Source organism: Vidua macroura, chromosome 2 (genome assembly GCF_024509145.1).
Source record: "Vidua macroura isolate BioBank_ID:100142 chromosome 2, ASM2450914v1, whole genome shotgun sequence".
Lineage (NCBI taxonomy): Eukaryota > Metazoa > Chordata > Aves > Passeriformes > Viduidae > Vidua > Vidua macroura.
In genome coordinates this window covers 61,643,646-61,704,593 of record NC_071572.1, presented here as the reverse complement: position 1 = coordinate 61,704,593, position 60,948 = coordinate 61,643,646, and the positions used below count along the sequence as shown (strand labels likewise).

The 60,948-nt window shown below is 42.7% G+C and overlaps 2 protein-coding genes, 1 long non-coding RNA gene and 1 pseudogene across 6 annotated transcripts; 3 read left to right on the top strand and 1 right to left on the bottom strand.

Moving 5' to 3' along the window:
- The first annotated feature begins 667 nt into the window (after nt 1-667).
- On the top strand, nt 668-8,813 carry LOC128804319 (OX-2 membrane glycoprotein-like). Its single transcript, XM_053971991.1, is given in 5 exon segments — nt 668-745; nt 747-813; nt 2,285-2,620; nt 7,620-7,931; nt 8,476-8,813. Coding segments are annotated over 5 exon segments (1,131 nt in total).
- Nucleotides 8,814-14,944: 6,131 nt separating this feature from the next.
- LOC128804320 (uncharacterized) lies at nt 14,945-16,122 on the bottom strand. Of its 2 annotated transcripts, none has more exons than XR_008436010.1 (3): nt 15,633-16,122; nt 15,264-15,484; nt 14,945-15,179 (listed from the first exon to the last, which is right to left on the bottom strand). It is a non-coding gene; the product is annotated as an uncharacterized LOC128804320 (long non-coding RNA). The 2 variants fall into 2 exon arrangements; XR_008436011.1 differs by having other exon boundaries at nt 15,286-15,484.
- Nucleotides 16,123-16,226: 104 nt separating this feature from the next.
- On the top strand, nt 16,227-21,604 carry LOC128803135 (uncharacterized; annotated as a pseudogene).
- Nucleotides 21,605-26,615: 5,011 nt separating this feature from the next.
- Nucleotides 26,616-40,821, top strand: LOC128804317 (OX-2 membrane glycoprotein-like). 3 transcript variants are annotated; one of them, XM_053971986.1, is made up of 6 exons: nt 26,616-26,678; nt 28,138-28,219; nt 28,984-29,310; nt 29,959-30,225; nt 32,011-32,127; nt 38,291-40,821. In XM_053971986.1, exons 2-5 carry the CDS (start codon nt 28,162-28,164, stop codon nt 32,121-32,123), a joined length of 765 nt encoding a protein of 254 aa, XP_053827961.1. In that variant the 5' UTR covers nt 26,616-26,678; nt 28,138-28,161; the 3' UTR covers nt 32,124-32,127; nt 38,291-40,821. The 3 variants fall into 3 exon arrangements, with proteins under 3 accessions (XP_053827961.1, XP_053827962.1, XP_053827963.1); XM_053971987.1 differs by lacking the exon at nt 26,616-26,678 and adding an exon at nt 27,171-27,219; XM_053971988.1 differs by lacking the exons at nt 26,616-26,678; nt 28,138-28,219 and adding an exon at nt 28,380-28,610.
- The last annotated feature ends 20,127 nt before the right edge of the window (nt 40,822-60,948 follow it).

The window sequence follows — 60,948 nt, the reverse complement described above, 5'->3', positions numbered from 1 at the left end:
AATACAATGACTCAGAGAAGTTGTGGGACCTATTTTTATGTCATCACAGGTGATGGTGGAGGAGGAAGTATGTACTTGTGGAAGGCAACCCTGTCTTTCCAAGAGACAAGGCTGGGGAAGGATCGTGGATCTGTGGAGATGGAGGCAATCTCAATGGAAGAGAGGCGAGACCAAGGCTCTGCTCTTTCCCTGAGACAACACATGACTTAGGCCCTAAGTCCACCTCTTGGCTTGCTTTGGTCTCCTTAGCTTAGAAAAAGAGTTGTGTTACAGAAGCATCAGCACATCCTGGGTCTTCACTGATTTACATGATGGATGCAGACCCCTAACTGTGTCCTCTGAGTTACTTGTAGGGACATTTGCACTACTCACTGCAGCATGGCCTTTCCTGGAGCTCAGGTCAAGGCCAGGGTGGCCTTTCCTCCTGCAATCCACAGACACTGGGTGCTGAGCCAGTTTCAAAATCTGTGCTTGTATTTAGGTGCTTATGAAAACTCAACCATATGGACAAAGTGCTTGTGAAAAACTCAGTACTCCTGTCTGCTTAGCAGCACAGCTGGGAAAACCTGAGTTTCTGGCTCTGATGTTTGTTGTCATCTCCCCTAAAATTCACTTGTGTCATAGAGGCAGGAAGTTTTCACAAGGTGCCATTTACTGTAGCTTCATCATGGGGAATGTCCCTAGAGTAAGAGCAAAGCGTTTAAGAAAGGGGAAGTGGCACTCTGTATCACTTGCTTGTCTCTCTTGAGCGCACAGCTAAAATGATGATGGTCACTTGCCTGCTCTTCTTCAGCATCTGGACCACTGCTCCAGGTAACTCTCTTGTCTGTCTGTGTGTCTGTGTCATTATTCTAACAATGTTAGGGACATCAGTGGCTGTGCCAGCCTCCTTCTGTGCTGCTGGGTGCTGCAGTCCCCACTTTGCACCCTCCTGGGGCAAACCCAGTGATTACATGGACTTGTGGCACTGTACTACTTACCTGGGGCTCAGGCATTTCACTGCTGGTTGCATTTAGCACCAGTGCATGTATAAATTCCAGAGAGATGTATAAAGGTATTGCAATGGGCAAATTATAAAGCAGGCAAACTGTGCTTGTAGGTATCTGCTCAGGCCATCAAAAGCATGGATGTATTACACTGGTTTTGTATTTAAAAATCATGTAGAAAAGGCTGAATTAGTTTCAAACTAGCTTCCACGATCCTGGTTTGTAGTCTGACTATGGCACTGCTGAGATCTGGAAAGCAAAGTGACTGGCACAGCTTGACAACTGGCTTCTGGGTCTTTGATGGAAATCTGCCTGGCCATGGACATAGACAGAATCTCAGAGTGCTTTCTTGAGTGGATTAGGCTAGAGTACCTCTGGGCACTGCAGACAGCCTCTCCCTTCTCTGCAAAGATATTTCCCTTTCTTGTAAATTGAATTATGTTTTCAGTGCTGCAACTGTTACTGCTAATATGTCCCTTCCCATGCTGACATGCACAAATAAACTTTGAAAACTATTATGCCAAGAGAACTGTGTAGCTGAGCTGTCAGCTTCACCTTGCCTGTACCCTAAACAATTTTTTCATGTCTACGAATTGGAAGAGGAGACTGATTGTTTTCTTCTTTTCTCTGAAGACCTTTAATACCATGACATTTATGCTGTGCAAGTTTTCTGCCTGTGGGCCTTCAGCAGGGTCTCTTCTGCAGCTGTTTCTCAGCAGCATGACTTCAATGATGAGATAAGAGGACAGATGTAGTTTGCCTCAGGTTCTCCCTACCTTGCTTTTTTCTTCTGGTTTTCTGATCCTTGCCAGTCTCTGACAAGTGTGAATACATGATGTATGTATAGTGAGACCTGTAATAATTTTTAGCATTTTTCCTAATTTGCTTCACCCCATGCCACAGGAGGGTGAAGAGGGTGGTATTGGGCCAACAGCTGTTTGGTCATCAGCATGGCTGAAAGTTTAGGGGAATCTCTCTGTGGCTGCCCATGGGATAGCAGTCCTAGCAGACAAATCAGTGGCAGATTGACTGAACTGAACACCAGAACTGCCTTTCTCAGTGGTGCTCTCTGCAGCACAGGTATCAGGCTGGCAAAATGCTTGGTGTGAGAGGTTGCAGGTCCAGTGAAATTCTCTGGGTAGTTCTTTCAAGCTGTATTTTCCCTGGATGGAGGGATAGAGAAATCCTCCAGAGTTGCTCTGCTTGGAAATGAGGGCAAAGGGCTGTGGGGCCTCTGCTGAGGTTGGGCTGCAGAAGAGTGTGAGAAATGCTGAGTGTGGCACCTCCTTCTCCCCCAGCCTCTGTGCAGGTGACGAACAGAAAGGTCCAGTCAGTCCAGGCAGGAGGAAATGTTACTTTTTCATGCCGGTCAGTCACGAAAGAAGATGTGATACAGGTGACATGGCAGAAGGAGATGGACGGGACTGAAGACAACATAGCAACTTACAGTACGATAAATGGCCAAAAAATAGCCAAGGCCTACATCAGCCATGTGAGTTTTGCCCACAGCGAGTACCAAGCCTCAGCCATCTCCCTTCATGGAGTCACCCTCCAAGATGAAGGATGCTACAAGTGCATTTTCAACACATTTCCCTCGGGGGCTGTCACTGGCAGGATGTGTCTCAAGGTTTATGGTAAGGCACTGTAATTGTGTATGTGTGCTCATCTGAGGACCAAGTAATTTTTCCTGTGAAAAACCTTCCCTAACATTGCTACATTGATGTGAGAAAAATGGTTCTCCCTGGCTCTCTCCCTGTCTGCTTTTACCTCGGATGGGAAACCAGCATTCAACAGTTCTTTAATTTTCTTCCCTTTCAAGTCATCAACAGTGAGATTCAAAATTGACATGTAACTCATGAGTTCCTCCAAGTTTCCCTGGCCCTGTGCTGTGCTGACAGCTGCCTGGCCACAGCCATGAACCTGTGCTCTTCTTCTTCCTTTCACTGCTGCTCTCACCCCCTAATCCTGGAAATCAGACAATTTTTAACTTGTTCTGCGTATGGTTGTAAAAAAATTGCAAAGTATTCAAAATGCAAAGAGGCACATGCATGACCAGAATAGCTGGAAGCCCGTTTTGAAGCTAGAGTAAAAATAACACTAGTTGGGCTGTGGTCAGGAAAAGGATTTTATTTAAAAAAATGTAAAAAAAAGAAGGCTGAAATACTGTACGGCTCGTGGGATTTGACACATGAATATCTTGAGCAGGTCAGCATCAAACTAGCTTAAAGAAGAGAATTGAAACAAATCATGAGTCAAGATGGCAATATTTGTCACCTCCATATGAAATCATCAACTAGCAAGTACAACCTAAAATAAAGACTAAAAGATGAACTCAAAAGAACTAACAGCAACAAGCTGCTTATCTTTTGAGAAAAGCTGCTGGGTTTTGTCCGGCTGAGAAAGCTGAGACATTAAACATGCTCTGAAGACACCCTGTTGGCTCCTAGCTTTCTCAGAATGAGACTGCTGTGGGGAAACTGGCCAAAGATCATATCCCATGTGGAGAGTATCAGTGTCTGTGCCCTGTCACTGGTAATATGACCCCTGCAGAGTATTTTGTTTATCCCTAGTACCTTCTGCTGACAAAGACACAGACACATATGTCCACACACATGTCTCTGGAGTCCTCTGTGTGGAGAAAGGGAGCTCCTAACTTATAGGGGAAAGGAGGTGGTGGTGAAAAATACAAGGGAAAACCAAATCTGGAACAAAAGTTCTTTTCCCCTCTTTTGGGAAAACTAGGGCAGAAAAGAGAAGTGAGGAGAAATTCATGCAGTATTTCATATATGAAGAGGAAAGTTCATAAAGAAATCCAGTCTGAGTCATTCAGAGGGTAAACACTGATTATACATTACAGGAAAAACATAAAAGTGCCTTGCAGAGGGATGCTATTCTTTTTAATCATATAAATCTAGACACAAAGATTTCTTTTGGGTTTGGGTTTTGGTTTGTTTTTTTTCTATCCAAGTGGAGGAACTCCTTCCCAAATTCACCAACCTTTTGGCTATGGTTCATCCTTCACCAGAGCACTAATTCTGAAAAAAGGGATTTTTTTCTGCTGCCACACACACTTGTGGAAGTATCTCTTCCTGCATCTCAGATGAAAACACATCAATTTAGAAGGGTTTAACTTCTCTCATAGGCTCATAGGCCACTGCCAGAGGCTGTCTCACCGAGGTCATGGCAGCCTTCCTGTAATGTGCTGTATCAAACTAGCCCTGGAGATTCACCATGAACAAACTGAGCATTTGGCACTTTGACAGAAGGTTTTAGTTCTTGAGACAGAAGGTTTAGTTATATGGTTATTTCATTGAAGCTAATTTATACTTAAAAGTCACAGTCTTGCTTGTTATACCCCAACTCCTAATGATGAGAACAACTTGTCTGAACAAGCCCAGAGGGTGCCCCATGAGGGAGAGTGAAGCCAGCAGGAATCTCCCAAGGCTCAGAGGTTCAGGGCAGGGTGAGCAAATCAGAGTCACCAGTTGAAAATTAAACGCTGCCATGTCTTTGCTCTCAAGAGGGGACTGCCAGGGAGTTTACGAGATGGTAATTGCCCGATTACTGCAGCTTTTGCAAGCCCGGCTGTTCCGGGACAGGATGGGCACCATCGCTGCGTGATGAGGGGAAGTGAAACCATGTAAGAACTGGATACAACACTGTGAATAAAGAAACAGGTATGACTGGAGAGATGTCAGACCTGCCTGGCTGAAAACAGCAAACCCAGGAAGAAGCAGAAATGTCCTACCCTGTAGCAAAATCCATTTTGGAACAGAATAGTTTCAAGCAGGCTTGGTGGGTCTCTTTTGAACAGTCTGCTGCCTTTCCCCCTTCATTTTACTTTGGAAATACTTTGCCAAACTTCACGGACAAAGAGGATGAGAATGAAATCCAGGATGAGGATTGAGGGAGAGGTATGGAGAGAGGGGGATATGCCACATGAGGATAGGCAAGACTTGCTGAGTCACAAAATTCCCTGGACATTTGCTGTGCTGTCTTTGGAGACTGCCTGCCTTCACTGTAGATGGCAACATTTGTCTGGAAGTCTTGAGCCCAGTTGGAAAAATGCCACCACAATTTCCGAGACAGAGAAACCAAGGCACAGTACTGTGGGTGAACATCCATATGGTTTGAAAAAGCCTTCTGTCATCATGAAGCATACCGTGATTCCTACAATCTTTTATCATTCTCTGTAGCACCACTGCTAAGCCTTTAAATATAAGCCTTTTTATGTTTAAAGGCTTAGCAGTGCCTAATTCCCTCTAATTACAGAAAGCCATTACAGAAGGTCCCCTTTTCAAATATTTGGAATGCTGACAGAGCTCAAATTTGAGAACATCTGTAATACTGATCTACAAGAGAGACTAAAGCAAGTACTGGCACACATGTCAGGTGAAGACTTTTTCACTGGAAACAAATATTTTGATGAAAGACAAAAGAAGCAGTTAAGTGTATGCATCAAACATGAACAGCCAGCACATACTAGCAAACAGCGTAGCAAGACTTTCCTGCAAAAGCAAGCACTTACAGGTTTTGACAGTGCATCTATTACAGAGATTTTCTAGAGAGAAGCTCAGCCCTAAAGGATCATTCATTGGGGTCCATTGTGAGAAGAGAGAGAACTGCTTAATCAGAAGAAGAGCAGGTGCAGAGTGCACATGTTTCTGGCAAGACACTGAGAAGTTTTCCTCATCCTCTGTGGTAACATTTGTGACTTCTCCCTTTGATTGCTTGTGAATTTTGCAACCTAATATTTGAAGTTAATGCTGTGGGTGGATTTTTATGCATCCCATGAGTGAAAGAAGTTCAGAGATCATTTATTAATCGAAACATAAATTGTTTGTGACACTAGTCTTTTCATACCTGGGAGATTTTGAGATGTTACAACTGAAACCCCCTAAACACTTTCCTTGTTTTTCTCAGAGGTTTCAGCAACTCCGGAGGTGTTGAGGTTTTGTCTATGGTTAAGGCAAAAAGTGAGAAATACAAGTTTATTTTTTCTATGCTCACACAGCCATAGTAAGTAAATGAGGTCAGGCTTGTAAAAAAATCAAACAACAAACAAAAAGCAACAAAATTGTTGGTATACAAAGCCTTGCTTCTGGCAGTTATGGCTAGGAAGACACAGACAACCTTTTGAGGTGCATCTGGAATTGTACCAGGAGGTTATAGGTGCCATTATACATCTGGCACACACCTTTTCCCCTTTTCACAGCGTCTGCTACACCTCACAGGAGAAATTGTTGTTTTTCATAAGAAGAATGAAAAGAATTTTTGTTTGCTCATTTAAAAGCAGGATTGCTAAATATGATAGAGGTATGTTCTAGTGTTGGGATAAAATTAATTTTAGCATAAATATTGCACTTACCACTGTTATTTTTCTTATGCAAGTAGTAATATACACATGGAGTTCTACTAATTATAGCAGTGGATACTTTTTTAAACAGAGGGCATTCATGGTAATTCAGACTTGATTAAAACTAGAATTGCCACTGCACTTAAATGCTTTAAAAATGCAATATTCTCAGAAACAAAGACCTAGAAGTAGAGCGTGGTTTAGAACCGTATTCCATCAGCACATGCTCTGAAGTAGAAGGCAGGCTGGTGAACTGCCTTGCAGAAACCCATGGATTGCACTCCCAAATGGAACAACACACCTTTCTAGATATTGGCCTGTGCAAACTGACCTTATCAAACTAAGCAGAGGCTTGAACTAGACTTTCTCCTGAAGTCCCTTCTGACCTAAATTATGGCATGATTTTATGCCAAAGGATAAACAGGCGATTTTTCACATGGGACTTGGCTTAGGTGTTCAGATCTCACCCAAGTTCTATCCAGGTAGAAACCAACTTCCAGAAACTCTCTTCTTTATCTATTCCCTGCAAATACAGTTTATATAAATAGAAATCAACAAGTAGGCTTCATGTGAGTGAGTAAGCATGAATGATGTCTGTAGTTCATCCTTCTTCCAGACTAAAATTAAATGTGACAACATACACAAATCTTCTGGCATGAGACTGTTTAGAAAAAGTGATCTTTCATGATAGTTTTGAGGGATACTATGACTGACCCTAAACCCATTTACAAGAGGAAACAAAGTTATACAAGCACAAACCTTCCACAGGTGAAATCACATGGTGTAACCACATACAAATGCACTATTACTGTCTTGCATAAACAGATGCATGTAGTCCTTTGATTTGCAACTCTCCACACCTCAACAGCAAAAATGCTAAACAGCAGTAAAGCTAATCCTGCAGGTAATTTTAAAGGAAAATAATTCTAACTCATTTAAGCAGTTTAGCTCTTTCAGAGAGAAAAGGCCATATGACTTCACAGTTTCACTACCTTCTGCTTTTAACTCAGCCATAATCACCGCTTCTCAGTTGGGATGCTGCTGCTAGTAACAGAACTGAAACAGATGCTTCTACCCTCTTGCCCCTTCTGTTGTCCAGCTCTTCACTTCCAGACTGCTGTCTGATCACCTTCATATTTATTTGTCACTGCTGGGGCTTTGGGAAGGGGGAACTAAGATTAGATAGTAAGCTTTTCCTCCAAAGTAACTGTAAATACAGATGCTCTTTGCTCAAACATAGGCAGAAATTAATGGACTTTGTCCTTTGTTGTTTACAGCCATCTCGGACCCCAAACTGGAAACTAAGCTTATACCCAATCCAGACAAAGCTGAGGACTCTGAGAAAATGGTGGGGATGAGCTGCTCAGCAACAGGGAAACCAGCTCCAAAAATAACCTGGCACCTCCCCAGCATCCTGCAGCAGAAACCAAGGGAGTACCACATAAAGTTCAGGAACCAGACCGTGACTGTCATCAGCAATTTTACCCACACCCACTCCAAAATTCTTCAGGAGTACCCCATCACCTGCATGATCCAACACCCTTCTCTAAATTTGACCCTGGTCCTGCCCACAGACAGCCTGGAGCAGGGTCAGTATGTAACTCTGCTCCTCCTCTGGAGTAGAGCAGAAATTGGGAAGCACCTCCTGGAGTAGAATCAGAAAACTCCTCAGAGGGTTGGAAGGTGGGGAAGGCACCTGGAAGAGCAGCTGTGGCTGGGCTTGGGAGGGATGGGAGGGAGGTGCCATGGAACCAGATGGCCAGATGCCCTGGCCAATGGCACATAATATCTTACTGCCCCTCAGGTCCCCTTACCCACCATGATGTGCCCCAGCCTCCCTGTCTCTGTGAAGGACTATTTGTGATAGGGTTCCCTGTCACATAATGTGACAAACCTAGACATGCCAGCATTGGGTAGCTCAGAGGGGCTGGGTTCTGCATGCCTGACCTTAACATCAGACCCCAAGCACAGGTCTGCTGGCAATGCTGCTTGTGTGCATCATGCCAGAATGTGCTCCCAGTGCCCTAATCCACCCCATTTCACCCTAGGGAATGGCCAAGGGATGCTTGAAATGGGTTTCAGGTTGTTTTTTTACTTCATGCACATATTGAGTACCTGCTGCTTTCCCCACAGGTCCAGACAGCAGCATGGCACCAGCCATGGCCACTGCCATTGCACTGGGGATCCTGGTCCCCCTGATCTCCCTTCTCCTTCTCACCTGCCTCCTCTACCACTGCCTCAGGCACCTACGTGACCCAGAGAGAAACCCAGCCTGGCCCTGCTGGGTAGGTCTGCCTTTCCTCAGGATGCTGCAAAATTCACCCCCACAGGTCTTGGTGCTCAATACCATGACCTGGCTCTGCCCAGCCACACGAGGGCTGCCTGCACACTACCCAAGGCAGGCTGAAACTGGGCTGGAGAGGGACACAGGAATGACCACCCAGCCAGACAGCTGGGAAGGTGAAACCTGATTCTGCATAGCCAGCCTACAAGTGCCCAAGAGTGCTGGCAGCTAGAAAACATTCACTGTGCCAATGACAAGGCATGCTGCAGTGGGAGCATCACTCTACTATTATATTTGTGCACAAAAACATTGCGTAAGCAGTGGCCAGACTCTTGCACTGGTCTTCTGCAGCTCCTAAAATAACCTCCCCTAGTACAACCAATGCAGCTCACAAAGGCAGCAACTTTGAGGATGGGCCTCAAACAAAATGTAGTCTTAGAGAAAAACTGTGCCTCTGTGAGGGAAGCCTAGAGTGCCACACTGGGGCATGGGCTGAGGCACTGCTGGTTGTCCACCAAGGCTATCCTAGTGCAGGGGGTGCAGGATACAAGCTTGAGGTGGTTAAACTGAGGTGAAGTGGCATTGTTTCAGAAAACCACAGTTCAGTTTTGTGAAGTCTCCTCATCCTCCTTGCAGTACATGCCTAGCATATGCACCCTGGATTTTGGGGAAAATTTTGGAGAAAAAGAAGCAGTGGAGGAAATGCAACATATGTCTTAGGTGTTATACCCTTGGTGTTCTAGGTCCAAGCTGAAGACTGATGGTGGGATTGCAAGGAGAAAACTTTAGTCTCCTGTCACAGAGAGACGCAAGGACTCTCTTGGCAATACAAATATCCAGGATCTTTACCCTCACACTTTAAACATACATATATTTTGAAGAAATAAACACAACAACCTCTCTTTCATCAGGTACTTCCTGCCTTCACCAAGGCCAAGAAGTGCAGGCAGTATGGAGCTGCAGGCAGATGGGATCCTGCAGTGTCGCACAGCCTTGGTGCACCAACACCTGAGAAACTGCCCCACCTACACATGCAAGAGAGAAACTCTTAAAATGGCACCTCAAGCTTCCAAGGAAACCTCCTGTGACTTTCTCCAAGAGAAATATAAAAAGGGGCAATTTATAATATATATTTATTTCTTTTATTACACTATAATATTCTGTTTTGTAAGAAAAAAAATGTAAAGTATTTATTTGAAACTCAGACTGTCTGTGTGGATCCATTTAGTGGAACTCATGCTTTGTATTTTTGGGGGTTTTGACATTGTTTGTTACTCTTTGATATTTTAACATTGCAAATTTAAAAGTGGACGGGGGATTGTCTGAAACAAGGCAACATTTTGTAAGGCTGCTGGCTTGGAAAGTATTGTTGATGGACCAAAGGAGACCCTTACCAGGAGCTATGCTGCAGAAAACCTGTGGAACAGCCCAGCACACTGGTCTGAACTTCAGGTGTTGAACTTTTTCCCTAAAGGGCACAAGAGATCAAGCCAAGACTGCAGCCAGCCTGAACTTATAACCCAGGTGCCAGGAGTAACAGGCTTCAAGCCAAGAGTAACAAGGAAGTGCCAAGTCCAATTTCCAGCAACCTCTCCTGGAAAGCAATGTAAAAGGCACATAGATGTTTCCTTTTTCCCTCTTTCTCAGGGCTCTTCACAGCCCTCTTCTTAATGTACCTGATCTATCACAACTGCCTTGTGTTTCCTGGCATCCCACCCACCTGCAGGAGGAAGCAGGGCGATAAAAGGGCAGTTGCAGGGTTAGTAGGTTATGCAGTGCATTTTGTTTGTGTTCTGGTGTAGTGGCAGGTGAATGCAGTGGGAAGCAGGAAGTTGGTAAGCCTGAGGAGCTGGGCACTTTATTTATTTCCATGTGGGCAGATAAGTACCAGTGCAGGGCAAGGAGTGTTCCCTATTCTGACCACGCTTTGCTTCTAAGCAGTGGGTCAGATCTGAGCTGTGGTCTCCTGTAATTCCCTGAATTGCACCATATGCTCATGAAGTCTTTTTGACTTAGGGACAGAGAAATGAGCCCACCTGGCTCATGCTGGTCTTGTGGGAAGCCATCAGTGCAGGCTGCTTCCTCTCCTTCTGGCTTCCCAGAGCAAAAGCATGTAATCTGTTTTTTCCTCATCCATGTATTTCAAATGGGCATCCCACATGAATCACTGAGTTGTAGTCAAAAAGCCAAGTGAACAAAAATGAAAGTGAGTGAGTTGAGAATGAGTAAACCTGGTCTTTACTATAAAATACTTCTTCTAAACCCCCCTAATGCCTAGAAATAGCACAGTTTGTGAGTGAGGGGAAAGAGGAACTGGCTGCAGCTGTTACAATTGGGGTTTTTTCTTCATAGCCCCCTAATTGTTAAAGGAGGAAGTAATGGTTTGTCCAAACTTTTCCACCGTTGCCACTTCATTTCTTCCTTGATGAGGGGAGAGGCCAGGGGAGTGTGGTGACGCGCAGCTACGCGAAGGGCAAAAGGCTTTGTGAATCTGAAGTTAGAGAGTTTCGTTTCTGTATTCTCCTGAGCATTCACCCCTCCTCTGAATTGTTCCCATTGGATTTGACCTGTAATGTATTCAGGCTGGACACTGTCTCTATTGGTTTTACCTTATCACCTATACTCCCTATGAAAACTGTAACCAGAACCCCGCCCAGGGTCACTTGTCCCTGCGGCGTTCGAGCAATACAACTTTCTTCAAACTGCACACAGGTGTCCTCTCTTGGTCTCTTTATCTCGGGTCATAGTAGCGCTCTTAGAGCAGCGCTGCCCGTGTCGCAGCGAACCAACTGCTACCTGGAATCTCAGCAGAGACCCAGGGGCAACGGTGTGTATTGCTCAACACCAGCCACCCACGGCAGCCGCTGGCCGGCGCCTGGGGGACAGGGCCGTGTGGAAACAAAAGGCAACAGGGGAGAAGGTTTTCCCCTGGGTTTGTGGAGGGCAGGAATGGGGTGGAGAGCCCCTGATACCCTTCTTGACCAGGTTGTGTGGCCTCAGCCCTTGCCATTCTGCAAAGTCTGCACTTGCAATTTAGAGCAGTTTGAGTTTTAACATGAGGTTTCTGCTAGTGTTTAGACTAAGTTTTTTGTTTTGTTTTGTTTTGTTGTTTGTTTTGTTGGGTTTTTAATAAAAAAAAAATCTCTGGCAGAAATAGGGGGTTTAGACATGGGTAAAGAAAAGGATTTCCTGAGGGAAGAGATAAAGGCACAATGCCAGTGAGAAATCTATTCAAACCCAGGAAAATGGCAGTGATTATCTATTATTCTTTTCTACAAGCTGATCACCTGGAGTGTGGGAAAGCAGGGCTTAGAGTCATGGAAGTATCTGTTTATGTGTGAGTTTGTAGCTTCTTTTACTTTTTAGCTGAATGTAGAAATTTTTAGAGCTTTTAGAGATTTCTGCTTATGAGCATGATAGGTCCAGCAGCTGGGTGAGGGATGCAATGGCTTACAAGTAAAATTCTGTACAAGATTTATTTTTCATTCATGATACTGGAATGAGAACATGACATCCAGTCACAGAACACTTTAAACCAATACATATACTCACCTTCATGCTATACTAAGACACAGTACCATAAAATGCTGTGTGCTACTGCTGTGGTGTTTGGCTTCATGTAGCAATGAAAGGAATGCAAGAATACAGACAAAGGTTAATCGAGTGGCTGATAGCTATGGGACAAAAAAAGAATATGAAATAGATACAAACCATCTTTTGTGGAATAAACTAAAGCATAACTGAGGAAATCAGAAGTTTTGGTTGTGAATGATGAACATCCTAACTACTGTTACGAGATTTCTTTGTGATTAGTTTGTGCTTGTCTGTCCAGTTACTTCTGTTAACAATTTGTAAGAATTCCTTGAAGGTTATATTTCAAATTGGTTTATACAGATACCTAGTATTTGTTATGGCTGTAGGTGGAGATGGTGAGATTGGTGTGGAATTTGAAATGAGAAATAGAAATAAAACTGATAGGATGCAAGCAAAGTTAAGTGAAATTGACTGCTTTATTTTTCTGCTCCAATACAAGTGATATGAAGCAGATTAACTTTGTACATCAATGGAAACAGACCATATTTTTGAAATAAATTCTACAGGAAAGTTCTGAGCTGATACTACTACCACAACAAAAACATAAAAATAAAAAAAATAAAAAAAAAAAAAAAAAAAAAAAAAAAAAAAAAAAAGCCTAGGATTTTTGCCTGTTTTGAGGCTGGGCATTTGTCAGTCTCACCCAACTCTGCCTTTGGCTACTTTGTGCCACTGCATTTTGTCCAGCCTAGGGACAAGTGGTGTTGATGCAGGATAGAATTTCTCCTAACTGATGGAAAAAGAGCAAGCAAGAATGCCACCTTCCTGCTTGCCGCTCACTTAGATAAAACTGGTTCTGGGTTATGTGTCTCTCTTTATAAAGCAAATGTAGCCTGTACCTCTTGGCTTTGGGATCCTTTCACCCTGACATTAGCTGGTTTGGGTTAAGATTTTAACTCATGTAAGAAGTGTCCTTTTAAATAGTTGAGACAGATACATAGATAGATAAAATTAAGGTTCTTCAGGCTGTGTAAAATGTTCATGCTTCTGTTTTGGCATGCCAGGCTATTTCAGAGGTATATTGTGTTGGTATTTTTTCTCTGCCTAGATAGTGGGTTCCTGGTTCTAAGAGAGCAGTAAGATGCAAGGAAATTGGCCCCAACAGCTCTGGCTGAAGATATGACTTGGAAACGTAGCTACAATGTTTGTCTTAGATATTTTACAGACCCTGGCTGAAATGAACAGGGCTAATGCCTTCATTAATGTTCAGCTCTTTATTGAAAAGATCAGCTGGGCAGGGGGCTCGACGCAGAGCTCGCCCCCGCAGTCGTAGCTTTTCCAGGCAGCCAGAAGGAAGGCGGCGTGCAGAGTCGGTCACTGGAGTCCTCAGCAGCAGCTGTCCTTTCTCCTTCCGTGGCACACCGGTGGCCCAAGGATGAGGAAGCGTGGTGTGCAGAGTCTGTTGCTGAAGTCCAGAACAACAGCTGTCCCCGCTCCTTCCGTGGTGGCAGCACCAGGGCTCTCTGTCTCTATCGCCCTGCTTCTCAGAGCCTAATATAGTCTGTTCTCTCTTAGGTGATGGCGATGGTTAAAAGCCAGTCAGGGGATGTGTTTCCCTCTTCCTCAGCTAGGGCATTTGTCTAGACTCCTCTATTGTGTTCAGTTTTTGATTTATATTCATTTTTATCTCCTAAAAATACTCCCATGATCCTAAGGGGTTTCTATTTGCATGTTAGTCTCAGAGTGGCAGCGTGGAGGGGTGGGGGGCCGGTTGTTCCCAGCTAGTTTAAAGAAAACAAACAGAGCAATTAGCTAATTAGCATTTCAATATCGGTCTTTTAGTGTTGCCATGGGAACTAGGAAAGCCCTGACCACGTTTCTGGGGAATACCTGGAAACTGTTCATAACACTGGCTGAAATAGGAAGAATATTCTTCTTCTGAAACCAGTGCTGGCAGAGGCATGGGACTAAGTTTGTACAGTGAAAAGAAACTTTGTTTTGGTGATAGACCTTTGAAAGCATAATTTATCAATTCTCTGTTGTGTGACCCTGGGGGAATGATTCATCTAAATACCACACCTGTAATTTTTCTTATTAAATCAGACATGGAAGAAAATATAACCCATTGTTTTCATCCAGTTTTCAGCATTGAGCCCCTGGAAATCAGCTGAAACAAGAGAATTGCCCTGATTAATTGCATTTTTCTCTTTTATAAATGAGACTATCAAGCCAGGCAGATACAAATGAAGTGTATTTTTGTTTTCACTCTTAGTACACCAGAAATTTCTCATGTTTTTGGAAGGCATACAAAGGGCCTTCTCATATCTCTGCTGCTTTCATCTTCAGACATATAAAGCTATGTGTGAAAGGAGCACTGAATACTTGTCCAGCTCTTTGTGGATGGACTCTGTTGTTGTCTGCTCAACTTTGAGAAAAGATGCCTGAAATTTCTGGGAAGGCTGAGAGAATCCTCAGTCTAAGACCCCTACACAATACAGAATTTTAAATTCCCTAATGTGTCAGAAGCTGTGGTCCTTAACCACTCTAAAGAAAAGGCAGTTTTGTCTAGTAAAAGAGCACTTGAAATGGTACTGGGAGGCAAAGATGAAAACCTTTCAGAAAAAAACCCTACACTTCTTAGTGTAAAAATAAAAAAACTTCTTTTTTTTTATCACAATATTTTATTTTATATTTACCTTTAGGTAAATTACAGAAAGCCCGGGTCTCATCAAAAACACCCAGGTTTACATTTCAGTTTAAAGAAATCGATTTGCCTTGAGCCTTCCTTGTTTACAGGAATTTAGCTATTTTCATAAATGAGATTACTTGGGATTGTGGCAAAGCACTGACACCTGCTGGTATCTCCACACTGCCCTCCTGATGGAGAATCATCCCCTGCTCTTGTTTGTGACTCCTCTGTGCCAGATCCACGGGAGGAAAGAGGACTCTACCGTTGCCACCCAGCAAGTCTCAGAGGCAGTGATCCACAGGCAGCACCTCCCTGCCCACCATCCCTTTCCTGCCAAAGAGAAAGGCAGCAGGGTCTGTCGGGGCCTGTGTCCCCTTGTTTATTCCTTCTCCACCGGACACCTCCCATACATACCAGGAAGATTGCAAATTCACACCTTAAGAGTTGCAAATACTTTCGATAGCTCGTAGCAGAGTCTGGCAGGATGGGGTGAAAAAGGGACATCACCAGGCTTTGCTGATGGAGAGAAAGAAAACCGAAGAAAGAACAAAGTGGCTCCTGTTCTCTTTCACCTCTGGCAGCCAGTGTGATCAATGGTTGACAACGGTGCTGCTGATTGGCCACTGAAGAACACTCTGAAAAAAAGAAGACAAAATCTTCTGTAGTCCCCTTAGGCATCCCAGCTGCCCTCTGAGGGAAGTGGGGAAAGGGATGAGATTTCCTGGGCAATTGCTTTGCCCCACAGTGATCTTCCCCCTGCTCTTCTGGGCTGAAGTCTGCCACCTGCTGCTCTGTGGAGGCTGCCAGCGAGTGGAACCAGCGATGGTGAGTGGAGCACCCTTTCCCCACACCAGCTTAACTCTGGAGCACCACCACCTTACCTAGCAAGCAGAGACACACAGATACCATGCTCACTGAAATGTACAATTTGATTAATGGGACAGTAGCTAGTAAGCTGGGCATGAGTCAGCAGCATCCAAACTAGGTGAGGCTTGGTCACAGAGAGCACAGGGTACTTTGCTCACAAGCCATATGATGTGCCTATATATTCCCTTTCTTTGTTGGTGTTGCTGAACTCCTCAGCACAGGGGATGGAGCAGTTTGCATTTCCAGTGTATATGTCCAGGTGGTGCAGACTTCTCTGGGGAGAGGCTGCAGCAAGGCATATCCCTCTGCAGCCCTGGCTGTGGGGTGCCCTGGGCTGCTCTGCCTCCCCACAGCCCTGCAGGTGCTGCAAGAGGGGAGCAGGAGTGTTCTTCAGAGCAAGAGCTGTTTTTGCTGGGTGGTTGCTGTGCTTGCCAAAGAGCCTGTCTGCCCTCTGTTCCCATGCTGCCTGCCTCCTCTTCATGGAATTGTACAGCAGAGAATAATGATGTGATGGCCACCTGTGACAACAGAGTGTCTGAGGTCTCCTGGTGTGCCCCATGACCTTGTGCTGGAGTTCCTTATTCTAGTGCTCTGCAAGATAAGAACAATGTGACTGGATGTTTCAAGGCAATATGACCTTCCCTGAGTCAATTGCTTTTCCTCCTGCCCTGATCTGGGGGTTTGCTTTGTTCCTAGCTTTGAAGGAACCCATCCAATCTGATACCATCATCGTAGCCGCCCTTGGGGGAATAGGCAAATTTCTATTGCAACTTCTCGCTCTCAATGGATGTTTTGCAAGTTACCTGGCAGAAGAGAAATGGGACTTCCTTCCAGAACATGGCCACCTACAGCCCAATACATGGGCTGAGGCTGATAGGGTAATTTCAGAAGAAGGTGTCTTTCACTAGAGCAACTCCAAAGGCCTCAGCTATCACCCTCCAAAATCTCACACTTGAGGATGACTCTTATTACAGATGCATTCTCAATGTGTTCCATCATGGCTCCTTCAGCAAAGAGATGTGCCTCAACATCCAAAGTAATTTTTCCACTAACACCTTCTCTCTTTCTGGCACTCAATTTGCGTCTGATGTACTCAGGAGGCAGGGATGTCATTATACTATCCGCCACATGGAGATTTTCCATGCAGCAGCATCTCCTTGGTGGATAGTGTCAAGATTGCCATACCAGAATTATTAGCTAACCAACTGTCCTGTTTATTGGACAGTATATGACAGGAATATTAATCAACTGACCTTATAAAAATTGTAGAATCACTGTACCACGTGTGGTTTTCACCATACTGTGTACCTGAAAGCTTTCAAGTTAAGATTTGCTTTTATATTCACTTTAACTTTTTTTTGGAAGATCCTTTCTATTTTCTAGGCAACACTTTCCTCAGGGGAAGTGAAGGCCTTGTACAGAGAGAGAAACCCACCCAGCTTTGACTGTAAACTCACCACAGAGTGTAAAAAGCACCTTCTCTTTTTGCTGCCAGCAATTTCTGAGCTCACAGTGGCATTCCATTCCCTCCTGCCTGCTGAGGGTCTCCTCACAGCAGTGTACTCAGCAGCAGGAAAGCCTGCCCCCAACATCACATGGCTGGATGACAGAGGCCTGGAGGAGACACCTCAAATACACCACATCCAGAACACCAACAGAACAGTAACAGTGGCAAGCAGACTTACCTTCTCTGCCAGCCGCCTCCATACCTTGTTCTGCCTCCTTGACCACCCACAAGGAAGGAAAATGAAGGCACTTCACCTGGAAAAGGAAGGGAAGGTGAGCGGCAGTGCGTTACAGCCCAGGATGCAACAAAGGTGGGCTGCAGTTGTGTGGAGGTGTGTAACATGTAGTGGGGAGCACTTAGGAAAGGATGTGCAATTGTGAGAGGGCAGCTTGTACTTACATAGGTCTTGCTAGACAACTTTCTCTGAGGTAAGATCTCATGCTAGATGAAGATTTCAGGGTTTGAAACCTTCCAGAAGGTTCCTTCCTGTGGTGCCTTTGTGTATGCGTGGTGGATGTGTGCATATATAGATGGAATAAATATCTACATTTGTGCATACACAGTATGTCTATACGTCTACAGAATGATTTATGTAGAGCAGCAGTACACACATCTGGGGGATACCAGCAGAACAGGCACCTGGCAGACAAATGATGGGGAAAAACATTTCACGTAGAATATTTTGCTGAAGGATATGTGTCAGGAAGGATGGGACACTTCTCCTGGGATAAGCCATCTTTCAGAAAAAGAAATACAAATAGATCAAAAGTTCTAGGTTTTGATATAACCTGATACCAGAAAAGCGTAAGACATTATCAGTATTTATTTTAAAACATTAAATAATCCTTCATATTTGGTACAGTTATATTGCTACACTGTTCCTTTCTCTCCTTCAAAGGATAAATGAGCACAAAATTCTGAATGCTGCACTCAGTCCCAACCCCTGGAAGAGGACAGCAGAAACATACTGGCATCACTTCATGTTCTGTGTGAACTTACTGGTTTCTTTTCGTAGATGTTCAGAAGAGTACAGTCATCATCACATCGATATTGACAGCTGCGTCGTTCTTACTGGTGTTGATATATTGTGTTATGAGACTAAATAACCGCAGAAGGAACAAGTAAGAATAGCTTCCCTTTTCTTGCAAATGAGGTGCCTTGCCTCTCTGTTCACCTTGCAATTTGCCTTTCTCTTTCTTCTTGGTATTTTTATATATCTCTCCTGGAAACCCACCCAGCTAGTAACAGCGTCTTTAAAATAGCACAATTCACTCTAAATGACAAGGGGTATACTAAGCATCCTGTGACTAATTGATGGTGTGTTTTTTTTCCAAGGCAGAAGACACATATGGTGCACCCAGAACTCCTGCAAAGAAGACAGGCTTACAGCAAGATCTAGATGAGAGAGCTCTCTGAGCCTACACACACCGAAAGACCAACACATCCCTTACCAAAACGAGGTAACACAGCCAAGGCTTCTAGTGGTTACTCACATCCTCCATTAGAGGTCTCTGTCCTGCCGTGTCTTTGCTGCATGGGACAGCCACACTGGGTGGATGACACAACAACGTGTGTCCCATGTGTCCCTCTAGCAACGATCAGGAAAAACTGCTTAATGTTTTGCACCGCTGCCCTGGAGAGTGCATCAGAAAAGTTAGTCAAAGTTATTTAGGTGCAAAAGCATGGAAGAGGCACTGGAAATGTCCAGGAGGGCAGTTGAGATGTCCCTTCTGAACAAGGCCCGGGAGCCCCAGGGAAACCCAGAGCTCGGGTGCTGTAAAAAGCAGACTCACACAGAAGTTTCCCCACAAGGGTCTGCCCTGCCCTCCTCCTGGTGCAGACTCAAAGGTGCTTCGGAGGGCTGCTGGCATCCACAGACAGAACAAGTAATTGGTCACAACTGGGAATCCCTCCCACTAGACACTCTGCTCTGACCTCCCATGTGTTCCCTATTTTCCCTGCAAGCTCCTGGTGCTCCTGTGCTGTAACTGGGAACCTGTTGTGGTTTGACACTGACAAAATGCCAGGCTTATCCTCTCCTGCTACAGTTGGGCAAAGGCAAGGGGAAAAAATTAATGAAGGTCTCATGAGTCGAGATAAGGACTGGGAGAAAAGAGGTTCAAGTTTAAAAGCATAAGGTAAATTTATTATTAACAGAGTCAGAGGAGGATAATGAGAAGTAAAATAAGCCTTTATAAAAGCCTCCCTTTTTTCCCCTCCAGCTCTTTCCTCTTTCCCACCGACAGTGCAGGGAAACGGGGCCAGCCATGGGGGTTTTGGTCTGTTTGTCATCTAAGCTCTTTTTCTGTTTGCTCAGGGAGAGCTATGCCAGGGGATCCCTCCCATGGGAAACAGTTCTCTGGGAACTTCTCCATCGTGATTCCAATCTCACATGCAGAAGTCCTGCCAAAACTGCTGCAGTGTGAGTCCTTCCCACAGGCAAACAGTCCTCCCAAAACTACTGTGGTGTGGATCACTCACCCATGAGGTGCAATCCTCTAAGGATAGGCTGGTCTAGTTTGGCAACAAGGGCCTTCTTTCTCTACCTCTGGAAGCAAGGGCCCTCTCTTTCTATTCAGGTTCCCACTAGATCACAGCTTCCTCTGGCATCCACCCGTTCCAGCGTGAGCACTTCTCCCATGGGCCACAAGTGGATCTCTGCATCCCCTGTGGACCTCATGGGCTGCAAGGGGACAGTTTGTTTCACCATGGTCCTCACCACAGCCTGCAGAGGAATCTTGGCTCTGACGCTTGGAGCACCTTCTCCACATCTTTTTCCACTGACCTTAGTGCTGCCGTGTTTTCTCTCACATGTCCTCACTTCCTCCTCTTCTCTGACTAGAAGAGACACTGCTGCCCATAGGTACCATTGCCAACAAGTTCCACTAATTTAAAGATTCTTGCAAGATTCCACAGCACTGAGAAGTTAATCTCATTTAGGTTCCATGTCAGGGAATTGCTCACTATGTTTTCACCGTTGGCCATGCAGCCTCACCACCACCATGCAGGCAGTGGCGGTCACTGCAGCACTGGCGCTATTTAACGCCTCTCTTCGTGTGGGGTGCTGGGAAGGGGAAGCTGCCATCGCCACCCTGCCCTTCTGCCTGCAGTGGCTGGCTAGGGGTAGCCAGGCAGGCAAGGCTTGCCACTGGCTGCACCAAGATGGCGACGGCCATGGCAGCACATCGCCACGTGCTGAAGGGATGGCCACAGCAGCGGCACCTCACGACTCCTGGCAAAAATTGCACATGCGCTTGTTTTGATTTTCTTCTTAAATATGTCATCAGAGAGGCATTACCAACCTCTCCAATTGGGCCAGCAGCATGTCCATCTTCAGGGATTGGCTCTGTCAGACATGGTGGAAGCTTCTAGCAACTTCTTACAGAAGCCACTTGTGTGGCCCTCCCCCACTACCAAAAACCAGGCCGTACCAAATCAACATAGAACTCTCTTGTCTACTCATCACTTCTCTCTGCCAGGTAGTGTAGAGCTCTGTAGAGATTACCACACTACTCTACTGGGTCTCTTGCAGAAGCAGACACCAGGCTCCACCCTTCACAAAAAGCCCAAGAGAAACCTGGAATCAAGGAAAAGTTGGAGGCACTTGTTTTCAGAGGAAGGAGAGAACCTGAACAGCAGCTTCCAAAGTGAGTTGGAGAGTACACCTGCTGGGTTATCCATCAAGGAGCTTGGCTGCTCTCCCATGAAGGAGGACGGAGAGGTAACAGCAGGTGAGAGAGTCCAAGTGATACCCCAGCCCAGCTGCTCCACAGCCCTGCAGAGGAAGGAGAGACACTAGCCATCTCCATAAGCCCAGAGGAGCACAGGGGCCCATGGGCCGGTCAGGAACACACACTAAGGTCTCAGGAAGAGGCAGCTTGCCCAGGCCCGTTCAGGGATGTCCCAAGAGATCCTAAGCCCTAGGTTCTATGTGGGAAACCCATCCAGATGTGTCCATCTGTGGACCTTTTGAACTCAGGGCGTCACTACCTAAGGGCTACAGCCAAATGATGCCATGCAAATTAAGAACATTTGGGAATTGCACCAGACTGTTATGGGATTCTTAGGGGAGGAGACAAAAGTGAGACAGGGAGGACTCAAGGGCATCTGGGAATAAAAAGCCTGGGAAAATGGATGGATGAAGGAATAAAAGGGTCTGGTTTCATTTATGCAGGAGGCTGGTCAGCACACTTGTCTGGGTTGGCCCAGTGCTCTATCACCACAGACTGTCCTGTCTTCTTATTAAACTCAATTTCTAACTCTTTTCCTGGATGAGGGACACCCCAACTGGTGTGAATGTGTGTAGGGGGCCCTGAAATCAGCAGCTGGGCCAGAACCAGAGGCCCTGTATGCCCAGGTGCCAGCAGCTAGGGAGACCTGAGTGAGAGAGGCCAAGTGCCAGCCACCAACCTGGACCAGGGTCAAAGCCTGTGTGTCCCTGGTGTGGCACCTGGAGCAAGCACGGCTGAGCCTGTGAGAGCCAGCAGGGTTCGAGCCAGACCAGCCGGTGAGTAGGGTACATGTCCCAGGATGCTCTTTGATGTCTCACAAGCAGTCAAGCAGAAGGATCTGAGCTGTGTATGGGCCAAGACCAACAAAACATGGCCAGGATTAGTATTTGGGGAAAAAGAAGAAAAAAAGTTATTTTTCAAGGCCTTGATCTGGGAAAGCTCCCCTCCAGCTTTGCGTGTAATTACATGAGGTGTTTCAGAGATGTATTTCCAAAGTGCAGCCTCAGCGCAGAGCACTGTCTGTGGTAAGCACCTAGTGAAAAGGAATTATCTCATTTAGCCAAGAATCTCTAAGTCCCCTGAACTTTGTAAGCAGTTGTTCCCTAGTTAGCTAAAGAATTTATGTGGGTTTTTTTACTTAAATTTGTGTTTAACTTTGTGTCAGTAGAACAAGATTAAAAGCCCAAGAAAATTAAGAAATAGCTGAACTTGAACCTGCAGGAAATAACTCCAAAGACCTATACACCTAAGAAAACTTAATGGAGAGAGGTTTGTTTTGTGGAAGCAAATTCATTAGGAAATTGCTTAGGTAAGGGGAGTTCTGGGCTATCTTTAACTTAAGGAAAAGTGTCTTAGCAGTGACTTAGTACAGTAAGATAAAAAATTAGGGGTCAACAGAAGTGAATTACACATGTGCTGGGAGCTGCCAACATGGAAGGGTCATCCAGAGGGCAGATGATGAAGACAATAATGAAGACCCTGTGATGAAGTAACGAAGCCCTCTAATCAAAATAATAACAGGTAAAGGACACAATATGACAGCCCTGCTCCATGCCACGACAACATTGGAGAAGACACCTTGGATGTCTGGGAGGGGCTGTAAGGAAATCCTAAGTGTGACAATGTATTTAAACCCCAGGGAACTGTGTCTCATGGGATATGTTCATGGCAAAATATTTCCAGCATGTCTCCAGTGCTGTAATAAAGGAATTTATTTAAAAGAATTTTGCTGTTGGATTTAAGTTCTGCCTTATTTATTTTGCTGTTGGATTTAAGTTCTTTAATTCACTAGTTGGAGAAATCCCCAATCCACTCACTGAAGGGAAATCACCATCAGTCTTCCATTAAAATACTAACTCACCAGCACTGTGCTTTTCCTCTTTGGACTTTCAAATAGTCTTTTGGTATCCAACAATCTCCATTTCTGTTATCAAGAAATTACAACCACCATTACAATGATTTCATATCATCCATGATATGAAATGACTTTATCAGGGTTGTTCAGCAGTGGACCCTGACTGTGGTTGCTGGAAGAGATGTTGAAATGGACTGATGAAGGAACTTTGGCACTGGATATCATTTCTTCTTTCCTCTCCTGGAGAAAGAGGTCTTTCAAAGGGCCAGGGAAAGGAATGTGGAAATATTCCCAGATCTGTTCTCCATACTTCCAGGCTGGCCAGCGATGAGTAAAAGTCAGTGCAATGCTACAGGATGTGCAGATAAATTCACGATGTCAGAGGTTTATGTCCAAAAGGAGACAAAGGTGTCCTATCACTTTATTGAAATGAAAGGAAAGGGCACGGGGCAGTTCCCCTGGGGTCTCTCAAATTGTTGGAGAGCACAGCTTCCTTTTAATCCTAATTTCCTGACTTCATCACACTCTCCCCTTCCCCATTGGCTGAGGTACTTGGAAGGTACAGACTTCATGATACCCTCACTACATGTTCCCTTCTACTGTACACACAACCCCTTTTGTGTCTTTGTTCTTCTCTGGGTTCAGGAATTTATCAAGGCCTTGCTTGAGCAATGTTCTGTGTCAATTAGTAACATTCTTCTCAATGGTTCCTCCTATTACTATCTTGTCTCTAGCCTTACCTCTTATGAGTCTGTTTGTAAAGCCAAATTCTTCCCATTCCTTTCAATGAGAAATGAGAATGGCAGCCATTTGATAGTACTCGGAAATGCAGCCAGACTGCCCAAATTCCTCTGACAAATTGTGCCCAGGGTTGCCTCTTCACACAGCAGGATTTCATGCAGCTGAACTTCTTGGTCAATGGACCTTTAGAAAGTAACCTCAGGCTTCTTGGCCAAGGGACCTTTAGAAGTTAATCTCAAGTGATCTTTTAAGCAAGAGTAGCTCAGCATTAAAGGGCAATCATTACTCAAATTCTGAGAATCCCATGCTAATTTAGTTTGCCTTGAAATCTGTCATGTTGCATGCATGTGAGTTACAATGAGGGCTGCAACTTGGTATTCCTCAAATTAGAGTTCCCTGACATAAAGTGTTCATTATCTTTTTTTTTTTTTTTTTTTTTTTGGTAGAGAATTCATCTGTGTACTTTTTTTCATGGGTGTCGTTGGTGTGTGTTCTCTTTCATTGTGGTTTTGTTATAAATGAAAAATAATCCAGCCAAATTAAAAATAAAAATTTATTTTAGCAATCGAGATCTAACTAGCCAGCCACAAGGAAAAGGGCAGCGCCAAGCCCGGAATCGGCGCTGGGTGCGAGACACAGAAGTCAGCCTCAGAGGAGGTTTTCCTCTATGCCCACACACCACCATCCCGGTACAAGCGATTTTTATAGGGAAAATTTTGCCTGAAGCCAGGATTTCGGCATTCAGTCCTTTGTTTCATTCAGAGTCCCATAAGTTGATGAGATTTCCTTCTTAGCAACAAGGTAGAACAATTCGAAGTCCAGAGTCGTTGAAACCCTTGATGAAATTTATGGGAACACGTATCCTCATGTATCAGCTCGGGGGATTTTCCTGATATCCATCTCAGTTCGTTCACGCGATGATCAGCGCCTGGGTGTCTATGTATAGCTTCAGATAAGGCCCATCTCCTGGCGAGCCACATCCTTTTACTTGTAAGTCGGGTTTCAATACACACCTGGTTTTGCCTGAGAGGGTGGGGTGGGCTTCTAATACAAACGAGTACATTCTAACAAATATTTAATATTATATATATCATGCTAAAAATGGCACGAATTATACCCGTTACACATAACAGTTTTGATTGGAAGCCATAAAATGTATGTGTATAAACATAACACAAGACGATGTTTAAGTACTGTTTTTCAAAGTTAACTTTTTTTTACAGGAAAGTAGAAATTGTGCAGAGAAAATATGCAAGCTCAGTACTGTGAGACAGTAACCAGTGGTACTCCATTTGGGTGGTTCAGAGACTGCTGAAGCAGGGATAGAGGTATGGCCTCACTTCCATATTTCTTGTGGGGGCAGGGTTTAGGTGTCTCAGTGAATTTCTTCCCGATCTTACTAGGAAGATGCTGGAAGTGTCTATTCACTTTCTCGGTGAATAGACAGCGATTAAGACACAAAGGGAGGTGGCTGATAGCTCTGGCATACCAGTGGAATCGTTTTGGAGTTTGGGAGTTTTGAATGGGAGCGTGGGCTCCCCCTCTCAGTTTGGGAGGCTGGGTGTGAGAAACAGGCTCACTCTTTCCCTGCTCAGCTCTAATTTATTCCCTCTCTTCCAAAGAAGCAGCCCTCTTGTTTTCCAGACCTTTTCATAATTTCCTTCTTTCTTCTCTAGTATTCTCCAGCCCACTGAAGAAGTAATAACATTTGCCTAAATACAGACATTTTCCACCTCAGCAGATGTGAGTTACTATAATATATCACTCAAATCCCCACAAAGTCCCCTTCATTTTCATGAAGTAAGAGCAGGAGGATTTCACTGGGATTTCCCTCCTTTTGTTGCTTTGATGGAACAGGGCACTTCTGGATAAATTTATTTTAAGCTGTGCAGTGGGCAGTTACTGGACTTCCCTCTAAAATCCCCTCAGCTATAGTGGAGGCACGTGAGCACAGGAAACTTGCTAATGCATTTTTCCCATTAAAACAAGAGTGTGAAGTGTGTAGGTACGTCAGTCTCAAACAGTTAGTAGGTTAGTTGCTGGCCTGTTTTAAAGGGAACAAAAAGGGCAAGGCTGGCAAAGTGAAATTTAAGTGATTTAAGACATAGTGATTGATCCTAGGAGATAGAAAGAAAGGTAGAAATAAAGGTAGTGGTAAAGCTCAAATTTTGTTGAAAAACCAAGGAACTCTGGTTAGTTAGTTGGCAGGGGGAAAAGGCTGCACTAAATCCAGCACAGTGGTGGGGAAGGTGTCTCCAAGTACAGCTCTACCCATCTGGAAGAGACACTGCCCTGATCTCCAGACCCCAACCACAAGTTGGGCCAAATCTGTTGGGGACAGCAGGAGCTTTCTATTTCTACAGCACAAAAGGCACTCCTTTGTGCACCGAGGTACTGAGAGCAGCAGGACAGGTAAGGTTAACTCATGGTGAGCCCGGGGTGACCCGGGAAAGCTGCAAACATCACCTTCTTCCTTAAGACAATTTAGTAGCATTGCTCCAAATATTCGCACACTTCTGTGTCTGAAATAAGAATGAGTTTCTGGGTTTATGTAGGCATCTTTGTCAATTAATTTTGGCAAGGAGTTGAAATTGTGATGTTTGCTTTTTCCTGTGAGCAATGATGGCTTAAAATAGAGTCTGGCAAGATAAATATTGCAAGTGGTATGAACAGTGTATGAACGTGTGCGCGTGTATGAAAGCATTTGAAAGAGCAGGCACTGAGTGTCCTGTATTGATCACTAAGAATGCTGTTTCTAATTAATCAGACTGGGAAATGGGTTGTTTCTGTCAAGCCTGCAATAAGGCCTGATAGGTTATCCCTGATGTAGTTTTATCAGCAGAACATCCTAATCTAAGAACAAAAAAAATAGCAGAGATTGTCCCGTATTACTCCTGCTGCCCCTTTTCCTCCCTACCCAACAGGAAGGCAGCAGCGAAAGCAAAAGACCACTCCCAATTATAGAAGAGATATAGCCTAAGATAATTTGTTACTGGGCTGTTTTGAATACCCTTGAGGGAAAGGTTAGCGCTGGTTGGGGCGCCAGCTCAGCTCTGGGACAAGGACCGCTGTGCGACGTGGGAGCTTCCGCCCCCCCCAACTTTCTCCGTGTTTCCACGTACTTGGCCGTGAGTAACCATCCCTGCCGCCGCCTTCCCGGACGCATGCCCAGGTCTGAGGAGGGTTTCGGGCGAAGGTGGGCACTGGGTGCCGGGCGCGGGTCAGCCTGACAGCGCCGCCGGGAGCGGGACCCCGCCGCGGGGACGGAAGGCGGGAGCCACCGCCCGCGACTCGCGTCTCCTTCTTCCGTCCTCCCTTCCTACCCGGGAGAGACTTCCAGCTGCCGGGCTCAGTCGGCAGCTGCCTTCGGAACCCTGTGTGACGCCAGTAGGGGGAAAGTTTCTTTGAAGTTAAGGGAGGTTCCCAGAAAGTGGTGGGGGGCGGATTGTACAGGGAGCAGCACAGCCCGTGGCTCAGGAGCCCTCCGAGGTGCGGTTTTGGGAGGCGCAGGAAAGGATTTGCGCTTTACTTGCCCCAGTCCTTAACGCCTTTTTTTTTTCTTCTTCTTCTGTTCGTTTTGGGTTTTGTTTCCCCACCCCCTGCAGCACCCGTGATTGGAGTTGTGACCTAAAGGGACTTCTTTCTTTCTGTGCCCGGTATAGCTACACGGTATAGCCTCATTCCTCATTGTATGAATTCTTGCTGCCTCGGGTGTGTGCAATGGTGCTTTAATGGGTACTAAAGCAGTGAAGCAAAGGATTGTTACTGAAAACTCTGCTTGCCTGCAGGTGTGGTACATCTTCCACTGCTTTATAAACAACTCTGTGACTCGATAGTTTCTGCTTGCTATGCTGGCCCTTGATTTCTGCATGCTTGTAGGAGTATCTATCTGAATTTCTTATAGCTGTGCTCAAATATCTGACTACAGAAACTTTTTTTCACTGGGCTCGTTGCTCATAGGTTCTTGTTTTGTGATTCTACACATAACAACTTGGTTTCTGTTAGTTCTTGGTAACTGGAGAGTTATATCAGGAGTTGTTTTAGCACATTGTGTTTAAAATTTAAAGGCAGGTTTCTGGTTGTGGGTGTATGCAGTGTGTACACAAGTTTGCTGGCAATTTGTTTTTAAGTACTTTTTTCTTCCTCTTATTTATTGATTTATTTACCAGCCCTTCTTTTTTAACCTGTGTAATATAGAAAATGCTTCTCGGTTGATTGTCTCTTCTATTTTTTGCACATTGTGAAAATCTTTAAAAGGTTGGGCTTTGTTTAAATTCTTGACAGAAGATGGTCCCAGGATGCTTCAACTAGTTTTGCAGGCATTAGCAAAAAAACTGAGCAGTGGGTAGAGTGTGTTACAGAGGTATTTTTTGCAAAATTTTGTTTCCTCTTGAATAGAACACCAACTTCAGTTCCAGGCAGGTCTACAATTCAATTGTAGGAAACAAGGCAATAAAACTTGTCAAGTCTTGCTGTCTGACCCCAGAACTACATTCTTTTCCACAGGAAAAATCTGTTAATTTTTTGCACCTTGAATGTAAAATATCACCAGAAAATGATCTGTCATCTCTTCTTGTCTTTCTTTAGGTGAAGCAGATTTTCTCTTCCAAAATGACTTTACGAGCTCTGGTTTTGTGTTTGGCATATTCTGGGCTTGGAAAGGCAAATGGTAAATTGAATTTCCTGAAATCTGCTTGAAATTTTTTGGGGAACTGGTTTCAGGTTTCTGAGACTTCAGCAGAGTAAGAGACAAAAATAGGTGAAATACAGATTGCTGGTGCTGCTTGACTTACATTCTTACATACCTGAGACAGAGACATGGAGCTGGTAGCTGTGATACAAATCCTCCTGGAGCAGCATTTAGAGATGGGAAGGACAAGAAGCATCCGTATCTACAGTGACACTGGACACCATTGTTAACCTGAGTTGACAGCTTCCAAGAGTGGGGCATCCCAAAAGGACTTCCTTCCCTCCATCTCAAATGCACCGTGAACTCTGAAACTACAGTTCAAAATGCCTTTTAAAAGCATTTTGCTGTTTACTTCTCTGATAATGGCTTGGTGTGTACTTCTCTTATGCATTCAATCTTCCTCTAGCTCTTAGGAAACAAAAACTGAATATTTGCTGAGAATAGGAAGTCATGAGCTGATTTAGTAAAACTTAAGAGGGAAGTCTGCAGATATGGGTACAGAAATAGGTAAGTCTTTTTGTCTTTTAAGTATCTTAGAAGAAAGCTAAAGCCTCAGCCAATGTAAATCAACATTGATTCCTAGGAGCATGTAGGAGATGGACTTTTTTTCAGGGGAAAGCCACAGAAACAGTATGTAACTGAAAGAGTTGTGTCTGTGGGTAATCCAGGCCTTAGAATCAACATTAGGCTTCTGAATGTGTGTGATATCTTTCCATTTCATTAACCATTTACTGTCATTGCAGTGGTTCCGCAGGCTGGACACACAAAAGTGAGGATGGGTGACAGTGTGACTCTGAGCTGTGCCCTGACAAAACCCATGGATGTTCTGCAAGTGACATGGCAAAAGGACTCAGAAGAATTACATGATAATATAGCTACATACAGTGAAACAAATGGATTAAAGATTCAGAAGCCCTATGAAGACAGAATGAATTTCACAAGTTTGGAACTCAATAAGACAAGCATAACTTTTTGGGACACTAGAATGGACGATTCAGGATGTTACAAGTGTCTCTTCAATGTTTTCCCTTCGGGCCCTCTCTCAGGAAATACCTGCCTGAGTGTTTTTGGTGAGGTTCTCTGCAGGGATATGTCTATAGTGAAATAAGAGGTGTTTTCTCACCCACAGTATTTCCTTGAGCAGATTCAAGAATTGCAGTGATAGGAGCATCCCTTGGTGGAACATGATGTAGAAACAGAGCACTACTGCTCTGAGCAAAACTCTGTGGGTCGTATTCAAGACTATTGTGGTCGTTTTGGCTCTTGTTTGTTACTCCTTGAGTAGCAGCTGAAAAGCAAGGAGTGGAATCTTTCTAAGTCCTTGATCAGTCCCAGCTGGGACTTGGGCAAACCAACATTGCCCATTGGAGTTTCCTTTTGGTGCAAGGTACAACTCCAGTGCTGTGAGCTGCTCTGCCAAACCCTACCATTGATAGGGAATTAGCAGATAGGACCAATAAATTATTTTACTTAACAGATTATTTTAATACTTGGATTTCAGATTGAGTGGAATCTTTAGGGTATATAACTTAAGTATGGGGAAGGAGTATTGAGGCATGGAGGGTACCTGACCCAGGGAACTCTTCTTGCATTCCTTGCCATTCGGCTCAGTGTGAATCTAGTAAGTTTTGCTCGGATTTGTAATGGTTAGGCTGCTACTACTGGTTACAACCAGGTGCTCACTGTGGTGATGACTTGTCTCATTTGTGTGTTGGAAGGTCTCAATGCATCTGTCCATCACAACATTTCTGAAGATCATTTGATAGTCATCTGTAATGCTAATGGCCTCCCAGAGCCCACCATCACCTGGAACAACCTGTTCAATTCTACTCCTACACAGAAGACAGTCAAGCACAAAAATGGTATTGTGTCCATCACCAGTAAACTGGAAATCTACAACATTCAGAGCATTAGTGCACAGGATTTGATCTGCAGAGTAAGCAACACAAATGAAACATTTGAAATGCCTGTGAAAATAAAAGGAGGTAGGTGAGCAGTACAAGCAACTTGTTAGCATTCTCTTGGCTTCTATGTTTTGCAGTAGCATATTTGGATAGGAGTCTTCTGGGAAGAGGAGGGAATGGGATGTTTATATGTCAGGATTTATTTGCGTCCACTGTTGTCTTTGAGGTAATAACATATTTGAGTCCTATCCAAGAGGGGGAAAATGCCAGACTGAAAGCCAGCTAGAGAGATATGGCGTTTAGAGGCACTGTGCATTTTGCAGAAAGTTGAACTTAGGTTTCCATGTAGGCCTTCATAATTTTCTAACAGCTTAAAAATAAATATAAATATGTCATCTGATATCCAGCTGAGTAGAATGATGAGTAGAAACTCTGTGGGTTGCTTGATGAACTCAGAAATTTTGAAATTCATAACAAATTTTCTCTGAATCAAATGTTTCAGTTCAACTTACTGTTTTGTTGTATTTAATCTGTATCTAAAATGATATTTTAGTTTCTCTGATTTATGGCCAAGGCACATGTCCTGCGGTAATGGTCAGAGAGGATCAGTACTTTCAGGCATACAGGGAGGGAGTCAGTTGAAGATACTTACATTTGGTTTATACAGAAATCATATATATATATTAATGTAACATCTGAATATCTTGTAGCATTAATTTTTTTCTTCTTCCAACATTCTGTTCTGCTGGAAAGACTTTCACCCTGTTTCTGTAGATAAGGAACAGAAACATTAAAAGCTGAAGTACCATTTTTAGTTCATACAGGAGCATTTGAGTGATTTAAAATTCACATCTCTATATCCAGAGCCTTAAATTGAAGACCACTTGTAAATAGCAAGACAGGAAAAGCAGCTTGCAGCTGTGGGTTGATTCTGAAATTACATGCTCAAGAAGTGATTGTTACAGGAATTGTAAAGAGCAGGATCTGATTTTTAAAATCTGCTCTCTAAACATTCAAAACCAATTTAGTTCTTAATTCTGAATTACATTACAATTCTGAAAAAGCATACTAATCTTTTTGTCCTGTCTCCAGTATTCTTTTGTTTTGGTCTTTTAAAAAGCAAATGCATATCTCAGAAAGCAGAAAACTAAGACTGTTGTTATTTCTTGCTAAGCGGATAAAAAATCAGCTAACAGCTTGTTGTTTTAACAGCCTTATATTTTAGATGACAAGAAGTTCAAATGAATAGTTCAACATATCTTTGTTAAAAGACATGATAGTTTTGGCTTCAGTCAAAAAAATGTCATGTCATTTTAGCAGTTTTCCAGCTAATGTCAGTGAATGTTGAAATGAGCCTTTTGATTAATAGTAGTCAAATGAAGTGGTAATGTCTAATCAGGGAGGAACATTTACACTTAGCTGTTGGGTAGAGCTATTTTCAGGCAGCAAAACATAGCATGTCTTCTTTTCTTAAAATTAATGTTGCCTTTTCAAAAGTGTTTAGTGTTTAAAAGTAAAAATAATAAAATTCTGGGTGAACAAAAAAACTCTTCTGAAAGTGTTAAGACTTTTATGAAGTTCTGCTTGTGTGTGTATGCCAACCACTGTATCAGGTATAGGAATGGCAGTGTTCTTTGCCATGAGTACATCTTTTCTTCACATTTTCTGTGGGCAAGTAGCTTTGTTTTTGAAGATACAGAAGTTTATTTTCTCTTTTGAGCAATTGCTGCTTTCATTTATCTTAGCAGTACCTTTAACCATATCAGAAGAACTGCTGTCATTATTCAGACATCCTTGTGGCTCGTTGTGCTTTTTTTCACTGTGAGATTAATTTGCTGTGGATGTTTTGTTGTTTTGTTTTTGCAGAAGAGGGATTGTCATTGCTTTGGCTGGTGATTATTGTGGTGCTTTTAGCAGTCATTATAGTTCTGATTCTGATTATGCTGTTTTGGAGGAAGATCCTATGCAGGAGGAGCTGAAGTGGTGAGTCACCAATGTGTGGAAACGTGGTTTTCCTAGAGCCCATAATAAGGTCTGATCATCTGCAGAGAAGAACAAGACTTGTTGGGATACCATTTAGGGGTATTAGAGTGTCATGCTGGACAACTGAGTAATAATAAGTAATAGTAGTAATATGTTTACAGTTTTTGAGGTTGCCACAGTTGTGTCTAAGTTTAAGAGCTGTTTTCCCACTGCCAAGAGACAATCCAAGGCTGAGAATTGTGAGGGAAGGATCCAAGCAGAGCAGAACATGCTGCTCTTGGTTTGCTTGGAAGTAACAGTCTCAGAAGAAGTAATTTGCTCATCTTTCACATTTTCCTGGAAGCCTACAAAGTGTAGTATGCTCAGATAATTTTTGGCAGATTAAGTAAACACTGGTGAGGAACCCACTCATGCAGAGTGATGTCCCTTCAGGGGAATCATTTTCTACTAGTCACGGACCATCTTTGTATTTTTTTAAGACAAACAGGGTAATATGATGAAGAAGTGTGCTCAAATTTGGCACAAGTGTGCTTCCTAATGATGAATTAAAGAGAAGTTGCAGTCAGTGTAATGTCTCTGAGTCTCTTATCCATCTGGTCATGGATAAATTCAATTCTCTAGTCTTAAGTAGTAGTAACATAATGAACAGAAAAAGACTGGGGGGCGGGGGGTGACGAGGGGGGCACCATAAGCTTCAGAAATCAGAGAAATTTGATGGTCATTGGTGGTTTCACTGTTGTTTAACTAAATCCAAATTCCATGTCTGGCTTTAAATTCCACTAATATATTTAGAAACACCAGTGCATATTTACTCAGTTCCGGGCTATATACCTGCTTCCGGGCAATAATATGATATAAAGAAATGTTGCAAGGAGTATCACACCTGTCTAATGTGAATTTAGACCTACAGCATCTACTATTAAGAGAGTTTGACCTAATGAATCTGCTACTATCAGAGACACAAAAGTCTTCACTGAGAAGAAAGAGAAATGAACACTTCATACACCCCAGATATAATGTCTTAATTGTAAAATGTATGTGAGGCTTTCATCAATCCTATAAACAATTCAGAAGATAAAATTTCTGGTTGAATTTTCAGACCAACCTGGAATTTAAAGTGCAAGGAGTTTGTTCTTAAATATTGTTTTTTAAAGGATCAGAAGAAAAAGGTGAAATGCTCACAATAAAAATGTATCTTTATTCTAGAACAACCATTCCAAACATGAATGAGCTTGTACTAAGAATACCATGAAGGAAAGACTTTGAGATTGAGGTGATCTGATAGAGCTTTGGGATCACCCTCTGGAGCAGATCTGAGACTGACCAGGAAAAGAGAGTGCCAAAAAGCACAGGTGCTGCTTTGCAGTGTTTTGAAGTCCCTTCATTGCACGGCAGATGAGAAGCACACTGGGATGCTGTGTCTGCACTGGGGCCCGAGCTGGACCGGTGTCACTCAGTGAAACACTGCTTGATAAGACCAGGTTGTTCATCTTTAGAGTAGGCTGAGGATGTTAACGTGTCCTAGCATGATTCTGGCCCATGGATATTAATGGTTCCCTGGGCAATGCCATCATGTGGGTTCAGCGATAATTTGTAACAGGGCCATCCCCAGCAGGCAGCAGGTTTCTTACACCCTACGCCACACGCTAGGTATCAGGCTTGGAACCCCCAAGCCATTTCGTGTATCCTTGCGCCATGACTTGGGTCACATAAGAGATTTACTGTTGTGGAGACACTCTGTGATTCACAGCAACAGAGCCTACAGTTTCCCTTATTTGGTGGCTAAGGGTTACTAATAGTTTATCTTATGTAGGATTCCACTTTCACTTTCTTGGGCATCCTTAGAATACTAAGAATATCTGTGGAGTTACCGTAGTTTTTAACACTATATTTACAGTGTGTTACCACTCCACAAATACTATGATGAGGAAATCCCCTAAACTTCTTAGCTTTGGATCCTACTCTGGTTTTGTGGTGACTTATTTTTCCCTTGATCAGCTGTAAAATATGTTTATGCCTTGGTTGTAGTCAGTTCACCCAAGAGGTAGTAACATCTTGCAGAAAGCCCTTTTCTGGTTTTACCCTCTGTTGGCCTAGGACTGGGTGGAATGAGCAGCGCCTACAGATGTACTTTTGGAAGTGCTGTTTGTAACAGCACAATAGAAAGCTAACAATAGAGAGCTAACAATCGAGAGCTAATAGCACTGGCTCAAGAATGTCTAGGGCTTCAGTACTTTTCATTCTGCACTAGATAATAAGCACAGCCTTTCCAGGCTTGTCAAGATGCTCAGTTTTTAAAGTAAAACAGTAACTTCTTTTCTGAGTGGAGGGGGAGCCTCCTCTGACAAAGTTTCTTCAAAGTGCTTTTGCTTCTGAGAGTATGGTTAGGTTTTACTTTGCTTTTATTTTTGTTGTTCCCTTCCTCTTCATGGTAGATACTTGGGAACCAGGTATCTGGGGCTGAAAGTTGATGTCCTATCCCTCAGGCATTTTCCTTGTGTACCTGTTACAGAGCATACATACATTTTGGTTCTCCCTGAAAATGTCCCCAGTGAAGTGTCTTCACAACATTTGTGTATAAGTGACTTATTTGGAATCAAACTGAGCAGCCTTTGTAGCAAGTGCTGACACACAATCTTTGGAAAACTCACATCTCATCCTATACCAAGTAGGCAGGCAAACCCCGCTGTGCCTATCATTTGATTTAAGTGCAATGAGCAGGCTGCAAAAAATCAGCAGGCATAAATTCTCCCATGCCTGAAGTTTCTTGATGCTGCTCATCTGATAAAAAGTCAAATCCTTTCATTCCTTACTCAACTAATAGAGCTTAATTATAGACCACACTGAGATAAAGCAGTCCAGTTAAGAAGCCAAGTGCCTGGGTAGAAGCAAAATAAAGACTATTAGCCTGAATAAATTCCTATGACTTACCTCTCATTTATGTGTCTTCACTTGAATGCTTTCCATAGCATCACTTGCTTATTTCATGGCTTGCCGGATACTCGTATTTCAGCCTGGCCAATTACAAAGCTTTATAGTTAATTCTTAGGATGTATCAGTATGCCAGGGGATAAAATTCCACACATACGTTTTTTCTGGAGGCTTGTAGTAGCCTGTGAGGAAGGACTACTTCACAAATGCATATAAAGGCCAGAATGGTTTTGTTTGTTTGTTTGTTTTTGGTTTTTTTTGTTTGGTTGGTTTGGTTTTTAGGAATTGGTATGTTGATCTCTCTTGGGTAGCTTATACAGGTTTTGCCATGTGAAAATCTTCAGAAATATTCAAATAGTGTAACAGAATTCACAGAATTCACAAATAGTATACTTATGTTTAAAAAAACTATAACAAGAGGGGAAAAAAATTTGGGCATCTAATTGAGTAGATATGATACTGAATAGATAAGAAAACTGAACAGAATAAGTTAACCAGGAAGAAGAAAACTTGAAGAGTCATAGAAGAAGATCCTAGGCCAGATGAAAAATTCCATTCTGCAGAAAGCAGCAGCATAGAAATGTGTTTTTCCTGTTTAGAAATCAAAACATTCAGGTTCTCCTTCAGTGAAAAAAAGTGGAGATTTTATGGAACTAAGATGTAAGCAGCATTGCCTTTGCCTCTTAGTGCTATGGTTCACTTGACAAGGCGGTGTTCAGTCAAAGGTTGGACATGATGATCTTGGAGGTCTTTTCCAACCTTAAGTGATTCTACAATTCTGTTTGTGTCTGAACACAACCAGCTGTGTTCCAAAGAAATGCTGAACCTCAGTGTGCTTAATATGTTAGACAAGTATTCCAAAACAGGTCAAAATTGCCTCTTTGTTACAAGCTGGAGATCACTCAATACCCTGAATAGGAATTTAAGATTCCCTGATTGAATTTGATAAGATTTAAGATTCCCTTTTGAATTTGATAGTTGCTACAAATAGCATAGAATCAAGTCTGGTAAGTGTAAAATAGCAGCTTGGCTGATCAGCTATAATATGTGGGTATGAGAAACCCAAATTTTGGTGGCCAAATATGTCCTGGAAGGCTGGGAAATAAGTACTGTGCAGGAATTCCAGTTTTTTGGAAACTTTATAAGAACAAGTACTTGGTAACATTTTTCATTGTTTTGTTTATAGTAAAGATAGTAATTAATTCTGGAAGAGTCATTATAGCAGTATTCTCTAATCTGTATTCAGTTTGCGGAAGACTCTGTTTCTAAGCTCTAGTGTAAAAATTACAACAATTCTTTTTTTATCTTACAACTTGGCATGTTTCTTCAGTGTTTGCTTTGACATCTGATTTTCTTATTAGTGAGAGACTCAGTATTTGAGAACAATATAGTAGCAGCTTGGTTTTAGGAGAATTTTCAGAATAGTATTTCCAGAGAAGCCCACTAAATACCAGACTTTCAGATGATAAACTCGAGATATAACTCCCTCTTTCCTGAGGCAAATGGATATAACTTACTTCCTCTGCTCACAGAGGAATGGGTTTCTGGCAGTCACATCCCAGCTGGCGAGGCTCATTTTAAAGTAGCCTTGGTTTCCTCTCAAGTGTGGCTTTAATGAGAGTAGGAGATTATATTTGTCCTATTTTGAATTCCTTAAAAATAGCAAAAACTATGCAGTGAATATACAACAGCCTCATTCCTTTACCCTTCTTAATACTAAACCAAAAAAAAAAAAAAAAAAAAAAAAAAACCAAAAAAAACCCAAGCAACCTAAACAAACAAAAATCCCAAAAACCAAAAATGCCACAGTGTAAAAAGAGTATAGACAAACAGACCTAAACAGAGCTACTGAGGGGAGGAATTAAAAAACCAAACAACCCTCATGACAAAAATGTCAGTGAAAGGGTAATTGTGCTGTCAGGCTGCCCATCAGGTTTCCTGCAGACATAAATATTTTGCAACTCAATTGAAGCTGTTTTCTGGGTTTAATCACACACTTTTTAAAGACAGCTCCTTTTACCTAGTAATTCCAACTAATTTTCTGTTCACAGAAATGTACCTGGCAGTACTCTCTGGTCTGTATCATGTATAGAGGGAGAATGGGTACACTTCGCAAGCTTTCCATGCTTTAGTGCTATCATTGTCTTTGTGAAGAACTGGGATGGGTGGTGTTTTGTTTGTTTTCCCAGTCATGTTTTGCTGGGAAAAGCATGCTCCTTATCTTGCTTTCCTTTTAGAAGAGCCAGGAAAGGGGAGTGGCAGGAGGAGGAAGGAGGGTGAGGTCACATGGGTGAATTCTGGTCTCCTGGGCCATGGCTGGGGATTTTGTCTGGAAGGATGAAATAAAGCCTGTTTTGCTACTGGCAGGATGAAGGTAGTGGTGTAGGAAACAAAAACATCTTGGAGTTTGTCCTGCACATCTAAAGGAGTCGATGCCACTAAAACACAAAGCCCTTTCTTTGCAAACAGGGAGGCTTTTAGTATATGTGACTAGTACAATTCCTATCCTGTGCATCAAATTTGTGCTCATATTGCATATTGCATTAAGAAGTAATTTTCTGGTCCTTCCTTCTCCTTTTCATTCCAACAATAGGGCTTTGTATAAAACAAGAAAATGAAATGGGTGGCAGCTTGAAAGGGAGAACAAATAGCATTCCTGTAATATGTGAATAGTTGCCTCCCTGTTTCAATTTCTCATTCACTTCCTTGGTAAGAATTATTTATATACTTGATTCCAAAATACTTTTTCTGAATGCAAGGTTATTAGATAAGGAGCCTCTTTCATACTCCTCTACATGAAAAGTAAAGATGCCGTATATTTTATTGTTGTCTTCAAAGCCATGTAAAGATAGAGTTGCAGACAGAATCTCAAACATACAAAATATATTCTGAAATATCAAATGACTTGTATACTCAATATATGTGTGTTAATTAATTATTGGTGTATTATTACTAGTAAGGAAAGTTGGTTTACTTTTCACAGTTTACAAATCCTTTCAGGGTTTTGTATATTCCTTATGTCATATTCTGAATTCTGCAGAGTGTGTGATTCCCAGAATTAAAAAAGCAGAGAAGTTTTTCACCAAAGGGTGGGTTTGTAACTGTTGCTCCCCACTTTCCCCACTATGCATTTGTCTTCCTCCTGTCCCAACAGCAACTACACTGCTAAGCAAAACCTGAGGCAGCAACACAATGACTCATCCTTTCCTGGGGTTGTTTTTGTATTTCCTAGGATCCTTGAGGATTTCCATCCATCTACTAGATCATTAGAAGCTAGCAGCCTGAAGTCTACATTACACATAGTGACTTGACTGGCTGGAAAGAATCAGCAAAAAAAGGAGAAGACATCATATATACTGCCCTATCTGGAAGCTGAGTTGATCACTAAAATGACTAACACAATGTTTGCTATCTGGTCTAGGCTCTTAATCTTAAAATGTAGGACTGGAGGGAACACTTGGTCTGCTGCTCTGCAGAGGAGGAGATTTTGTCAAGCAAAACCTTCTTTGCCCATGCCACTCTTGCTGCTGGGCAAAATGTGTTTGTCTTCTTCCAACTGAGTTTTGAAAATGTCCATGGATAGAAGCTCTGCAGACTCTCTCAGGATTCTCGTCCAGTGCCTAATTGCTCTTCCAGCAGAGAAGGATTTAATGTTTTGCCAACATCTGTCTGCAATTTCACTTGCAGGAACTCTGAGTTCATGGCCCTCTTCCTGTCATCTGGTTTTTCTTCTTCTTATCCAGTTGTTCCAACTCCTTTTTCTCTGTCTGGAAAAAACTGCTGGACTCAAAATCACAGGACTCAAACCACAAAGGATTTGGCAAAATTATTGGGGAAGAGCAATAGGTCTCCAAGCAGGTGACTAAATAAAGGCAGTAGCAGCCACAGTTTGGAAAGAAGAATTGTAAGTAATTAGTACAATACAGAAATAATATACTTTATTTGACTTTTTTCTAATCCTGGAGTATTTTCTTCTGTGTTTTCTGGGTTTTTTGGAGATGTGTGTAGTGGTGTTAAATATATAAGTGAGGAGGAGATGGTAACAAAGGCCAGTAGTGGAAGCCTTGTTCCTATCCTACTCCTTGCTGAGCTGTCAAAAGGCATGGATTTTGTCAATAGTTTTTGTGCTTATCTTATGCACTGTTCAGAATAGTCTTCCCAGTCTTCATCCATTTTTATTGTGTCTTTTTAAACACAGATAAATTGCTTAGCTGGCCAAAAGCCATTATTCCATGGCTGGACCTCACTGGGTGGGATGTCACATGCTGAGCTCACTGTCCTGTGTCACTACTGTGGCTGCAGTGATAACAGCTGGCAGTCTTACAGAGACTGAGCTTACTGATTTGTCATGCTTTTGGTAGCAGATAAAGACACTGCAGTATTCTTAGGAGCTGGGACCTAATTCTGCTCCTCTCCCAGCTGGATTGGAGGTCCTCTCCCACCATCCCAGGTTGTTCATCACTGCCAGCCCAAGCCTGCTGATCTGGCCATTTCCAGGCTTAACGTTCCAGATGCTTGACCCCCTCTGGTCGGGCAGCAGCAGGCTGCTCAGAAGGGCCATGCACTCCTGGGCATTTCCCTGCAGCTCCTCATCTGTGTGAGGGGTTGAAGGCTCCAGGTACCCTCTGCCTCTGCGATTGTTTTGGTTGGGACAGAGTTAATTTCTTGATAGAAGTTAGTATGAGGCTACCTTTCTGACTGTCCCCTTCCCTTCTGGGGGACTGTGCAAGTAGCTGAGTAGTGCTTAGTTGCTGGCTGGGGTTAAACCATGACAGCATCTGAGCACCTTCGCAGGGTTTTGCGCCTGCCCCACAGAGCAAAGATTGCTAAATGCAAGCCTGCCTCTGGGTGTACCTTCTTAGTGGCCCATTTTACTGACAGGACAGACAGATGAGAGGACTGCAGGGGGTCCTCTGGTGATTTTTTGTTCAGCAGATGAGTGCTAGTGTTTAAGGTGTTTCTCAGTCTTCCTTCTGTCTGAATGTTTGTCATTGTATCAGGATCACTAACAGTATTCTCTTTTCTTTTGGCTTTGATGAGCATTTGTTAGTGCATCTAAAATACTCCTTCTTACCAGAGTGCGTAATTTTGGATTGTGCCTTTTATGTCATATGTTTACTAAGGGTACCAACTGTAAGGCTGAAAAATTAACAATGGAGATTTAAAACTTAGGACTCAGTGTTCAGAACAAGTATTTTGCTGGTTCTAGAGCTGTGGCCTGTCCAGAGTCTGGTAAAAACTTTCATGTGTCTGTCTGCTTGTGTTACTGAGGATGTGAGGGGTGATGTTTGCTCTACTATTGTAGGCTCAATATGAATTATTTATTTGTACATCTCACTTTTTCTAATTTAAAAAAAAAAAAATCTGATCCAACCAAAACACTGACTGGTCCTTTTTTTTTTTTTCTTACTTGTTTGGGATACCAGAAATGCATCATTGTAAGCTGGGCTTTTTAGTAGTTTTGATTTATACTTTGCTTCATTTCTGAACAGAAAATGGCAGTTCATGGGGCTTTTAGGGTGTTTTGGGGTAATTTTTCTTTTTAAAAGAAGGTTTTGAACAAAACTTTTGAGATAAATTTACAGAAGGATTTTTGACCACAGCCACTGCAGTTTAGTTCAGTCAAAACAGTGTATTCTATATTTTTGCAATTATTGTTTGTGTCATGTTTGTTGCTTAATTATTTTTTATCTAAAGTTACATGCTCTACTGATACATTGTCTGTCTTGTTTTCTGTATTTCCCTGGATGACAAGAAGCCAAATAAAGCAAATTGAACATAAGGCCACATAATTTCTTTCATTTGTAGCACAGTGCTTGTGAGATTTTATAAATCAATGAGAGAAGTATCATTCATGAACTCTTAAGTGTATGACTAATTCCTCTGGCAAAGCAGTAGTGACCCAGTGTACTCTTTAATACATGTGGCCTTTTGAGATCAATTGTGAAACCACAATAACTTTTGTTTGTCATGACATCAATTTGCACTTTTCTTCTTAAAAGATGTGGTAATGAGAAACTTGAATATAGTTAAAAGGATGTGTCAATGCTACTGTATCCCTAGAGGAGCTGAGTGTCATGGGATTGTATCCTAGATCTGCTTGTCTGAGCTATATTTGTTGGTAAAATACAACAGGCAGCGATTTCCAGAGGTTTTCCAGAGATTGCAACATAAACATTGTATTTTCTCAAGGATACAAATGGTTGCTGGTGATGGCTTCTGAAGAGCTTCCTCCGGGATGCTGGCCAAAGGTGCAAGTGTTGCTGCGATGGGAGATTGTCATTCCTTCTCCTGCAAATTTGTTGGTATAGAACAAGGAATAACAGTTTTAAACTAAAAGAGGGTCAATTTAGATTGTGTGTATAGAAGAAGTATTTTACAATGAGAGTGGTAAAACACCGGAGCAGGTTGCCAAGAGAGATAGTGGATGCCACATCCCTGGAAACATTTAAGGTCAGGCTGGATGGGGTCTAAGCAATCTCATCTAGTGGAAGATGTCCCTGGTCTTTGCAGGGGAGGGGGGGTTGGACTGGATGGCCTTCAAAGCTCCCTTTCAATCCAAACTCTTCTATGATTCTAAGAATCTGACGCTCTCAGATCAGAAAGCAGTGAGTCAGCAGTGATTTCCCCAGGAAAAAGAGCAATGTTTGCCATGCACAAGAGCAGAAGTGATGTTTGTCTGGCCCAGGAACTCCTGGTACAGCTGGCTCAAGTGCTGCTTAAGCCACCAGTTGCAAGGTGGGTTGTACTAACAGAGTAGGGCAGGAACCAAAGAGTGTGGGCTGAGGTGGTTCAGACTGGAGCTGAGGTATGGTAGCAGAGTTAAGTGGCCTTAGAAAGAGTAGATTGGCCACCCTTAACTTCACAAAATGTAAACATGTGCAGAACAGTATGTTTCCTCAGGGAAACCTCAAGGTCACTGTAAAATCTATAAAAGGTTGCTTTTTTGGCTGACAGCCTGGTCCTTAGAACCTGTCAAAATGTTTGCTTTGGTTTTCAAGTCACAGTGCATTGTTTAGTTCTTACAGATGTCTCCCGTCTTTGTGTTATTTTATCCCTGACATGCTCAAGGATGTCATTACTCTAAATTGTGCTGACATAAGAGACAGGAAGGTAAAGTGTCTGTGAGAGGTAACATAACCATAGTGATGCAGAGAGGGTCTTCAAACCACCAACATGCAGGGCTTGGTTCCTATAAAAGATATAATTAAAAAAAAAAAAAAAAACAAAACAAAAAAAAAAAAAACAAAAAAAAAAAAAACAAAAAAAACACTTCTGATCACACTGTGAGAATGACTTTTCCTTTTTGCCTTGTATGTTTTGAGTATTTTCCCATTGCCTTGCCACACTGACCACCCAACCCGAGGTCAGGCAGCTGCTTCAGCTGCCTTTGAAGTAGTGAATGTATGCTTGTGTTTTTTCCTTTATCCTTTCCTTACCCTTCACCAACCCATGAATTTTGCCTCTGCACATTGGTCCAGTTTCCAAGTCTGAGAAGTAGATTTGGGATGCTTCTGGGTGACTCTTCCATATCATGTCATGCCATGTGCCTGCCTACTTCACTTCTGTGTCTCCCAGCTGCTGCTCTGCTAACTAAAAATGCTGTTTGTTTTGAAAGCATTGTGGCAGCTGCTCTCAAAGTCTGTTGCATAACAAGATGTCAGGGAAGGAAGCTAAGCTAGAAGCTAAGAGGATGTATGGTGGGGTTTGTCTGGATTTTTTTTCCTTAAGATGGATGGATTGAAGTTAGTAGCAGAATCCACACTGAACAAGAACTTGCATATTGATGACCAGTATTTTTTCATCCAGAAAGGCTTAAAAGTCTTTCAGCTTCAAGTTGAAAGCACTGTTTTTTGATGACCATATTCAGTGAGCATTCTGGGAGATGGTAATAAAGGGAATTTGGTGCTTTGAGTCACTCTGCCTGCAAGAAGGAAGTGTGGCCACCTGGATAGGCAGAACTGGGAAATAAATAGGATTGCAGCCCCAGCTGCACTAATCTGGGTTTCCTTAGAGGAAAAGGAGGAGACATATTTCCTTACTAATTCCAGTCTGATAAATTACTTTTGGAAAACAATGTAGCTGAGTGTAGTGGTTGACAAAAGAAAGTTTCCCACTTCTCACTTAAAACAGAGGTTAAGCAGGTTGGTCCTTGCTGATGAAGTATGGATCAGACAGATTGTTTTTGTAAGAGTTTGTTAATGTAATTTGATAAGGAAACAGGCAGTGAGAGAATGATTTATATTATATTTTATCCACTCCTAAAGTGATCTTGATTTCAACTTCTTTCCTCCTGATTTTGCCCTTCCGCTGTTCAGGCTTCTCTGATTTATTGTTTCTCTTGGTCCTGGACAAGCTCCTTCCTGATCATTCTTGTTCTTTGGAAAGGACTTGTCCTGAAGCATGCTATTTTCTTGCTTATGTGGATACCCTCTCCATCTGATTTTTCCCTTTCCCTCTCTGGTACTTGAGTGTTCACAACAGTCACTCCATCACTGGAAGGTGTTTTCATCTTCCTGGTTCACAGTAACCGCAAAGTGAAAATAGCTCCTGTGAAATCTTGTCTTTGTTTCCAAACCAGGAAGCAGCCCCTCAAGGAAAGACAACATGGACACCAGTAGACAGACCTAGGGAAAATGTCCCTGCTCCTGTCTGTCTGCAGGAGTTCCAGAGAGCCCAGATCCTGGGCACGCACTGCCTGGAACTCACGTGGAGCCCACTGACATGTGTTCGCCTCCCTTGCTGGGCTGCATGATTGTTCCATCAAAATGTACAGAAAAAGAAAATGTGTAACTCGGGGCCTGAGAAACATGGTCGATGTCTCAGCATGGAGTAAAAGAAAGGCATACTCTCACCACTGTTGCATGTGTTAAATTTGATTTCTGTTAAGCAATTGGTTATTTCAGCTGACTGATCCTATCTAGGTATGATAAATATTGGCATTCTCTGGTGTCCTTTATCATGTCACACCTGGGATAACGTGGCTCAGTTATTTAGAGCATGGTGCTAGTGAAGCCAGGGTGGAGGGCTCGATACCCATATGGGCCATTCATTTGAGAGTTGGATTTGATGATCCTTGTGAGGTGCCTTCCCACAACTCAGAATATTCTGTGATTTTGTGATAACTTTGAAATTCACTTAGTAAGTCTTGTTTCCTTCCTGGATTAATTAACCTGGGAGTGAGAAATCTGTGATGATGAGAGCAGCAACTAGGAAAACTCATTAGGCTTTGATGGAAACACAAGAGAATACTTTCTTGGACAACGTGGAAGGCATAATGTTGGGAATGACAGATTAGAAAACTTGGTGTGAGAGAAAGCTGACTTGTTTCCCTGACAGCTCTGAGTGTCCCAGCATAGAGTGGTTGCACTGGTGAGATGCGAGGGAGCTTGTGTGTCCTCTGTCTCCAAGTGATGCTCCTGGAGTCAGGTAGCTACTTGTACTGTTGTCTATGTAGAACAGGATTGGAGTTGAGTCGAACAAAAGTAAATGTGTTCTGTTTCACTTGAATTGATAGTAAGATCTCAGATTAATTATTCAGGAATATTTTTACACTTAGGTGTATATAATACTTCCTGGGATTGATATTTTAATTTTAGAATTTTCAGGGAGTTTGTCACAATGTTATTTATCATGAATAGGGTAAGAGTGCTGTTGGCCAGGGTTCTTCTATTGTGAACAGTTCCCCTCTCCCACTGCCCTCAACACTCCCATCTCTTCCTAATTTGTAGCTGAGAGTCCTACCTTCTAAGCTGATTTGGGCACTAGAGGGGATAAATCTTATTGCAACTTTTAGCAGTAATCATGAGCTGAGATCCTTTCCCCATTTGCTTCACTGGAGAGAGGATTTGTTGCTCTGCCTGCAGTGTGCCCAGCCATGTTTTGGTTTGGCTGCCTGTCAGAACTGCAGTGTTTGAACAGTGGCAGTCTGGCCACACGAGCAACTGAAAAACTGGAATTGGAGAAATTTAGTTCCTTGAGTAGGTTGGCTGCTTCCTAGGCAAAAGTTGAGTTTTCCCTGGAAAAGCAGAAATCCCAGTGTCAAGGAAGAGTAAAGACATGAGTTCATAAGGCTTACATAGGAGCTACTTGGTGGTCTACCAAGAATGAGAAGTGTTGAGGGGAAATCCCTCCAGTGTGGTCCTGTGTTGGAACTTAAAGGGTCAGTGAGCCCCAGCAGTCCTGTCCCCTACAAATCAGTAAGGGAGGCAGAGGTGGCATGAAGCCCTGTGATGGACATACAGCATCGGGCTATAGAGGTTACTCAACATGGCCTTGATTAACTATCAAGGCTGAGGTTTTTGCCACAGTTTCCCAGTTGGATTTCCTGTGAAGTGCTTTTTGGGACTGTTCAGGATCATGTGAGATCTGGACTCTAAGTCTTCAGACACATTTGTATTTGTGCTGTTCAGACCACATTTCTGTGAGAAATGTTAATCTGATATTAAATTTGGGAAATATTAAACTCTCTGCTGTGGGATAAATGTTGTGCCTAACAGTCCATATAAAGGGCTTATTATGCTTTTATTTTTTGTCATGTAAGTAGCACTTCCATCTATGGGAATAATCTCATTCCCAATAGGAGTAGGAACTGTGTCTCTGCTGGCAACCCAGATATTTTCCCTCTCCCTTCTGACACAGCTTTCCATGTTAATCTAGCCAAGAGAAAGAACCTAGGGGTAAAAATTAACTGTATGGGCACTCTGAAAACTTTTTATGCTAAAACCAGGGAAGACAGAGCCATTGAGAAAGATCAGATTTGGAAATCAAAAATTGTTTATGTAAGCAGCTGACAATCAACTGGAAGAGATTTCTGGTTTCCTGGAAACAATTCTCAGGATGTTTTCCCCTTGTGTTTAAAATGAGGATTCTGCTTCAAGATCTTCCCGTCTCAAACTTTTCTGTATTAGTTAAAAGGTTGGTGCTTTAATATAAGAGGGAAGACATTCCTGGAAACTACACAATTGCTTCTTCTGTTCATTATGACCTTTTTAAAGTCTGAAAATTTGAGGGGTGAAGTGCTAAAAAATAGGCATAAACTTACTTTCTATCAGCCTAATTTGTATTATGTGGATAATATGATAAATTATTTAACATTAGCTGTAAATCCTCTGGTCCATGGTTTAACTTCACTCTTGGGGTTGCACAAGAAGACTCAGTTTAATATCCTTGCTTTGTTTGCTTGCACTGTGTACAGAGTGGCTGTTTGAATGGTGTGTGTATAATCTATGCCATTATGGAATGAGCTTGGGCAGGCACAGCTTTCATAATAGTTAGAATTTTGTATTTCTAACTGGTTGTATCGGTACACATTTGTTAGCCTTTCCTGCTGAAATATCTGGGAGATTCCACTGAACAGACATTTGGAGAAGTAGGTCTGTTTTTATAACTCTGTCCCAAAACACTGTCTATTTTAGTTCAGATTTGGTATGATTTAGCTGTTTAGAAAGCATTTTTATCTGCTGGCATAAACATATATGGTGCATTCTATTTTCATCATCTTCACTGCCACAACTTTTGCTTCTAAAAATAGGGCAAGTATAAACAATTATGGGGTTTGCCTTTCCCACTGAAATGGTGGAAAGTTCCTTCTGTGGAATAAATAAATATTTTAAGTGAAGTATTTCAAGGTTTAGTAACTCTTTCAGTTAAAGTGTTCCTTAATGTCTGATTTTAACTTTATAAATTGCTATGAACTGTTTTATGCTAAGGGATAGATAGCTTGTGAACAGCCCTAAATAATGTAAAATTCTACATCTTCAGACTCAAAATTGCTGCTCTGGTTGAAGATAAGAGACTACAGTAGAGGGAAAATAGAGAGCAATTATTAGGATGTACAACAAACCGAGTAAGCTTTTCTGAGACACTAGGTAGAGGTTTTAGAATGCCACTGAGATTTTAGATAGAGGTTTCACAAAGCCACCGGGAAAGGAGATTCATAAAAATATGAAATAAAAAATGAATTTATAAATATATTAAAGACTCATAAATATTAATGAGGTTTGTTAAAATATAAAATAAAAATATGAATTCATAAAAATATTCATATCTTTTCACAGTGACATTCTCAAAACAATAGCTATGTGGAAATGGAATTGTCTCTTACCTGACTTGAAGAGGAATTGTCTTAAAGGAAGAGCCAAGAGCAACCTCCACATGATTCCGTGTCCTTGTCTTCAGAGCACTGACAGACACATGATGGTGGAGCCAAGCCCCTTGGTTAGAGGAGAGACTCTGAGCCTGCCCTGTGTGATATGGGGTGCCATCAGCACTGGGCTATAGAGCAGGAGAGGAACTACAGCAAGTAGTAAACATGATTATGGGAATTACAGAGCATTACGGGGAGAGAGAGTTTACTTTGGTGAAGAGGAATTGAAGGAGGCCACTTCTTTCTGTCATGGATAACATTTTGATGGGAGTGCGAGTCAGAGATCAGCTGCAATTTGAAGTACAGGAGGAGACCTCGTCTGGAAAGTTTATGCCTATAGAAACCTGATACAGGACTTCTCATTTTTGCTGCCTGTGTGAACTCATCTGTTTCCAGGTTATTTTGGTAATGGCTTCTGTGCTAAAACACCCCAAACCAGACCCACACAAATTCTTATGTGTACAAGATAATTTCTGTTTATATTACTTTAATTCTAGATATGTCATTAGTTCTAGATAATAGAATCAAAAAGAAATATGTGGAAATATAGATGTTTGGGGTTTATTCATGCAGAAAAAAATTAAAGAATACTCCAGATTCCTTCTTGGGGTACATGTAGTTTTATATTGCCCTCTGTTTTAATACATGCAATTAGTACTTTACTGTGCTGCTTGCTGACATCTGTGATAAAATCCTGAGATGACTGCAGCTTTGACATCAAGTAGCTCTATTCCCTAGACAAGAGCTTCCACTGATAAACAGAATGACTTGTAAATTCAAAAAAGTAGGGTTTAGTCAGTATTTAAGCTAGGAGTTGTCACATTCTAGAAAGAGGAAACTGAGGTGACAGAAATAAAGGGCCTGTGTGTATCCTGTTCCCAGCATGTTGTGTCCTTGTAGGCAGATTCTTGCTTCCAGCAGTGCTCTCTAGGTGCATTGATGTGGAATCCTCTGACTCCTTCCCCTCAGCAAAGACTATATCATAGAGTTTTCCCCACCTAGGCTGATAGAGAAGACTTAACCCATGGTGCTCTGCAGCACTACTGTCAATCTACATCAGATTGCCTCCCCCATTGGCCAGCTGACACTGCCCACCCCAATTATTCATCCCTCATTGCCCCTACAGGTTGCTGCCCTTTGCCCTGCCCTTTGCCCACCCCTGTGCCTTCAGGTCATTTGTCAGTGACCCCATACTCAAGTCATACAGACCACATGGTTTTGTCTTTTGTCTCTGGTCCCTTTGGCGTGGTGGATGCAATAAACCCTCGCTGGAATATATCATGCAAAGACCCTTCCTGTCTTTCCTCCGCTGAGCTATCTGTGGCATGTGTGTGTGTATGGACTTGAAATGGCTGTTCTTGTGGCCTTACTCTGAGTGACTTCTGAAGGAGATGTTTCCAAGAAGTTTACAGCATTTCTGCCACACTGCAACACATTGAGTCCAGGTTGTCCAGGATATCTTGTCTTCCAGAAGGAAAACATCTGATTTTGCTATGTATCGGAGATTTTAATCTTTCTTAGTAGGCATTAGAGAAATACTCAGACCACCGAGTCTTCTGGGAGAAAAATATATGAAAACAGAAAACGCAATACTAAAAGAAAGAGATGTGATATAACCCAGTTGCGTAAATCCAATGAGTTCAGGCTGGAAAAAAAATCTTTTGGTATTAATATGGAGATTTAGATTTTGTTTCTTATGTTATTTGTTCTCCATATGATGAAACAGTGTAGTGTAGAAAAGTACTAAGAATTACACTTTTTGGCCCTTACTTGGAAGAAAAATTGTTCTGTTCTGTGGGAGTAGTAATTACAATTTTTCACTAAATCCTGATTTTGAGTGTGTGTTTTCTTTCTCATCCATAATCTCCAGGGAGTTAGCTTCCAGCAACGCCTTTGCTTTTCCACATCCTGAGAAAGTTTAGATTGCTTTCTTCACAGCATTTCTTTTTCCCTGCCCACGCAGTTGTGCAGAAAGAGGTGCAACCACAAGTTTGCCTTGTTGCCTGTGAGCTATGCTTTTGATACAATGACCCAGTCCAGAGAGGGACTAGAACAGCTGAAACGTCTCAGTCTTGCAGCAAAACTTCTGAAATGGTTAATGCTCATCCTTTGTTTTTCCTAGAGGTTTCTGGTGGCTACCTCTAATTTCCTACAAGCAGAGTGCTGAGGAAGGGCAGATGACAGATGTACATGTGGGTGTGGGTTGCTTACCGAGCTATTTTCTTATTTTGTAGCCTTCACTACTTGAATCCATGAAGGTATCTGAAAATTGCCAGGGGGAATAGAACGTGCATCTGTGAGTTTTAGGTCACAAGAAGTGATTAGGAGGGGAGGGGGAATGAGAGACAAAGTAGGTCATTGATATGGGTAGGAAAGGAAGTTATATGGTTACTTTCATGGTTCAGATTCACAGACATGTCTTCTCTGTCCCCATCCCATATATTCTCTATTCTTGTACCTTAACTTTTTTCACTACCCACATTCTCTATTTTTTTTTTTAACTTCATAATTTGTTGGCCCTGTTGACTGTTCATTTGCTGTTGTTTTTGTTGTCCCCTAGGGCCACACATAGTGCAGTAAGAATAAGCCAGCTGTGTATATTTTGGCTCCCAGTGGATTGCATGCATTTTGGAGGTGTTGCTCAGATACCTGCAGACATTTATTGGTGGGTTTCAGGCTGGTGTGGATGTAATGAAAATGTTTGCTTAGGGCTGAAGAAGGGTGTGGAGACTTGGGTCAAAGGAAGACTCCATGCCATTTATTTTCAGCCATGGACAAACATGCTGTGAGTGTCGTGATCAGTCCAGTGCATGCCATCAACCTTTTAGATGAGGATTTATTAAAAAAAATACAATAGTTGTACAATATTAAATATTTAAAATATCAAATGTTTTAATATTTATTTTAACAATAAAAGGCCAAAAAGTGGGAGAGAGCCCCATTTTTTTCCAGAACCTGTTACTGTAAACATGATTAAAATATAATTACAAAGGACTAGTGCAGTCTGTACACCCTAGTATTTCACAAGTGACTTTTATCTGAATGACTCAGTCCCCATCAGAGAAAAAAACATGGCACTAAAGTGTTTCACTTCCAGAACTGGGAAGCTCAAATTAAATGCCATAAACTGTAACTTTCTTTGTTATTTTTTCCAGTTTGGTTTTGGTTTGGCTTTGGCTCTGGGTTTGTTTTTTTTTGTTGTTGTTTTGTTGGGTTTTTTTTTTTCTGATATGTAGATGTTTTGCCATTTTCTTTTTTAAGTGAGAACAATTGAAAAGTGTGAAGATTAAGAAGGAAATGTTTTGTGCCAGTACTCATGACATTCATTCTGAGAAATAATTAATTATAAATCTATTTTTAGGAAGACAGGGGAAATGTTTTCAGACACGTACTGTAGTATCACATTCTGCTTTCACTTACATAAGTGCAGCTGTGCTGAAGTCCTGGAGCAGCATCAATGCTGTGTGTACTCTGTTGACTCATTTTATCTATGCCCTGGGATCCCTTTGAACAGTGACTGTATGTTAGAAACCAGTGGAAAATCCCTCTTTCCAGGGATAATGAATCTGACCAGGTCTAGTACCTTCCCTCATACGAAGCTCCTGCACAGCACAGCTATTCTCAGATTTCTGGAAAACCTTTTGTGGGATAAGCTGGATGGCACCTTGTTAGGTCCCACGAGCAAGGCAGAGATGCAAGAAAGGAGAGTTAGAGACATGTGGTAACTGTGTCACAGCACCCCTCAGTTGCCAGTCAAGGCAAATTGATCCTCCACCTCAGTCAGTGGTACCCTCCTCACGAGTTTTTGATGAGAGCTAGCACTGAACTAAGCACACTGCTCACTTTTACTAATTGATATAAAATAAGGGGTGTTATGAACAGTTTCCAGGTGTTCCCCAGAGACGCGGGCAGGGCTTTCCTAGTTCCCATGGCAACACTAAAAGAAAACTACTAACTCTAGCTAAGTACCGATATTGAAATGCTAATTAGCTAATTGCTCTGTTTGTTTTCTCTAAACTACCTGGCCTCCCACCCCTCCACGCTGCCATTCTGGGACTAACATGCAAATAAAAACCCCTTAGGATCAAGGGAGTATTTTTAGGAGATAAAAATGAATATAAATCAAAAACTGAACACAATAGAGGAGTCTAGACAAATGCCCTAGCTGAGGAAGAGGGAAACACATCCCCTGACTGGCTTTTAACCATCGCCATCACCTAAGAAAGAACAGACTATATTAGGCTCTGAGAAGCAGGGCGATAGAGACAGAGAGCCCTGGTGCTGCCACCACGGAAGGAGCGGGGACAGCTGTTGTTCTGGACTTCAGCAACAGACTCTGCACACCACGCCTCCTCATCCTCGGGCCACCGGTGTGCCACAAGGAAAGGAGAAAGGACAGCTGCTGCTCGGGACTCCAGTGACCGACTCTGCACGCCACCTTCCTTCCGGCTGCCTGGGAAAGCTACGACCGCGGGGGCGAGCTCTGCGTCGAGCCCCCTGCCCAGCTGATCTTTTTAATAAAGAGCTGAACATTAATAAAGGCATTAGCCCTGTTCATTTCAGGGGGTGTTTTATGCATGTACATAAAACACTTCTTATGGGAGGGATTATTCAGGGTCACATTGTGACGTTTGAATCCTGCCCTGCCATCCTGTAGGAAGTGATTAAACCACCAGTCCTTAGGTTTTGTGCTGCTGTTCACCAAAACACTTATTTTATTCATCTGAAATGCTTGTACACCAATGCACTGTCCAAGACTGAGCTCCAAGATGTTTCCTATTACCATCCAAGTAGCAGTTGCATCTGGACAGTTTTCCTTATCTCCTGTTAATAGGCCCATCAATGTCTTGCCACATGACTCAGAGATAACACTCTCCAGGAGCCAGTTCTCTTTAACAGGTGATTAAGAACACACCTCGTGACTCAGAATAACATCAGCCCATTGTGAGATGCTCCGCCCAGGGAGAGAAGCTAGGCATTCCCACCTGGATAAATCCAGGGATTTCTAGACAGAAAAGCAGCCTTTCCACAGGTTTCCGAGAAGACACAGCAACCACATCTGCCACTCCAATTTGGACTGCTACCAGCACGCTGGCCAAAGAGGTGTCATGTTGTATTCTGACTTTGTCAGTGGTCTTCCTTTTGTATCATTGCATGTATTTTTGTCTTCTTTTTTCTTTTCCCAATAAATTGTATTTCTCACTTGGAGTCTCTCACTGGTTTTGCTTTCAAACCAGAACATGCACACAGTATGAGAAACAAATAGGATGAACTTGAAGCACCGGTCTGTTTCCAGTCCTATGATGGCATTGGTGTTAGTTAGATGTGGTGGGATGAGAACCACAGGCTGTTCAGGAGGGACAGGCAGGGCAGGTGCGGTGGAGGAGTTGCACTGTGTGTGAGGGAGAGGTGTGGATGTACAGACCTTACAGTTAGAAATTATGTGTTTGGGAGATTCTGGATGAGGAATAGTGGGGATGGAAAACAAAGTAAATGTTGTAGTGGATGTCTACTATGGGTGGCCCAGGCAGAATGATAGGACTAATGAGTTATTCTATAGGCAAGAGAAATATCTGGATCAGCAGCCTTTGTCGTTATAGGAGATTTCAAATTCCCAGATATCGGAATACCATACTGATGTGACAAGCAAGTCTGGGAAATTCCAGTAGTTTGTTGAAGATAACTTCTTGATCCTATTTCAGTGAGTCAGCTAGGAAAGATGCCCTCCTGGACTTGTTATTTCTGACTAAAGGAGGACTCAAGGGGGATGTGGCAGTCGGTGACTGTCTTGGCCACAATGATCACAGAATGGTTTAAAATTGTCACAGAAAGTGTTTAAAATTGTCACTGTAATGAGAAAAAAGGACATAATATTTTCTACCCTGGACTTCAGGTGAGCAAACTTGAAGCTATTCAGGGAGCTGTTTAGCAGAGTCCTCTGGGAATCTGCTTTTGTGGACTTGGGGGTCTACAAGTGCTGGTCAGTTTCCTACAACTGCCTTTTAGAGGCACAGGAGCAGACAAATCCCCTGTGTTGTAAGTCAAATAAGTGGGGAAGGAGATCAGCTCGGCTGAACATGGAGCTCAGGAGGAAAAAGAAATGGCACCATCTCTGGAAGCAAGGTCAGGCTTCACAGGAAGATTACAGAGCTCTAGTTTACACATGCAGGGAGAAGACATGTAAGGCCAAAGCAGATATAGAGTTGAAACTGGCCAGTGTTAGATCAGATGGTAAAATAGGCTTTTTAAAATATATTAGTAGAGCAAGGAAGTCTCAGGAAAACATTGAACCACTACTTATTGAAGATGATCACCTGATAAATAGGGATGAGGAAAAAGGGAAAGCATTCAATGTTTTTTTTACCTCAGACCCAAATGATAGACCTTGGGTTGCCCGGTCCCCTGAGTCAGAGGACTATGGCTGTAGGAACAGTGACTTTTCATTTGTGGACACTGAAATTGCAAGGAATCAGTTGCATAAGTTGAATGTTCTTAAGCCCATGAGGCTTGATGGAAGTCATCCCAGAGCTCTGAAGGAGCTGAGTGTGTTATTACAGGACCCCTCTCGATCATCTGCCAGAGATCTTGGGAGTCTGGGGAGGTCCCCTCTGACTGGAAGCTAGACAGTGTTATTCCAGTTTAAAAGAACGACATGAGAGAAGACTTAGGCAAGTACAGACCTGCTAGTACCTGGAAAAATTATGGAGAAGACCATACTGCATACTATTGAAAGTCGTTTAAAGAACAATGCAATCATCAGGCACAGTCAACATGGGTTCACAAAGGGAAAGTCCTGTTGAACTAATTTGGTATCTTTCTGTGAGGTTACCTGTTGCATCCTGGGTTTGGGTTCAGATTAGGGATTCTGATCTATGCTAGCTAGCCAAGTTCTGTGTACCCCCGTGCACCCCCCGTGTTCCCCCCCCCACCACGGTGGTCAGCTCTGGGTCTCTTACTATTGAAGCTAGCCCACGCCACTCCTGTAACCACTCCCCTGTCCACTCCTGAGAATTCTGTGTCTGTCACCCTGTTCCCGCGACCCCATTCACCCCAGAGCTCCGTGTCTGCCCCTGCCGCATTCCCGTTGGTCGCCGTGGTCCACGTCACCACCACGGCTCCTGCCCTCCCTTGTCCCACGCCCTATATCATCCTGCACCTCCCCGGTCCCGTCACCGTTTTCGTCCACGCGGAGTTGGGAGCGGTCTGCGGCTTCTCCATCGCAGCTCCTGCGGCCATTAAAGCCTTTCAGCCACCACGTGGATGAATTTGGACAAATCCTTCGCCTCTTTATTACGCCCCTCATGCCAACAGCAAAGCGCAGCTAGCCTGCCCCAGTGCGCGGCAGCAGAAGCGCCCGGGAATCGCAACAAGCACTGGTCCCACCAAGAAGCAGAGGTGCCCAAGCCGGGCACTCGGGAGCTGACCGGGGCCAAGAAAAATAGCGTGTTATCTCAGTTACCCACCTAGTGGATGAAGCAAAGGCAATGGAGGTAGTCTTTATAGATTTTAGTAAAGCTTTTGATACTGTCCCTCATGGCATCCTTTTGGACAAGCTGTGCAGCTGTGGGATGGGCAGGTATGTGATGTGTTGGGCAAAGATTTGACTCAGCAAGGTTCAAGGGCTGTAGTGAATGGCACTACATCAGGCTGGTGACTAGTCACAGCAATGTTCCTCAAGGCTCTGTTCTAGGCCCAGTTCTCTTTGTTGTATTTATCAGTGATCTGGATTCTTTATTGTACTTATCAGTGGTCTGGATGCAGGAGTTGAATGAACCAATAGCAACTCTGCTGGTGATTCAAAACTGAAAAATGCCATTGGCTCTCTCAAGGGAGAAGAGGCATTGCAGAGGATCTAGATAGATTGGAGCATCAGGCAATGATTAATGGGACAAAATTTAACAATTCCAAATGCCGCATTCTGGAATGGAGTAACACCAGGTGCAAGCGTAAGTGGGGAGAGGGATGACTGGAGGGCAGCACTGCAGAAGGAGATCTGGGGGTACTCGTTTGCAGCCAGCTCAATATGATCCAGCATTGTACCATTGTATTGGAGTTCTGTGTGCAGTTCTGGGCCCCACAGTTTAAGAAGGGTGTTTGGCTACTTCAATGCATCCAGAGGAGGCAGCAAAACCGGTGGAAGGGCTGGAAGGTACATCCTATGAAGAGCAGCTAAGACTTTTAGTTTTGACTAGTTTGGAGGGAAGGAGTCTGAGAGGGAACCTCGTAGCTCTCTACACCTCCCAGAGGAGAGGGAGGGGAGAGAGGGATCTCTTCTCCTTTATATCCAGTCACAGGACAGTGGTTGAAAACTGCTCCAGGAGAGATGTAGACTGGACATTAGGAAGTACTTCTTTACTGAGGAAGAGGTCAAATTCTGCAACAGGTTCCCTAAAGTGATGGTCGATGCCCCAAACCTGACAGTGTTTGAGGAATTTGGGGAAATGTCTTTAACACCATGCTTTTATTTTCAATGAGCCGTGAATTGGTTAGGCAGTTGGACTAGATGATTGTTGTAGGTCCCTTCCAGCTAAACTATATAGTTCTACTATTTTCTGTCCAGGAAGTTGTTCTACATCCATATTCCCAAAGGACATCAGCTCTAATTTGGGCAGTTACATTCAGTTCTCCTCCAACAAAAGTAACAGAAAAATGACAACCTCAATAAATATGGGGCTGCTATTATTAAACAAATATTCCAGGAAAGATTGTCAAATTGATAGCTTACAGGAAACTCCAGAGAATGTCTGCATTTAAGTAGGTCCCTAGGAGGAGACAAATCCATGAATATCAGTGTTTTGCCAAAGTTAGCTATAAGCATGTACCTGTCTCTACAATTGGTAACCATCTTGCCGTTACTGTATGCTGTCATCAAGTATTTATGTAAACAAAATGTAAACTTATTTCTATTTACATAGCTGTCAAACCAGCAGCCTTCCGTTTCCAGGAACAGTATTTAGTAAAAAGAGGGACTGGTCTGTGTTTGCAGTACCTGTACCCTCTACACAGTCTGCTAGAGGGCTGGTGAAGCAGAATATTAATTGGAGAGAGATCTGCCTGTGCAAATGTAAACCCTGGTATCTTCGGCTTGCAGCAGGTTAGCAACAGGATGCCAGGGTCCCCAGACTGACTCCAGATTTGTTAGTGTCCCTTTCTTATCAGCTACAGCAGAGAGGAAGAGGCAGAGGGTGTTGCTTCTCTTGATGGAAGATGTTATCTTACTCTCTAGGCCAACTTGTGGATGCATCTGTAGCTCCTGTGAGAGCACTTGCACAACATGTATCGCCCATTAACATCTTAGTTCAAGAGATAAAGGCTTGTGGTGAGGATTCAAGCTTCAGCCTTCTTGATAGCCTATTTCACATAGAGCCTGTGGTTGCAGGGCACAAAGTCTCCTTTTCTTATTCAGTGATAATTCTGAGACCTTTGATGTGGAATTTTTTCTGCTATGAATTATACTCATTAATTATGGGCATGTGAAACAGCTGCATATATTTGTGGTTTTACCTTACCTGGATCTATTGTTCAGCTCATACAAAGATGGGTGGCAGGCACTGATGGGTGTTATACTGTAGTATTGTAGAGTAGGTGTGTGGTGTGGTTTGTACCAGGCTTCAAAGGTACTAAGCTGACCCTACATGACTGTATTCATTAATTGCCCAATATAAATTTTAGAAGACTTTGGCTGTTAGCTGCAATCCTAGAGGAACTCCAACTGAAGATTTAGTCTTTCATAAGCAAAAAAATAATGCAAAACCTGGAACAGCTTGCAGCACCTGGAGTCTGAAGTTCTAACATACCATGAAGGTAAGTGAATTAATTTTAAATTATGAGATTTGTATATAGTCTTGGCTTACATACATCGTATATATTCATACATACACACACATGCATTTATAGATAATATATATATATATAATGTATATATATGTGTATATATTGTCTTGAATGTAAAATTGAACATCCATCTAGTTGGAGGCCCCAAGCAACACATAACACTTATAGAGACATTGCACACTCTTGGCAAATTCTGGGAATTTTTAAGAATCTTGCATGGAAAAAAAAATGCATATGTGCTATCTGAGATGGAGCAATAGCTCCTTCTTACTTAAATCTAAAGATGTAAAACAGAACTATGTGGCTCTGCCATCCAGAGGGGCCTGGACAAGCTTGAAAAGTGGCCCATAGGAACCTCGTAAGGTTTAAGACCAAGTGCTGCACCTGTGTTGGGGCAACCCCTGGTATCAAAACGGGATAAACAGATAGAAAACATCTAATGATTTTAGGCCCTCTCAGGCCTGCTGAGAAGGACTTGGGGATGCTGATGGATGAAAGTCTGGATTTGAGCTGGCAGTGTACACTTGGCTGCCCAGAAAGCCAGACATGTCCTGAGCTGCATCCAAAGCAGCATGGCCATCAAGGGTGAGTGAGGGGATTCTGCCCCTCTGCCCCACTCTGGTGAGACCCCACCTGGAACCCTGCATCCAGGTCTGGGGTCCCAGCACAGGAAAAACATGTGCCTGTTGGAGTGAGTCCAGAGAAGGGACACCAATATGATTAAAGGGATGGAGCACCTCTCCTATGAGGAAGGGCTGAGAGAATTGGGGTTGTTCAGCCTGAAGAAGAGATGGCTCCAGGAAAAGCTTATTGTACCTGAATATCTCAGTACTTGAATGTGAGACTGCAAGAAAGATGGAGAGGGCCCTTTTACAATGGCAGGTAGTGATAACACAAGGGATATAGGCTCCAAACTGTAAGAGGCTATGTTTAGATTAGATATTAGGAGGAATTTTTTTTTACTGTGAGGACGATAAATTCTTTAAATTAATTAGGTAAAATTAATTAAGTAAAATTCTTTACTGTGAGGGCAATAAGGTTCTGGAACAGGTTGTGGGTGCCCCATCCCTGGAAGTGTTTAAGGCTGGGTTGGATACCAGCCTGGTCTGGTGGAAGGTGTGTGCGCCCATGGCAGAGGGATTGGAACAATATTATCTATAGGGTCCTTTCCAACCCAAGCTGTTCTATGATTTATTTGCCCTTGCTTCTACTCAGCTACCCAGGAGAATTTTCTCGCCTATTAGCTAGAAATATGTTGACCTGAGATATTTAAGTTATTAAAATATTGTGTGACGTTCAGATGAGGTTGGTGGTATGTTCCATCTTGAAGAGCCACAAACAATATCCTTCTTTTTATGGGAAAGCATACTTGGGCTGCCTCATGTGTAACCTGCCATTCTGACATGGTAAGAGGTCATTCAATCTTACAGATGTCAGTGCCAGTAAAGATAACCAACAAAGTATGTGGAGCTGAGATGCAATGCTCTTCATGAAAATAGAAAAGCCTCACTAAAACTAAACAAAATTTATGTATCAAAATTTTCTGAAATGTTCTCCAAGCCTTTATATTCTTTTCTTTGCTAAATTAGTAGCGTCCAGGATGAATTCTTCATTTCTATTTAACATATTCTGCAAAACCCTTGCTAGTTCTCCCCAGGTCCTAGTTTGCCAGCTGGCATCAATTTCAGGCCAAAAATAATTAATTATATGGGTAGCAGTTCTTGGATGACCTAGTCTGAAGCTGAGCAAAATCAGCAGAGAGATCCCCTCATCTACACCCTATCTAAAGCTGTCAGTGTTTTAAAGGCAAAATTCCCTTGTATTCCCAAAAATGTCTAAGTAGCTAAATTGCCTGGGAAGTGGGGACTTCCTGAAAACTCAAAATATCCAAGTCTGGGTGTTAGGTAGCAAGCAAATGTGTTTACTTTTGGCTGCAAGTTATTTAGTTTCCTGGATTTGCTTGGACCAGAATTTGTCCATTGATGCCACAAAATATTCTGTGAGGCCCAAAATATGGTTTGGGGAGCTGAAGAGGAAGACTGCTGCCCTCAGGGTGCTGTTACAAAGTAGTTCATGGAGGGCATCAGGAAAGGCAATGTTTTTTCTAAGTGACTTTGACTTTTTTCTAAGTGATTTTTTAAACTATGGTTTTGGTTACATTATTGGCAAGCCTAATGGAAGTTGGCAACAAGGATCCTGCTGAGGAATGGGCAGCAAGCAAAACACAGGAAAAGGGTGTAGGAATTTCTCTTCTGCATTGACTGTTTGAAACATGAAGAATGGAAAAGATACAACCAAAGGAAGCACCATCTGCCCTTGAATTAAAAAGAGGAAAGGAGATTCTAAAAGAAATTTGTTGCCCAGGTAATATGATGAATAACAGGGAAACCAGCAATATCCCTTTGTGTAAATGGAAGGTATGAAATTGTAAAGTGAAAAGTTTATGCATGTAGTGAAAATGAAAAGTTATGCATGTAGTTTGAACTTTGCCTCCTTGGGTGGACTGAATGAGCATTCAACCTACATTTTTCCATGGGGCTCTCCCACATGTGATGGCTGGACAGCACTTACCTATTTTGATGTTCAAGATGTGGTTTTCAGTGACTTTCACTGCTCTGAGTGTTCTGTGTCAGTGTTTCAGAGGTCCATCTCTTCCTGTGTTCTTCTCGTCTTTCCTGAAGAAGAGGGCATGGACATGCAGAGTCCTCAGGAGTTACATGAGAGCCTGGGGCGGTGGGTGTTGGGCCTTGGCAGAGGGTCAGGTAATGAGTAAACAGCTTGTAAGAGCTTCCCACCTTTGTCTTCTTTTTTTTAAGGAATATGAATCATCATGGGGATAGACAATGATTTTACAGTGAGGGCAGCATAAAGATGGCAGATTTCTGAGCCTGTCAGAAAAGAACTGTCATTTCTTAACCAAGACAACCACTTCTGAAGCAACAGCTGATATGGTAATGGGCTAGCTGATTTCTAGTAGGACTCAAAGCAAGCCACACATGAATTAAACCTGCATTTTCAAATGAAGAGAATAAACCACCTCAGACATAGAGGAAGTGAAATTTTACATGTGTTTTATTCTTTTAAAATCAAAACAACCTATCTGAAAAAAAAAGGTATTTTTATTGGGTAACATTTTTTTCTGAACATTTCCATCAAAATTCTAAGGGAACTTAGGAGGAGACAAACTTTGTAAAGCTTTCCTCTGGAAAAAAGTAAAGGGATCATTTAAGACGACTGCATTAAACATTACAGGTATGTACCACTGACCTGAACTGCAGTATAAACTATTGAATAGAGCTGTCAGACACCTTTTGTGTTTCTTTAGATAAAATAGCTGTTTTCATACACCTGATACATTTCAAACCTTGTTCCCCTCTTCTAAAGTGGTTGGAGCCAGTTTGGCACATTGGCAGTCTGAACAGGATTCCAGAGGTTGGCATGTGACTGTAACCTGGCTAGGCCCATGTTGACCCCTTCCCGCCTTGCTGGGGCCACTTGCCCTTCTGCACTTCCCTTTTCTTTCTGTGGCTGTTGACAGAGACTGAGCCTGTGGCCTAGACATAGCAAAGAAATTATGAAGTGACACAGACACCTATGTCTATGAAAATTATAGATTATACTCTGTGTTTCAAACCCTGGTAACAGTCCTTCATCCACTACAAACATAACCTTCTGCCAGGAACAAATCTGCATTTGCAATACATTCAGGGAAAACAAGAAGACATGGTAGGATTTTTTTTTTAAGGAAGAACATTAAACCCTCTTTTTGGCATATGAAAAGCTGTTTTGTGCCTGCTCATTATTTCAAAAAATCTTGCAAGCTCTGGACAGTCTCAGAAGGAACTAAGATTGTTTATTTCTCCTTATCATAGACTTTCTGCTCTGGAGAGGGCCACAACTGTTGGGGA

Coding starts and splice junctions, on each gene's coding strand:
- LOC128804317 (XM_053971986.1), top strand. CDS start 28,162: ATGACTTTACGAGCTCTGGTTTTGTGTTTGGCATATTCTGGGCTTGGA. Junction 28,220..28,983: donor TGGGCTTGGAAAGGCAAATG/GTAAATTGAATT, acceptor CTGTCATTGCAG/TGGTTCCGCAGGCTGGACAC. Junction 30,226..32,010: donor GCCTGTGAAAATAAAAGGAG/GTAGGTGAGCAG, acceptor TTGTTTTTGCAG/AAGAGGGATTGTCATTGCTT.